General features: G+C 38.3%; 1 protein-coding gene across 10 annotated transcripts; it reads left to right on the forward strand.

Annotated features, from left to right (window-relative positions):
- Window positions 1-4,301: 4,301 nt before the first annotated feature.
- IL13RA2 (interleukin 13 receptor subunit alpha 2) lies at window positions 4,302-51,460 on the forward strand. 10 transcript variants are annotated; one of them, XM_027608537.2, is made up of 12 exons: window positions 14,964-14,981; window positions 20,600-20,749; window positions 23,774-23,911; window positions 27,363-27,486; window positions 29,192-29,343; window positions 30,935-31,088; window positions 31,613-31,733; window positions 34,575-34,759; window positions 36,116-36,261; window positions 37,614-37,758; window positions 50,312-50,427; window positions 51,178-51,321. In XM_027608537.2, the coding sequence occupies exons 4-12, from the start codon at window positions 27,396-27,398 to the stop codon at window positions 51,226-51,228; spliced, it is 1,161 nt and encodes a 386-aa protein (XP_027464338.1). In that variant the 5' UTR covers window positions 14,964-14,981; window positions 20,600-20,749; window positions 23,774-23,911; window positions 27,363-27,395; the 3' UTR covers window positions 51,229-51,321. The 10 variants fall into 10 exon arrangements, with proteins under 10 accessions (XP_027464339.1, XP_027464343.1, XP_027464341.1 ...); XM_027608539.2 differs by lacking the exon at window positions 14,964-14,981 and adding an exon at window positions 21,902-21,982 and having other exon boundaries at window positions 20,616-20,749; XM_027608538.2 differs by lacking the exons at window positions 14,964-14,981; window positions 20,600-20,749 and adding an exon at window positions 4,302-4,379.
- Window positions 51,461-72,089: the final 20,629 nt, after the last annotated feature.

Here is a 72,089-nt window from a genome sequence, read left to right on the forward strand (position 1 = left end):
TTTAGGAGCTCTGTGCCAGAAACTGGAGACAAGGACCAAATATATTTTTTTATTATACCACAATTTGCCATCAGGAGCAAGAGTGACCCCCAAAACCATTTCTGCCTGAAGATACCCTTCTCATCCCAAAGCAGATAGAATGAGTGTTCTCTTATCTGAGCTCCTTAGCTGCCAATGATTCTGTAGATTCTGTCATAGTATGCTGTTCTTGTCACACTGTACTATAATTATTCAGTAGCTTCTAGTTTCTATAGCTCTAACTAGAATTGAGCTACATGAGATAGTATTAAACTCACCTTTGTACCCCCAGCATCTAGCACAGTGCTTGGCACATCATTGCTCTGTAAACGGTTGAATGAATGTGAGTGAATAGAAAACAGGGTCTAGCACTGCTAACCCCTGTGGTCTGTCCGTCTGTGTTTAAGCCTCTTTGGTGTTAATCTGGGGACTGGATCATGATGTTGCTAATTGCATTTTTCAGCTCATGTGGGTTTCCTGAGAATCTCAGCTCTGGTATTCTACTGTTGAATCCATGGTAGTCTGGAGGGGAATTCAGGATTCATAAATTACTTGGTTTCAGAATAAAAAGACTGGAATTCAGGGAAAGCAAGCAGTCAAGATGCCTTTTGTCTCACAGAGTGTGTTCTTTATAAGACACTGCTTTTCTGTACAATATGCCAAGCCTACCAAATTTTTAGGCCAGTTTTCCAGGGGTATCATGCGAAAAGAAAAGCTCTCAGGACATTATAAGTTTGACATTTGCCTGAATGCTTAAAAACTGTTCTCAAATCCAATAATTTTGTTAAGAGCCGTGTGTGTGTGTGTGTGTGTGTGTGTGTGTGTGTTTGTGCATATAAACTAAATAGTCAGCGGTTATTTTATTTTTATTTTTTTAATATTTACTTTTCTTGTTTTTGCTTATTTAGTGTCCTTTAAACTTACAAAGGAAATAACACTTTGGGGCACTAAATACTGACTTTGCTGATTGCTTCATTTGCGCAGCAGTTTAGGAATACCCATTTCCTGTTTTGATGGCCTACAAAATAGGAGTTAATATAGCTTTACACAGAGATATCATGATCCCTGCTTGTCAACTGGTTCAGCTACTGAGGTATCCGAGAGAATTCTAGCAGTAGTGTGACTCTGCAGGAAAAGCACTGGGCTAGGTGTCAGGCCCACCTAGATTTTATTTCTCTTGAATTTTTGACTTCTGAAAGTAACAACCTATTGAAACTGAGGGATATCCATTTGTAAAACTAAATTGTATCTACTTAGCAATCTCAGGGGGATAATGGATAAAATACAGTACTGTTCCTGCTGGAAAAGCCAGGGATAGTACTTGTGTACTTGGGGTCTGTCCTAGTTTCACTTCATGGTGTCAGGCTAGGAAGTCTCAGTTCTTACACAACTGTACCCCAGTGAGACCCATTCTCTTTTAGCAGGTAGAAGTCTGGAAATAGCCTAGTGTGTGCTATGCCTCTGGAATTGATTTGGGCCCCTGGGAAACTTTGTAACCATCAGGTTTTAGCCTTTGTTTCTTACCGCACCATCTGCTGTTGGCTGTTTAATTGGACTTTGGCTCCCATATGGAAGCTCAATTCTCTGAATCTCTGTTGAAATTAGGGCCCAGGCATAAATCTTTTTGCCTAGTTTCTGCTCGCCCCCTTCCAGAACTGAGTGTTGATTGCTTGCAGAATTGTTTGTATTATCTTGCCCAGTTCTCCCATAAGAGTGACTTGATCCCCACTATCCTGAAGAACTTCCCCACCCTGAGGCTTTGATGTAACTCTTCATTTCATGCCCCCTGGGTGACACTGACCCTGGCCTGCATCAAATGTTGGTTTATATTGTCTTGATTTTGGACTTCCAGCTAGTGAGGGACTGATCCAATTAGTCTTATCTAGCCTCCTTTCTCTCCACCAATCAGGTTTACTCCAAAATTCTCTTGATTAGGAGTTGCAACATGCCTTGTATCTGGAACAGAGTAATGGATGCTAAGGTACAAGTACACAATTATCATTGGCAACTTCTATTGATATCAGTAGAAAGCCATCAAATAGGACTTTTAGTATATTAAAATAAATTTTTTTAAAAAAATTATTTGAGAGAGAGAGAATATGGCAAGCAGGGGGAGGGGCAGAGGGGGAGGGAGAGGGACAAGTAGATTCCTCACTGAGTGCAGAGCCTAACTCCGGGCTCAATCTCATGACCCTGAAATTATGACCTGAACTGACACCAAGAGTCAGACACTTAACCATCTGAGCCACCCAGGTGCCCCGGGTTGTCTTTTTAATGTCTTTATCTTCACACCATGAAACAAAGCTTAGCCTATGTTTTCACTGATTAAGCTATAAAATCAGGGTAGAAGTTCATATTTAATGAAATTTAACATCTGAGATATGGTGCATTATTGCTTCCAACTGTATTTTATTTTATTTAAAAAAATTTTTCCCAAATGTATTTTATTAACAATATTTAGCTTATAGTTTGCAAGCCATGAATAAATGGACTGTATCATTCCAAAATATGATTACACTTGTATTTCTTTGAATTGTACCTCTCCATTAAAACTATATAATGTAATGAAATGTTTGCAAGGGCCAGGAGATTTCGGGAAAAGAGGAAGCTTGAAGAAAACTTGATGGAGAGTTTTTTTAATGGAAGAAGATAAATAAGTTGAAATTGCAATCACAGGAAAAGGAAAGAAGATTTTGAATCTTGGTCTTTTTCTTACCATCATGTCAGCAAATTCTGATTATGATATTCCTCATGTAGGTCTGATAAATGCTTTTTGAAAAAATGATTGTGAAATAGACAAACTAGCTGACATCTGAAAAACAGATACCAAACTCCCTAAACAATGCTTAATTTCTTCCCACCTTCCAATTTCAATTTAGGGTGAGGCATCAACTATGCAGTGAATAAAAAAGAAAAAAATGTCTTAGAGTAGAAGATAAAGTTAGTAATGGAGAGAAGGCTATATCCACAGTCTTCTCTTCATTCAGACTCCTTGCCTCTTATTTGTTTGTTCACATATTTATTGTAAAATGTATCTTTGGTATCTGAGAGAATTTATCAAGTCTGAACCTGTGTTCCAAACCAAGGAAGACACTTTTTAACCAGTGGACTATTAGGTGATATATGGACTGGATTCAATCTCAATTAACTTGTATTTTGGAATAAGTACCTGACATCATGTCATATACTTTAGAAAAGCATCCAAAGTGTCCCAGCTTCTTTTTTTTTTTTTTTAAGATTTTATTTATTTATTTCACAGAGAGAGAGACAGCGAGAACAGGAACACAAGCAGGGGGAGCAGGAGAGGGAGAAGCAGTCTTCCACTGAACAGGGAGCCCGATGTGGGACTCGATCCCAGGACCCCGGGATCATGACCTGAGCCGAAGGCAGACGCTTAACGACTGAGCCACCCAGGTGCCCCAAAGTGTCCCAGCTTCTTGTGGCTTTGCATGGTTCTTGGACCTGGAGATTACTCTGTGAAGACTTGAAGGTTGAGGGGCAATTTGGTGGCAATCTAAGTTTCTTTACTTACTTTTACCTGGGCTGAAATAAAATCTTGTTTGGTTATATAAAGATATATTTGATAAACTTTCAATGGGAAAAAATATGACAATGACTGAATTTTAGTTACAGCACCAAGGATTTTAGAAATCAGCAACTTAAGACATCATTTAGTTCCAGCTGCTAATTTTACATACGAGAAACTGACCACCTCTTTGGTGAAATGCAGAGGCAATTTTTGCTTGGAATTGAAGGTTAAACTAGATGACTTCTGAGGTTCCATTTAATAAATTTTTTTGAAACTGAGCCCTAAAGAATTTAAGGAAATTGCCCAAGGTCACCTACACCTAGCTGAATGTGGGAGGGAGAGCCTAAAGCAGAACCTAGGTTACCGGATTCCTTGTCCATTTAAGACTCTTTTTCATACCTAAGGTATTTGAAACTCAAAACAGTGAAGTACTTTGGATAGTACACTCTGAGGAAACAGCATAGACCTGGCAATCACATAACTACATTCGGATTATCTTTTAATTCCCAATGTGGTGAGTCACATAGTAAAATAACATTGGCATACTGAAATGCCATATCAGGAACTAATTAAAAGGGAAAGAAAATCACTCAGATGAACTTTGTGATTTCCTTTGAATATTTTGACAAGTGTAACCTTGAATGATGACCTGCTTTGAATGCAAATTTTCTCATGACAATACATTCAGTGGATAAACCAGAGCTCCTCCTACATAAAGACTTCATTTCTTAGGTCATTTAAAATCCATTAAGCTAAGAAACTGTTCATTGAGACAGATTTCAGTGGTATTTCAGAAGAATTTGATTATAACTGGATACATTATTCACTCACAGTAAGTCTGAAACTGAACTTTGGGAGAGGGAGTGTGGGGATGAGAGGTAACTTATTTTAAAATTTAATTATTTCCTTTAAAAAGAAATTATTTAAAACAATTTAATAAAAATGGGCTCATAAATCTTTTAATGGCAAAAATTGTTTGCCTTGGTATATATTAATTTGAGGAAATACTGCATTTTTTTGCATGCAGCTAATTAATAGGTGTTGGATAATCAGTATGAATAACATTGCTTAATTTCTAGTTGTTTTCTTATTGGCCTTTATTTCCTATAAAAATCATACCTCTTATAAGCAAACCTGGTCCTTTGGAAATGGTAAGGATAATTGCATTTTAGAGTTAAGAAATTTTCTGAAATTATTTTCTGTGATTTTTTCCCCCCCTATAAATGAGAATTCTCTACTTTGCAGCAATTTTCTCTCTTAAGCTCAGAAATAACCATAGAGCTCCTCTAAAATGGATTACTTAATATATTTTATATGATGTTTTGATTTAATTTATGGAACATGCGTATCTTCTATATGTGATGATTTCATTTATTTGTGTAGTATGGTTAAACACATATATAGTAGAGTTATTAAAATAAAAATTCCAATTTTCACTGCTTTTGCTCTGAAATGGACTAGCATCTTATACATTTAATGCTTGTTTTCTTCTGAAAAAAATACATAGTTAACACTTAAATCTGACCATCACTTTTACACACTGCACTCACTTTGGATATTTCCAGATTCATTTTCTTTGTTTAATATGTAAGAGGATATATGAAACCACGACATGAATACAGGGGATTCACCGGCTGTTTTTGATACAAATTTTATTAAAGTATGAAACGTTTTAGAGAGTTTAAGACTTAAGTAAATTGCATAAAATTATTATTATTATTATTATTATTATTTGGAGCAGAGAATAATAAAGTAAGGACTAAGCAATCCTCACCTTAGTTTATCTGTAAAATGAGCCAAGTGTCCTGATGACGACTAATGTTGTGAAAGGCAATAGAAATGTTAAAAACAGGGGCACCTGGGTGGCTCAGTCAGTTAAGTGGCCGACTCTTGATTTCGGCTCAGGTTATGATCATGGGTCGTGAGATCGAGCCCAGCATAGGTCTCCGTGCTCAGCAGGGCATCTGCTTGAGCTTCTCTCTCCCTCTCCCTCTGCCCCTCCTCCTACTCACATGCTCTCTGTCTCTCAAATAAATAAATCTTTTTTTTAAAGAAATGTTAAAAACTATTATTTAAATGGTAGGATTAAACAAAAGGAGTGGGGGTGGAGTGGGTTGCTTGTTCATTTTGATGTATTTTTCTGGGTGTCTTTGAGGAATTGATAGGAGGTGACTCTTGGATGTGGAAGAAGTAGAAGGCAACTAATAGCAATTGAGTTATGCCCACTATGCTGCAGACACTTATATGCACTATATCTTTTTTTTTTTAAGATTTTATTTATTTATTTGACAGAGAGAGACACAGTGAGAGAGGGAACACAAGCAGGGGGAGTCGGAGAGGGAGAAGCAGTCTTCCACTGAACAGGGAGCCCGATGTGGGGCTCGATCCCAGGACCCTGGGATCATGACCAGAGCTGAAGGCAGATCCTTAACGACTGAGCCACCCAGGCACCCCTGCACTGTCTCATTTAATCATTTCCTAAACCCTATGGTGGCAAGTATTGTTGCCTTTGTTTTATAGATAAGAAAATTGAGGCATAGAGAGCTGAAGTGTCTTGGCCAGATCTGTGAAGCTGCAATATCCATGCTGTTTCCATCATTCCATGCTGCTTCTAGTCTGGGGTCACTGAGGCAATGCTGAGAAGATAAGCTCTTTGGAATTTATTTCTTCCATTCATCAAGACTTATGCTGAGGAGATGGATAATGTACAGGGTCATAGAGTATGACCAGTCATACTACAAGTGCCTACATGTTATGATTTAGGAGACTGCTGACAGGTGCCTACCCACAAATATTCTCTTCATTGACCTGTCTCAGTCACTTTGCCTAAGATTTTACCACTAAAGTCATTACTTTGGATGTGGAAGTGTTTTGTTTGTTTTTTCTTTGCCAGTGGGGATATTGGGAGGACCTTCAAATGCACATATCCCTAGAAAGGTTCATAGATTAAGTCTTTTATCACTTAATACCTTAGCAGTCAGCATGGAATAGAAGAAAGAACTCAGATTTTGGAGCCAGGAAGACTTGCAGTTGAATTCTGATTCCACCATATCCTAGCCGTTTAACTTGCATAAGATACTGCATCTTTTCAGAGCTTCATTTTCTTCTTGAGTAAAACAGAGATAGGGGCGCCTGGGTGGTGCAGTCTGTTAAGCGTCCAACTCTTAGTTGCAGCTCAGTTTGTGATTTCATGGGTTGTGAGACTGAGCCCTGTGTTGGGCTCCATGCTGGGCGTGGAGCCTACTTAAGACTCTCTCCCTCTCCCTCTGCTCCAACCCCACCACCTGCTATCTCTCTTACATCTTTAAAAAAAAAAAAAACAATAATGCATATGCATAGGCCCTTATTACCGTAATCAATATATTGAACATCTCGTATGGGTTGCTGTGGTAGAGTGGGAAGAGCACTGGAATGGAATTCAGGAGACTTTTGGTGTTTTGCCATATCTGTTTCATTTATTCAGGTAAGTATTTATTGAGTATCTACTATGTGTCTTGCACTGTGCTAGGCACTGAGGATACAACATAAACCATTTGAAGTCCCTGCTTCCTTATATCTTAAATTCTAATTTGTTGCTAAACTAACTATATCCATATTCTGGTCATGCAGAACAGTATTAATATTCTTCCCACTTTAGGGATGGGAAACTAAGGGTTAAATTGTGAGCAAATACATATAGTGGTGAGCAAAATGAATATGATCCCTGACCTCACTGAGTTTATAGTCTACTGGAGTAGAAATTAATTTGATAATCCCACAAATTAGTATAAGATTAAAACCATTACAAGTCTTTAAAGGAAATATAGTGCTCATAAAGCACGTAACAGGAGCTTCATTTCAACTTCTTTCAGCAAGTGACATCTGAGCTGAAATCTGAAGAATGAATAGGTACTAACCAGGTCATCCTTCTACATGTCTTTACTCAGAGTCTTTTGGATTTTCCTCCATTCTTTTACACCCTCTTTGGTGGGTATTGCAAACTTTCTCCTCTTTTTGAGCCCTCTACTCAGCTACTACATATTTTTTCTCAGGAGGTAGGCTTGTCTCCTATTTCACACAGCAAATAAATGCCATCAGGTGTGACTGAACCTCTTATCCACCAACCTCACTGTCTTTTATAAACACATCAATTTTTTGTCTTCATCCATGCTTTTGTCTTGTCTCAGAGCCCTCTGTCAGTCCAAATTCAATCTTTCCACTTTTGTTTTAGATTACATGCTGGCCTCTTGCTTTTTCAGGGATCTTTTTACATAATTATTCCCTTTCTCTTCTGTCTTTTAGTCTCTTCCTCTGTATGAGTTCTTTTCTCAGCAAAGAAAAAGATACCTTTTCTTAACCCTTCTCTGTACAACAAAGACCAGCACAACCCATACAACTAAACTTCAAAAAAAAAAAAAAAACTGGTCCATATATATAACTGCCTTTACCAAAGTCACTAATTACTTCTTATTTCCTTTTTTTCTTTTTAAAGATTTTATTCATTTATTTGAGAGAGAGCGAGAGAGAGAGCACAAGCAAGGAGGAGGGAGAGGGAGAAGCAGACTCCCTGCTGAGCAGGGAGCCTGATGTGGGGTTCCATCCCAGGATCCTAGTATTATGACCTGAGCTGAAGGCAGACGTGTAACCAAACAAGCCACCCAGCGCCCCTTACTTATTTCTAAATACAACAGACACATTGCAGTTCCTGCCTTTTTTTTTTTTTAAGATTTTGTTTATTTATTTGAGAGAGAGAGAGCACAAGAAGGGGGGAGGGTCAGAGGGAGAAGCAGACTCCCTGCTGAGCAGGGAGCCCGATGCGGGACTCGATCCCGGGATTCCAGGATCATGACTTGAGCCGAAGGCAGTCGCTTAACCAACTGAGCCACCCAGGCACCTTTTGCAGTTCTTGTCTTACTTTCCCCTATGCCATCCCCATTGGCATCTGAGGCACTTGGCTTTTTAATACCTTTTCCTTGAACTCTTCTACTTCAGTAGTTTCCCTTGATACCGTTTCCTCTCAATACCACTTATTACCATCAGTATTACGTCCAGAGTCTTTTAACATGGCTCAGAAAGCATGTCTGTGTACATCTTATACTGCAACCAAATCAAATCCCTTGTAGATGCCTGAATTCATTAAGCTTTCTCACTTCCCTGCTTTTGCCTAATCAATTTCCATTAAGGAGGAATCCTTCCCTCATCCCTTGCTCCTGCAAACACTTACTCCTTTTATATGAGATAGTTTAGGTACTACTTCCTCTAAGGACTCTTACTTGACCACTTTCATCTCTCCAGACCAGATTAGGTACCTGTCCTCTGTGTTTCTAAGTGCTTGCCTCTCTCTTAGAATTTACCACACCTTATTATAACCGAAGTTAGTATGAAGTTAGTCTGCAACTTTGGTATCCAAGAAATTTCACATTTTATCCTTTTCTTTTTTTAAGGTTTTATTTATTAATTTGACAGAGACACAGTGATAGAGGGAACACAAGCAGGGGGAGTGGCAGAGGGAGAAGCAGGCTCCCTGCCGAGCCGGGAGCCCGATGTGGGCCTCGATCCCAGGACCCTGGGATCATGACCTGAGCCGAAGGCAGACGCTTAACGACTGAGCCACCAGGTGCCCCGAAATTTCATATTTTAATATGTTCTTTAATCTACCCTGTATTCAGCATTCTGCCAGGAAAGTAAGATATGCAATTTCATTTAATACTTGAGCCTCCTGCCAGGTTATGCAAATATTCTGAGGCCTTAGGCAACACCAAAATACCAGAGAGGCCCTTTTGGTCACTGATCTTTACTTTTCTGTCATCTCTCTGATATAGTCTTTGAGATACCATTTTGTCTCAATCAGGGATGGCCCTTTCAGGTTTGCCCCTTCCTAGGCTGCTACCATCAAATGTTGAGCTGTTCTCCCTGCTACCTCTAACCCCTGCCAGACCCCTGACTTCCTTTTGTCTAAAGTATTTATTCCTTTCCCTCCTGAATACCCTAAAAGGAATTTCATCTGGCATTGGCACTCCTAAGCATAATCTCTCCTATGAGCTTGATTTTTGGCAATACAAAAGCTAGGAATGTAAGTCTGTATGCACAATTTCTGCTTTTAGTTTTGGCAACAGGGGAGGAGGAAACCCCTTGGGCAAGGTAAGGAAAATAAAAAAGCCTGGTTATCTTCTTGAAATGGGAGGGAGAAGAAAAAAAGCTTTGAGCAAAACACAAATAATTATCTCAAAATATGTTGCCCTATACTTGTCTGTTTATGAGTCTTTTCCCTTCATTAAATTGTGAGTGCCTCTTAATGTATTGTGGAATTTCATTTCCTAATATTTCAATAGAGAGTGGAGATATAACTCACAGTTTAGTCTGGGAGAAGGTGTACTCAGAAAGCATATAGAGGAAAGTGCTGCTACCTGAGCTAAATCTCAGTGACTAGGAGTAATCCATGACTAGGCTAGGTAAAAAATATTAGTATCAGGGGACCTGCATAGATAAAAGTTTAGAGATAAAACAAGACCCTACTTTTTAAGATCTACATGTAGAAAATGAGACTGAAAGTGTTGGTAAGGTCCAGATAATGAAAAGTATTGATTGCCATGCTAAAGAGTTTGTACTTTATTTTATGAGAGGCAATACAGCATAGAGATTAGGACACAAAATCTGGAATGACATTTGCCTGGCATTGAATCTGGCTCCATCACTTACCAGCTATGAGACCCTGTGATAATCATTTAGCTTTTCTGTGCCTCAGTTTCCTTACTGGTAAAATGGGGTGACATCAGTATCTATCTCATAATGCTGTGATGAGGATTAAGTGAATTAATACAGTAAAATGCTTTCAGAAGCACTGGCACACTATGAGCACATTGAATTATGAGCTATTATAAATTATTCTGTAGGGCAATGGGAAGTTAGTGAAAGAGTTTGAACGGATATATTTGTGTTTTGAAAAGGTCACACTGACTACAGCATGGAAAATGACAAGAATCTGTCTTGTTAGAAGATGGAAATGCATCAGGAGGTTATTGCTGTTATCAGTCAAGAGATGTTAAGGGCTAGGATTAGGGTCGTGGCAGTGAAGATGGAGTGATTATGGATGGACCCCTGAGGTATTTAGAGAATGGAATCTCTATGATATTGTGTGAATGAAATGGTGATTGAAGATAAATGAGAAAAAGGAATCTAGGATGACTCCTTTGTTTCTATCTTAGGACACTGCTTGAGAAGTCATGCTACCGTTTGGTACTGGAAATAGAGGAAAGGAAAGTGGTGATAAGTTACATGAATATTTTGAATATTCATAGTTCCCATGTGTATTCATGTTCTTTGAAACAGAGAAAACTATTTCAAAACTGTTACATTGTCTATCAGTGTTTTGAAATCATGTATGGAAGGATTATCTGGATATTTTAAGATCATCTGCATAAGTGGAATTTATCACCATTCTAGGGAAGATATCCTTCTTCTTCATGCTAGATTCTTTGACAAATACTGGTTTGTTATTTGCATAGCTCAAAAATATTATTGAGAAGAATCCTTTGGTGACGAATATTATAGAAGTATCAAGGTACCATGATAGAGCACTGGTAAATTTATTTTGGATCAGGAGTCTGTCAGCTTTCCAAAGTAAGAGGACTTTTGGAAATAACTAGTTTAAAGGCTTAAAACCATATCAGTTCAACCAAAAACTTATGGCCTACCGCGTAATAGGCATTATGCTAATGTAAAAGCAGAAGCAGTTCCTACTCTCATGGGCCTTACGATTAACCATAAGTGATAGAGAGAGAGAGATGAATATTTCAGGCAGATGAAGCAGCATGTGCACAAGCCCTGTGGTGAGAGCGCAGAGCACAAAATAGGAGAGTGTATAAAAATTGTCTATAGAAGTAGTCAGATGCCACAATATTTAGGACCTTGAGGACCAAATAAACAATTTTTATCTTTATCCCAAGATAAAGAGGAAGCCATGAAGAATTTATAGCAGGGCAGTTGTATAATCAGATTTGCACTTGGAAAACAGAAGAAAGGCACTCTGCCTGTAATGTAGAAATAGAGCAGGGCCAGTAAATTAAAGGAGATGTATTAAGAAACTATTGTAGGGGCCCCTGGCTGGCTTGGTCTGTACAGCATGTGACTCTTGATCTCGGGGTCATGAGTTTAAGCCCCACATTAGGCATAGAGATTACTTAAAAAAAATGATTGTTATTGCCCACTAGTGATGGTTAAAAGTCGAATACAGATTTTTTTTTTTTTTTTTAAAGAAGCTATTGTAATAGTCCAGGCAAATTATGATGGTGATTTTGTTTGGACTAGCATGGTAGGGGTATACATGGATATAAATAGTTTCAAGGGATGTTTGAAAACTGAATTGAATTTGATTATGCATTGGACATGGGAGATGTAATGTCAGGTGTCTAGGGTGCCAGGTTTCTGGCTTGTACTGTTGAATGGACACCACTGATAACTAGTAACTTGGAACTACTACACCTTGAAACTACATCTCTGACAAGAGGACCCATTTTCAGATGGAAGATCATGATTTTGGTGTTTGGCATTTTGCATTTGAGGTGTGTTTGAGACTTCCAAGTGAAGATCTTAAGAAAGCAATTAGATACACAAGTCTGGAGCTTAGAGCACTAGTTTGGATGAGAGATACATGTTTGAAAGTCATTGTCATGTTGATGGTAATGGAAGGTGTAGGAGTGGATAAAAACATAAAGAACAAAAAGAACATAAAGTCAGAAGAAATGAGGGCCAAAGAACTCTGATGTATAATATTAGGATAAGTAAAGGATAAGCCTATAAATGACATAAAAAGAGTAGCCAGAGAGACAGAAGGAAAACTGGGAAGCTGTTGTCAGAAAAGCCAAAGGATTAGTGTTTCAAGGATGGTGGGAAACAGGTGAATGCCGCTAAGAGAGAAACAAGATTGGAATGAAAAATAATGATTCAGTAACATGAAGTCATTAGTTATTCTAGTGGCACCTGTTTTGAGAAGAGTCATGGATTGGTGGTGGGATGAAGAAAAAAGACTAGAAGAAAATGGAGTGATAAAGAGTGAGTGGGGGCATGTAGGGAAAATAGCAATTATAGACAACTCTTTCTAGAAGTTTGGCTGTAAAGAAGTGTTGGAGCAGTAGCTGGAGGCAAATATGTGGGCAAGCTAATTTATGTTTCTTAAGCTTAGGGAGAGATGAGCATGTTTGAATGCTAATGGGATGTATCTGGCTGAGACATTTATCCGTACATACATCTTATGTAGGTTAAAGATATTAAAGAGAAGAAAAAAATTAAATTGTAAGATTTCTGATAATCTGAGCAGGGTGGGAATTCAAAACACACAAGAGATATTTTATCTTAGATAGTAGGAAATATACTTCCTTTACTATAGCAGGAGGGAAGGAAGAGAGGATGTGGGGAAAATATGGAATCAGGAAGATGAGGAAATTTCCAACTGATGGCTTAATTTTGTTTTTAAAGAGGTAAAGTCATGTGCTGAGGTTGGAGAAGAAGGGATGAAAGGATTGAAGATATTAGAAAAAAGCTTTAATTGTTGTCAATAATGGAATAAAGTTGAACGGAGACATGTAATAGTGTTTTTGAGTAGTACAGTGGATTTATATAAAATGAATGTTAGGAATTTATCATGGAACCAATCTATTGTGGGACTTGTTCCATCAGCACTCACCTGCTCAGTGACAGACACAGGGGAGACCTGAGAGTTGAATTCATTTAGGGTTGGAGTTTTGTTAGGAAGTTATGATAAAAAAGCAGAGAGGAAAGTTTAGTTTGGGGTATGGAAGCCAATCTAGATGGCATAAAGAAAGGAAACAAGGCCAAATCTGATGGATGAATTTGGGAAAAAACAGTCAAGTCTTTGCAAAGCAGAAAAAATGATCAGAGTGGCAGTACTTAAAGACCTAAGCTAGAAGGAAATGAAATTATGGGAAAATCATTTAATTTCTCTGGCCTCTGTTTTCTCATTTATTTTTAAGTCATGGTGATAGATGGTGGAAGCTAAGTATGTGTTTGTGTGTGTAAATTTGTACACATATCTCATTGTCTTTTTGTAGTAAGTATCAATAGAATCAGATGGGCCTAGGAGCTCTTGAAGAGCATCCCACCCACTTCTAAGGAATGAAGTGGAGTTAGGGGGTAGGAGGTATTAGTCATTTTAACTTTCCCACGGATGCTAGGGCAAAGGAAGACAAAGCCATGTTCTAAAGGCGTGATTCTATTACAAGTAGTGTTCTTTCCCCTAGGCATGTTTGACTTTGCTCATCCAGCAGTGATTAATCACTAATTATGGAATCAGCCATTTGCTTTATCTACCACTTTTGCAGGAAGAACAGAGTACATTGTTGACAGAATTAGTACTGATTTATTGAGCAGAAACTTGAACTCCAGGGTATCCTGATAATAGCCAAAACATGTGGGGTGAACTGTCACTATCTGGAAAAGGAGAAGTTATGTATGATTAAAGATATGTGAGTGCATCATCACAACATCAGTCAGAACACTGTGGCAGCAGCTTGTGGTAGGAAGAAGTGCTGTGGTACACGAGAGTAGTTATTATGAGTCGAACCTCCAGAGTGCCATAGAAAGTCCTCCAGCACTTGTATCCTCTTGTTTACCACTACAAGGACTTCAAAGGCCTCAGAGGGGTAAATTGAAATGTTTTTTGTTCACTGTAAAAAGTTTCTACTTCAGCATTCTGTGATTATAATATTTGCAAGTGAGCTGGTTCAAGTTTGTTCCCTCCTCCTCAGCCCCAGGTATCTGGTTGCAGATTTTAGCCAAAGGAAGTACTGCATAGTTTAAATGTGGCCCTTTACAGGAATGAGCTTCTGACTCAGGCTATGTAGAAAATGAGGGATTGTACTGTGCAAGGGCAAACTTCTTTTATTTCTTGGAAATTTGTGCTTGAAAGGTTATGAACTTTTAAAGTATTTTAATACACAATGCTAAATACTCATCTAATTAGGTTACAGGTTCTGCTTAAATGAGAAAGTGGTTTATTTTGCTCTTACTTGAGTGTCTTGAGGTAGCAAGCTGCAGGAAGAATATGCAGCTTTACTGCATGAGGTCAAGAGCCCTGGGCTACTCCAAACTTATTGTTTGACCACACCTAGGGTGTTTCCCTCATCTACTTGATCAAAAGTGGCTCACTACCAAGACCACATTCTTTTTTTTTTTTTTTTAAGATTTTATGTATTTATTTGAGAGACAGAGAAAGCGTGAACAGGGGGAGGGGCAGAGGTCGAAGCAGACTCCCCTCTGAGTGCAGAGCCTGATACTGACACTGGGGCTCCATCCTAGGACCCTGAGATCATGACCTGAGCCAAAGGCAGACATTTAACTGATTGAACCACCCAGGTGCCCCTACCAAAACCATATTCTAAGCAGCAGGATAGAGAAAGGAGGAAAGGAGAAGGGGAGAAAACATCCATTCTTTTTAAAGGTAAGACCCAGAGAGGTGAGTGGGAGGATGGCATAACTGGGTGATGGGCACTAAGGAGGGCACTTGATGGAATGAGTACTGGGTGTTATATGCAACTGATGAATCACTAAATTCTACCCCTGAAACTAATAATACAGTATATGTTAACTAAATTGAATTTATTTATTTGTTTATTTGTTTATTTATTTTTTAAAGATTTTATTTATTTGAGAGAGAGGGAGAGATAGCAACAGAGATAGCAAGAGAGAGCACGAACGGGGAGGAGAGGGAGAAGCGGGCTCCCCACTGAGCAGGGAGCCCGATGTGGGGCTTGATCCCAGGACCCTGGGATCATGACCTGAGCCAAAGGCAGACACTTAATTAACTGACCGAGCCATCCTGGTGCCCCACTAAATTGAATTTAAATTAAAAAAAAAAAAAATGTATGACCCAGAGATTGGAGATGACACTTTCATTTACATCTCTTGGGCCAGACCTTAAGCACATGTCACATGTAGCTGAGATGTTCAGAAATGTAGTCTTCATTTTGTGTGGCCGTGTGTCCTGCTAAACCTTGGGGGCTCCAGTACTACTGAAGGAGATGAATATTATGAGACAGCTAGTAATCTTAGCAGCACCACCTCCAAAAAAAGATTGTACCAATATATATTTCTACCAGTAGCCTGAGAGAAGGCTCACAGTTTATTAATTTTGCTTGTATTATAATTTATTTAGCTCTAAGTTTATATAATTTATTTTTTAAAAGACTAATTTTGGAGCAATTTTAGGTTCATGGGAAAATAAAGAGGAAGGTACAGAGATTTCCCATATGCCCCCTGCTCCCACACATGCATAGCCTTCCCATTTTCAATATCCCACACGAGAGTGGTTCATTTGTAGCAGTTGATGAACCTACGATGACCCGTCCTTATCACGCAAAGTTCATAGTTTACATTAGGGTTTACTCTTGATGGTTGTACATTCTATGTGTTTGAACAAATGTATAATGGCATGTATTCACTATTATAGTATCATATAGAGTATTTTCTCTGCCCTAAATATCCTCTGTGCTCTGCTTATTTATCCTTCTCCCTCACTCCAGTCCCTGGCAACCATTGATCTTTTTATTGTCTTCATACTTTTGGCTTTTCCAGAATGTCATATAATTGGAATCAGATAGTCTGTAGCCTTTTCAGATTGGTTTCTTTCACTCATTAAGTAATAGACATTTAAAGTTCCTCCATGTCTTTTCATGGCTTGATAACTCATTTCTTAGCACTGAATAATATTCCATTGTCTGGATATACCATAGTTTATTTATCCTTTAACCTACTTGAAAGACATCTCGGGTTGCTTCTAAGTTTTAGCATTATGAATAAAACTGCTGGAAACATCCATGCTCAGATTTTTGTGTAGACCTAAGTTTTCAACTTCTTTGGGTAAATACCAATGAGTATGATTGCTGGGTGGTATAGTAAGAATATGTTTAGCTTTTAAGAAATCACCCAGCTGTCATCCAAAGTGGCTGTACTACTTTGCATTCCCACTAGCAATGAATGATCGTTCCTGTTGCTCCACATCCTCTTTATCACTTGTTGTTGTCAGTGTTCCAGATTTTGGCCATTCTAATAGGTATGTAGTGAGGTTTTTGTTTTTTGTTTTTTTTTTTACTGCTCCTTCAGTAGACTTTAGGGAACACTATGTCTTGCTTGTTTTCGTATCTGTAGCCTTGAATGCAAAATGGATGCTCAGGAAATGTCTGTGAAATGAAGATCTGGATGGATGCCTATGACTGTGTCAGCATCAATACAGCAATCAAAGGACAGGCTGGAAAAATAGAGACTCTGAGGTTGCATTTTGATGAGAGTGCTCTAAAGTCACTTAGGAAATATTGTCTCACCCAGGCTCAAAAGCAGCTATCAAAAACAGTGAGAAACTGGGTAGGTAGGCAGACCTATCACTTAGGATTATGAAGTGGATTTTGAACTTTTAAGCAGATATGATTATAAAAACCAGTTCTCTTAAAGCAGGAAATTCATTTTTATGAAGGGCAGTAAGTCCACTGAAGAACAATAAGTCTCTGCCCACATACAAGTAAAAACAAATAACTCTTTTTTTGGTCACTTTAGAAAAGCACTTTTCTAAAAAAGATTTATTTATTTATTTTGGTGGGGGAGGGGCAAAGGGAGAGGGAGAGAGAATCTCAAGCAGACTCCCTGCTGAGCACAGAGCCTGACACTGGGCTCAATCTCAACCCTGAGATCGTGACCTGAGCTGAAACCAAGAGTTGGTACTCAACTGAATGAGCCACCCAGGTACTCCTGTCATAAGCACTTTTTTAAAAAAAGTAAGCTTACAAAGTTACAAAACTGATTTAATCTTTAAGTGATCAAGTGAGTATTTTGAAGCCAAAGAACTAATGAAAATGTCTTGAGAAGAGAGAATACTCCAGTGTTTTAAAAATTAGGACAGCCAGTGATCCAAAAATATATTAATTTCTACTTAATGGAAAAGAGAAACATCAGTAAGAAAGAGGAAGACAGAGAAAACAGAAACAGAAGAGAAAAGAAAAGAAAGTGGGGGCAGGAAGGAGAAAGGCATGAGGGAGAAGAAACAAACAGCCTGAAATGATGGATTAGCTACCCTCCATGGTCTGAGTCTCAGATACTCTGTTAGCCAGAATACAAATCCTCTTGCCTAGAGAGATGCACTTACTGGAACTCTGGGAGTATGTCCAGTTGTATTGTTTGATCCCTCAGTTTCAAAGTTTTCAACATATAATAAAGGCGATATGTTCCTATTTTGCATTTTGAAATCAGGACAAGAACCAGAATCTCTGATATTCCTCAATTCAGATCTTCAATTATGTTTCTAGACTAACAGCTGAATTTTTTGTATGCCTTATAAAAATAAAATTGTTTCTGATGACTTTTGCTGCAAAAGACAAATTTAGAAGGAAAAAAATGAAATCTCAGATTGCACATAGAAAGTAAAGATGTTCAATAGTCTGGAGAAATGGTGAGTTTTTAAAAATATTATTTCATTAGAAATGCAAGAATTTGGAGATAGCATTGCAAAACAATTTGAGCAGATGGAAAGTATTTGTTAAAGTGATCACTGGTGAAACTAAACTTTGATAGTTTCTAGTTGCCCTAGAAAAAATGTTCTGTCTTGGTATGGAACCCTTTCATAGTACAATTCTAAAATACTCTGGCCTGCGTCCCTCAAATAAGAACACCTGCCGTTACTAAACAGGTATGGCAAAAATCCAAGGAGGCACGCCTGGGTGGTGCAGCGGGTTGTGCGTCTGACTCTTGTTTTTGGCTCGGGGTGTGATCTTGGGGTTGTGAGATTGAGCCCCAAGTTGGGCTCCACACTTAGCATGGAGTCTGCTTAAGGATTCTCTCTCCCTCAGGGCGCCTGGGTGGCTCAGTTGGTTGAGTGTCCTACTCTTGGTTTCCTCACAGGTTGTGATCTCAGGGTCCAGAGATTGAGCCCCACCTCAGGCTCCCCACTCAGCGGGAAGCCCGCTTCCCTTTTCCATCTGCCCATCCCTGTGGCTCGTGCACACACTCTCTCTCTCTCTGAAATAAATAAATCTTTTTTTTTTTAAAGGATTCTTTCTCCCTCTGCCCCACCCTCTGCACACTCTCTGTTTCTCTCTCTCTCTCTCATATAAATAAGTAAATCTTTAAAAAAAATAAATCCAGGGGTGCTTGGGTTGTTAGATGCTCAGTCATTAAGCGTCTGCCTTCAGCTCAGGTCATGATCCCAGGTCCTGGGATCGCCCTGCTTTGGGCTCCCTGCTCCGCAGGGAGCCTGCTTCTCCCTCTCCCACTCCCCCTGCCTGTGTTCCCTCTCTCGCTGTGTCTCTGTCTGTCAAATGAATAAGTAAAATCTTAAAAAAAAGAATAAATCCAAGGAAGAGTAGGATCAAACCTTCATGTGAGATGTTCTCCATTTATGTTTTCAAGAGGAAAGAAATGTGTGATTGCCTCCCAGCAGGAGCACCTCTGACCCTTTATAGCAAACTTCTCAGCAGAGTTAACTGTACTCATTGTCTCCACTGGCCTATCCATTCTTTCCTGAACCCACTTTAATCTGAGTTTTGCTTCAGATATTCCACCTGTTCCCTTATCAACGTCACCAACTATTTATTATCACTCCTTGAAACATTTTCTTTACTTGGTTTCTGGGGCACCACAAACTCTAGATTTTTCTCTCACCTCCCTGGCTTCTCCTTAGTCTCCCTTGTTGGTACATCCTCATTTCTTTGACCTCTATATATTGGAGGGTCCCAGATCTCAGTTCTTGGTCCTCTTTTCTTTATTTCATCTATTTTATACCCTAGGGGACTTCAGTTGTTTCTGTGGCTCTGGTCTTTCCTCTAATCTCCAGAGTCAAATATCCAACTACCTATTCATCTTTCTCCTTTGGATGTTTAGTTAGGCAGCTTAAACTGAACCATACAAAGCTGATCCCTTGTGCATCATCCCCAGGCCGCATAAATAATTACCCAGTTGCCCATGACAAAAATTGAGGCATCATCCTCTGATACTCTGCACTCAATCCATCAGTAGATCCTATCAGCATCTCCACTGCTATCAACTTGATCCCCATCACCATCAGCTCTAGCCTGCATTATTGCTTCTACCCTTTCCTTCCATACATCATGTCGCTATACTCACAACTGTCCAGTTGCCTCCCTGCCTTATTTTATTTACTAAAATAAATGAGAAATTCATTACCATAGTCCACAGTCTGCCTATCTTTATGAGATCAGATAAACTTTTCTCTTTCCTATCCTACTGGTCTTGTTAGTTCTAGAACTACTAAGCTGATTCCCACCTCAGGGCTTTTGAATGTGCTGTTCCTTCTACCTGGAAGATTCTTCTCCTGTGTCTTTACCTGATTCATTTCTTCACTTCACTGAGGTCCTTAATGCCACTTTTTCAGAGAGGCATTTCCTGACCACCCTATCTAAAAGGAGCCCTCATTACTCTTTTTCATATTATCTTGCTTTATTTTTCTTTATAAAAATCAAAATTAGAAATTATAATTATCTGATATGTTTATTGTCTGTCTCCCACACCAGAAAGTTCCAGGAGAGCAGGTTTTTTGTCTTGTTCACTGTTGTATCCCTCATGCCTGGAAGAGGGCCTGGCATGTAGTAGGCTTTCAAAACTAATTGTTAAATAACGAATACGTGATAGAAATATTTATATGTTTTTGTTAGCATTCCTTTCTATAATTGATGGTACTATATATGATATAATATCAAATATCAATATATTTTCATGTATTTACAGTTTATACCTCATGGACATGAAGGAATATACTGGTAGAATAACACTGAAGTCATATAATCCCTGCTATGGTGGGGCACCTGGGTGGCTCAGTCGGTTAAGCGTTTGCCTTTCAGCTCAGGTCATGATCCTAGAGGGAGCCTGCTTCTCCCTCTCCCTGCTGTTCCCCCTGCTTGTGCTCTCTCTGTCAAATAAATAGATAAAATCTTAAAAAAATAAAAACCTGCTATGATACATTTTGTATTCTGTTTTTACTTAATTTGAGGGGGTGGGGCACACTCTTTTATTTACTTTTGAAGTTGTTAACACGAAGTGAATGTTTTGAGTACACAGTGTTTGCTTGCTGACAAGTATTTGGGAGCATCTGGTAGTGGAGAGAAGGGTGTTGAACAAAAGAGATTGTTTTGCTAGTTCCAGAGAAGTGGTGCCTTTCAAGATACTGCATTGCTCTACAGCTGTGACTTCACTTGAAAAGAATATAAGGTATATTTCATAATAACAATTTGACCTGTTCTAAGAAGTGGATGAAGTGGGGGCTTTTTTTAAAGGGTTGTAGAAGTCTGTTGGTGTTTTTTTGGGTGGGATTATAACCTAATAAAGCTCTGATCGGCTCAGATTAGGGACTGATTCTGAAATGTGTGAACTGCTTCATGAATTAACACTGTAAACCTGGCAGTTGCTATTGTAGCTCAAAACTGAATTCACTGGCTTTGTGCATGCTTTAGGAAACTTGTTAGCTGGATGAACTCAGGATGTCATAAAGGAAAGCATCTACAGAATGGTTTTTTTTTGTATACAATGTTAGAATGTAATGTTGTCAAGGACACAGATATAATCATATTATAGATAACCTGTTGTTAAAGTAGTATTTGTTGAAAAGAGATCCTACCTGTATTTCATTGGTCTACAGTGATTTTTGTCATTCAGCTTGTGCCTAACGTTTTTGTGTATTTTTGTGGGAGGTGTCTTAACACTTGACTAGTGGCAAGTATGATGAATCTGTCTGATTCAAAGTTTTTTGTGTGTGTTTGAAAGTACACAGTCATCTTCAACATTCTTTATGAATTACTCCACTGCAGAACAAATTATTTGCTAGTTATTATCTAAATTAAATTTCACTCACCACTAGTTCATATGCTGATTGAGCCACGTATTGATCTCAGCATGTTGTCAGGCCTCAGGATCTGGCAGGTTCCAGAGGTGCTGATTATGATGCTGAGTCATGGCCATAGGCCAGAAGCTATGAATAGACATTTGTGCATGTTGGATGGTCTCCTTGAAACGAGATTAGTTATTCAGGAAGTTAGTGCTTTTGAGTCACATCCTGAAACCATTCATGGATACACAGCAGATTAACTGATGAAATAGAGTGATATCCCAGGGATAACTTGTATGAGAGGAAATTTAGCTTCACTAAAGTGAGATTAGTTGAAAGACAGTATTATATGTTAAAAGGAACATAGTCTTTAAGAATCAGATATACACATCTTCTCTTGCTTAAGTTATATGACCTTGAGTAATTGACTTAACTTTTCTGAGGCTCAAATGACTCATTTGTAATATTGGGATAGTAATATAGTAACTATCAATGTTTGTGAGACTTAAGTGAGCTAATCCATATTGATGTGGTTTTAGAATATAGGTGAGGTTCAGTGGGGTGAAGTCCGGAGCCAACGACCAAGAATGAATTCTTGAGATGTCTTTGGTGCAAAAAAGGTGATTAACATAACATAATAAAATTTAAAAAAAGTGGTTTATTAAAGCACGGGTACAGGATCAGTGGGCAGAAAGAACTGCTGCACCGGGGTCTTGAGGAGTGGCTGATGATATCTTCCGGAATTGGGGGAAGTAAGGAAAAGGGAGGTTTCAAAAGGATTTTCATATGTTAAAGAAAACCCTCAGGATACTGGAGGCCTGGCTGTTATCAAGCTAAGATTGTTTTTCCCCCTGGCAAGGCATTAACATTAAGATAGTTGGGAGATTCCTGGAAGAATGTCACACTTGTCCCACTCAGGAGTGGGGGTGGGGAGAGGCTGCAGGGTGTCAGCTTATGCTTTTCTCTTCGGCTAGCCTTCTGCTCCCTCATCGCGTATCAAGCATCTGGCACAGAGCTTGACACCTGGTAAGAGCTTAAAAAACTGTAGTCCCTGTTATTATTACTTTCTAAATCCCCTGGCAAAGTTGTTGCTAGAGCCCAGATCTCCTAGTCAGTGTGCCTTCTCACTTAAGACCACATAAATTGTTTCACCCACAGATGACATTTAAGCCTTTGCAATCACCCCACTTTTCCATTTTTCTCTCCTCAAGCTCTACTTCTCTATTTTCCCATTTTCTTTTTCTCTAAGCCCTATTCTTACTGCTTTGGCTGATTTTTTAGATACCTTAAGTAATGTGAATAGAAAGGATCAAATTTTGTAACACTGGTTTTTTTTTTTTCCAGTCTAATGGCAACATAAATGATATGGCCATACTTTATGTGTTTTTTTTAGAAGTCACCTTAGTGGCATTGCAAAACTCTATTCATTATTTTTAAAAAAAATACTTATTTGTCTCTGCAACTTGCTCACTGCCTTTATAAATGAAATGAGAACCTGTGATCATTTCAGATACTTTGGAATAGACTTTTTGTATTTCTTTGTCAGGGTAGAAAAGGAACTTTTTCCACAAAGCTATATTATGTAAGTGACTGCATTCTTAGGCTTGTAGCATTTTTCTGCCCCTTACTTCTTTCACCTTGCCTTTCCATACAGATTGTATCAGTTGTGAGATCTTGTGCAAGTCACATCACTTCTCCAAGCTGCAATATTACTGATTGTAAATATGTAATACCAACCTTATACACCTGCAGATTTGTTAAAATAATTCAGTAAGTTCTTTGTAAACTGTAAAAAAAAGTAAAATTCTGAAGTTATTGTTAAGACAAATATCAGTAAAGGCAACTGATGGATCAGTAAGGGTGGTGAAAGTTTGAAGTTAATAATAATTGTCTACTTATCAACTCTGAACAGGTCAATTTTGCTGAATTAGTAGGAGCAAAGGTGTAGGGTTGCAGCAAGTTTTTTTCAAATTTTTGATTAGTAGCAAGGTGCTCAGAATCAAACTCCTAAGCATACAGAGCAACTTAACTCTTACAGTACTTGCATGTACATTGTCTCATTTAATCTTCAGCACAACTCTGTCAGCCTGGTGTCATTATCTCCATTTTATAGATGGAAATTGAATTATAATTTGCTTCCGGGAACATTAGTGGTTGAGGCAGGCCTGAAATCCAAGTTGATATTTATACCACTGTGCCTTTTGTTATAACAAGTTCCTCAGCTGTATATGTATTTGTTTATTCCAAAGATTAATTAGTCCTGTCAGCTTTTACATACCTTGCTGTAATTCTAAATTAGCTTTATATGCTTTTAGCCCAACCCATAACCTCCCCTGTCTTGTGATTTGTATAATCTGTATCCTGGCCTGCTGGCTATTTCGGAAACACCTATCTTTTTTTTTTTTTTCCAGTGTGCTTGATCATCAGACAGGAAGGGAAGTATTAGAGATTCTAATTAATATCTCCAAAGTGAAGAAGAGAAAAAAAAAAAAAAGAGGACCTGTGATAATTGCCTATGATAATTAATTTCTTGGGAAACCATATTATTGGTAAGTACCTGGAGTTTCTCCAGTAATGCAAAGTTTATCCCGGTCCAGCTCCTAGAACAAGGGGATTGTGTAGCATGGCTTTGAAGAGGTGGGGAAGTGAGGCTGAAAACAGGAAATAGTTTAGGCTTGCCATTCCAAAGGAGATTCTCAGTGGAAAACTGTTTAAGCAATAGTGTTGTGTGAAACTGAGTGGGTAGAAACAGGAAGCTGCCCTCGACATTGATCTTAGCAGTGGAAAATGCCCAGCCTAGTGGTTGTCATCAAGGACTCTGGTACTAGACTGTCTGGATTCAAATCCAAGCTTCACCATTTATAGTCTGCATGACTTACAGGAAGTTGTTTAATTTCTCTGTGTTTCAGCTTCTGGTCTTTAAAATGGGAATGAAAATAGTATATCCATCCAAGGTTGACTATGAATATTATATGATATAATGTATGTAGAGTGCTTAGCATGGGGCAGTGCCTGGAATGCTGTGAATGCTGCATAAATAGTAGGAGGATTGCTACTATTACGGATACTATGACTTGTCACTTGCACCTTGTATCTTGGACAAGATTTACCTGGAATAGTATCTGGCAAACAAAACAAAACACACAAACAAAAAACAACAACAAAAAACAAACGTGCTCAGTGAAAGCTTATTGAATTATCACTCTGCCAAAAATGTCATGTTGGTAAAACTGTGTGGTGGGTTGATGGTTTGGGCGGTGAGAGTAGGTTGACCAAGGTTCAGGGGAGGCTTCTGGTAAAATAGGCTCAGGACAGACTCCTTATAACAAGAAAATTTATTGTTTAGTCAATGGAAAGGGTTCATGAGAGTTTGGACAATTCATCTGTAAAGGCATCTTGGTATTTCCTCATTTTTAAAAATACGGAGTTAAGGCCAGATGAGGTTTGTTGTTAACTGTGGTTGTTAACTGTGGAATGGGGGTGGAGAGTATGAGTGGTTGTTAACTGTGGGGTGGGGGTGGAGAGTATATCAGAAACTGTTTTAAATTTTGTATGTCTGTTTTCATCCCCCATCTTCCCTTTGTCTTCAGGTCCTTTCTCCTCTTGTGAAAAATTCTGTCTTTCCTGGTAACCATATAGTACGTAAAGCACCTCATTGCTCAAGTGGCAGTCTTGTAACCCAGAAGCCAAGGAAAGAGTTGTCTTCACATTCATTTGTATGAGAAGGTCTAGGTGGGACCCTAAGTGTATTGTAATTCAGGGAACTCCTTTCATAGGTTTATAGAAAAGTGACTGAGGAAGTGACTATTCCATTTCCTATCTTTGCTTAAATGTTTTGGGCTGATCTAGGAAATATGCCGTTTGATAGCCTGAATCAAATTTCAGTAGCCTATAAAAGGAGTAGAAGCATGGGATTTTTAACTCTCACCATTTGTACTGCACATGCGACACAGGGCTATGAAAATATATAAGGACAGATTGATAGGGGAGAGAGAGCTTTAAGCTCTCTCTGGGAGCAGTTTAAGGGAGTTCTGATTGGCTTCGTCATTATTAGTAATAAGAAAGGATTTCTCTTTGTCAGATCTATTTGCTGCCTTAGATCCCAAAGTAACCAATGTGTTCATCTCAATCTAAGAGAGCAGCTCTGTGGAAAATCTGTTGACAGACCTACCTACTACTTACAGATGCTTTAGAGGACAGCAGTGGGTTTGCATGTGGGCAGAGAGGAATTGAGGAGAAAAATTTATTGGACCTCAGTAAGAGAAGCGCTATTCTCTTACGATTTTATGAGACATAGAAAAAAATAGCATGGTGTGGATTCAGCCTGGCTAGCTAATTGAAGGAAGACTAAAATGCTGGAGTCCCAGAGGAAGAGCTATTTCATAATCCTCAAATGTGTGGGATCCAGCATAATAGGGTGGAAGTACACTGGGTTAAGAATCATATTTCTGTCCTACTTCCAGCTCTGTTACTAACTTGCTGTGTAATCTTGGGCAAGTCTGAGTTTTACTTCCCAGTATATAAATGAGGCTGGGCTAACATGGTCTCCAAAATACATGCTGGCTTTAATAGTTTGATCTCAAGATTCTATGATGTAATAATTGAAACCTACCACTGTTAGAACATTACAGATGGACCAGGTAGGTTGAAGAGGGTGGTGCAGGGAGAGAGGGTCTCCCCTGCTTAATGAATTTATGTAGGAGAAAAGAAAGGTAATCACTGAATATTGGAATAATGACCTTTACTCCTTAACTTCCTGTGAAATTGTTGGTTCCAGGAATATAGACTCAAAGAAAAGTATAGAACTGGGAGTAGTGATTTTTCTTTGAAAGAAGAGTGGTTGTTGATTAAGTAGGTATGTGGAAACATGAATCCTTTAAATTTTGATCATACAATCAATATTCTTCAAGAATGTAAAGACTATTAAGTTGTATTCTATGACAGTGAAGTGTTGTTGTTTTAAGAAACAGGTGAAAAGTAAGATTTGCCCTTTAGAGAGGTCATTCTTGCTGTATGTGGTATGGAGAATGGCTTGGAGGCAGTAAAGACTGGATAATGAAATCCTGATGATAAATTCCTCATCTTGGAAGGGGTCGTGATAATGGAGAGGTTGTATGGGAGAGGGAGAATTTGAAGAAAACTCCCAGGTTTCTGGTTTGGGCAACTGGGAAGATGAGAATGCTATTTACTGATACAGCAAACAGGAAAGAGTGGAACAGATAAAGAGTAGAGAACAGGGGTTTAATATTTATGGAGCAAAAAAATTTCTGAGGTATCTGAGGCTTTGGTGTAGGTTCTGTGCTCAGTAATCAGATAACTTTCAAATACTTTTTTTTTTTTTAAAGATTTTGTTTATTTGACAGAGAGACACAGTGAGAGCAGGAACAGAAGCAGGGGGAGTGGGAGAGGGAGAAGCAGGCCTCCCACGGAGCAGGGAGCCCGATGCGGGGCTCAATCCCAGGACCCTGGGATCATGACCCGAGCCGAAGGCAGACGCCCAACGACTGAGCCACCCAGGCGCCCCTCAAATACTTTTTAATCTCAGAAAAGAGTATATGTATCAATGTTTTTACTTTGCTGCTAGGGGATAGGCTTGCTATAGAGATTAATGATATCATAACTCCCACTGTGAACCAATAAGGACACTGCTGGGTCTGACTCAGTCTTCAGGCTGAAGCCTATTTGAAGTTATCCTATCCTGGCTGGAGCATGTGATGTATGAAAAAGTCTCTTTGGGGGTGGGGTATGAAGGGATACAGGCAGTTGTATGTTTGTTTTGCCTTTTTTTTTTTTTAACTCTTATAGAAAAATGAGCCTAGAATCCTCCCTTTCCAGGTTATTGGTTCCAAACCTGGTTTTTTCTGTTTCCATGGTTCAAAGGGGCACAGTTTTCCCAATTCCTGGTAGAAAGCACACAGTTTCCAAATGTGTTTTTAATCACATTTAGTCTTGGTTATTTGAAGTAAGATAAAGTTAAAATGTTGTATTTTTCTTTCTTAGAGTGGAAATTTCAAAGTATTAAATCTTGGAGAAATGGCTTTCATTCATTTGGATGTCAGATGCCTCTATACCCTGATTATTTGCACAACATTTGGCTCTATGCCTTCAAATGCTGAGATAAAAGGTAAACCAACAATGGAGTAGTTTTAAAATTGGGGATATTAACTGTCTTTTCAACCTATCCTGTGAAAGTGCATAACAAGTAGATAGATTGTTACTGGAAATATTTCAGGAAGTCCATACACAAATGATGTGTTCTTACTAGTCAGCTTCACATATAAGGTAACTAATGATAACATTTTGCAGGATAAAAGCCAAACTAAAAGACGCTTTCCATACCTTTTTGTATAGTCTTCTAAGAAATAGGTTAATTATCTGAAACCTCATTGCCTGGTACTCAACTAACTGGAAATTTTCCTTATTTGCGGTCCTTAAGCTTTGAGACAATTAGATAAATATGGAAAAATATACAGAGATTTAAAGTAAAATTTAAAAATAATTACAGAATTATTAAATCATGTCTAATGAATTTTTATTGCAGAAGGTAATCAGAACTATGCATTTCACAAAGATTTGTAACCTTAAGAGTTGAAACAATAGGACTGTCATTTCATTCTTAAAAGAGACCTTTATTGGTACTTGGTGGGGGTCCCACGTCAGATCATAATTTGTACCACAATTTCTTTCGGTAGATTCTTTTCTTCACCTCCGTTAGTATTATGAAGTTAGGCATTAAAATGAGCAAATGGGCAGAAATGAAAGGAAAATTATTAGCAGAAAGGCAGCATGAGGGCAGTACTATAGTAATATTAGATTTGCTAGTAGGAAAATTTATAGAATTATTTGTTTGTTTGCTTTTTAAACCACCAGTTGGGGGAGCCACTGCCATCCACTGCTCCCTCCCCACAAATAAAATGGGCTTTTTCCTGATGTCACTTTGCTCAGCTGCCTGACATTTTTTTTTATGTCCTTCCAAAGAGTGGCCCTGGTTGGCCCTGGGATAGCTCTGAACTTTAGTTGGCAGATTCAGTTAACCAGAATGGAATGAGAAGATGTGCTTGTTCTAATCCTTAAGGTGTTTAGCCATAGTAGTCATATTTTACACTTTCTATCCCTTTTGTAAGTTATATGCATATAGTAAACACTGAATTAATACTGATTGGTTCTTGCTATTAGAGTGATTTATGTAATAAAGTGTTCCCATCCTAGGCCAAATCTGGTCTTTATAACCACAGAGATAATTCCATGTTGAATTGCCTGTTTCTATGAAAACTTAGTACCTAGGTAGGCAAAGTCATATTTGCATATAGCAGTATTCTAGACTTTTTAACAGCTTTATTGATATGATTTCCATAACATAAAACACAGCCTTTTAAAGTGAAATGTTCAGTGGTCTGTAGTATCTTCACAATATACTTGTGTAACAGCCCCAACTACTCAATTCCAGAATATTTATATCCCCTCCCCCAAAGAAATCGAATATTTATACAGCAGTCGTGTTATTCTTCCTTTCCTCCAGCCTCTGGCAACCACTAATTGACTTTTGTCTCTGTGGATTTGCCTATTCTGAATATTTCATATAAATTGGTCTTATGTGATCTTTTGTGATTGGCTTCTTACAAATTAGCTTAATGTTTTCAGGGCTCTTGCATGTTGTAGCATGGATCAGTACTTCATTCTTTCTTATGGCTGAATAGTGTTCCATTGTGTAGATGTACTACAGTTTATCCATTCACCACCTGATGGACATATGGAAGCAATCTAGATTTAGCAAGTTTTGTCATAAGATATAGGAAAAAAGTAAAAATATTTTATTGATTTTATTTCAGTTAATCCTCCTCAGGATTTTGAGATAGTGGACCCTGGATATTTAGGTTATCTCTCTTTGCAATGGCAACCTCCACTGTTTCTGGATAATTTTAAGGAATGCACAATAGAATATGAATTAAAATACCGAAACATTGATAGCAAACACTGGAAGGTAAGTAAAGCATGCACTTGCAATATTGGTGTGATTATTAGGACCTTTCTTGTAATTTTCTATGTCAGTGTCCACTCTGATTCCTGTATCTCAATAGCTATTTTTTTTTAAAGATTTATCTGATAGAGAGAACACAAGTAGGCAGAGCGGAGGGAGAGGGAGAAGCAGACTTCCCGCTGAGCAGAGAGCCCATACAGGGCTCGATTCCAGGACCCTGAGATCATGACCTGAGCCAAAGGCAGACCCTTAACCGACTGAGCCACCCAGGTGCCCCCTCAATAGCTATTAAGAAATAACAAGCTGCCATGCCTGCTGCTATCTCCTGTGTATCCTGCCACGTCTATTTTTACCCCACCCAGTATTAAGACTACCATTAGAAGTACAGGAAAAAAAAATTGATCCATGGAATACGGACTTGAAGAATACTTACACATTTTACTATATTTTACAGTTACTTACATACCTGTATAAGGGTCTTATATATGCTGTTGGACCATAGGCTTTTTCTCTGTGGGAATTAAGCCTTATTTTTCTTTGTACTTATCCCACAGAACACAGCATAGTTCTCTGCATATATTATAGTAAGTGTTCAATGAAAGTTTACTGACTTATTAACGACATAGTCAAGCGTGTTCATTCAAAGATTTCTGTTGTATGAAGCATACTGTTAACCTTCCTCGTTCAGTGTAGGTAGTTTCAAGAGACAATTCAAATACAACATTTATTGAGCAACATTTTGTGCTAGGCACTTGGCTAGATATTGGGAATACAAGGATAAATGACATGATTGTAGTCCTCTGGGAGCTCACAATTTGTCTGGCTTTCTCCAGTTACCTCCAAGATTTTACTGTATATGATTCCTGAAGAGTTCAAGTGATATTTGAAAGTGATTAGATCATTTGTAATGTAATATGCATATGGTATCTGAAAATTATCTCTTGATTTCAAGTTCATTATAGCTCAAGTTCTTGCCATAGAGACTCTTCTCTTTTCCAGAGTTTTTTGGGGTTATTTTTGGTTTTCTTTTGTTTTGTTTGTTGTTGTTGTCATCGTTGTTTGTTTTTTTTTAAGATTTTATTTATTTATTTGAGACGGAGAGAATGAGAGAGAGAGAGAGAGCACATGAGAGGGGGGAGGGTTAGAGGGAGAAGCAGACTCTCTGCCGAGCAGGGAGCCCGATGCGGGACTCGATCCAGGGACTCCAGGATCATGACCTGAGCCAAAGGCAGTCGCTTAACCAACTGAGCCACCCAGGCGCCCTGTTTGTTTGTTTTTAACTAGGCTGTACACCCAACATGGGGCTCGAACTCACAACCCCAAGATCAAGAGTCGCATGCTCTACGGACTAGGCCAGCCAGGCACCCCTGGGGTTATTTTGAATAAGAAGTTCAGATTCAGATGATCTCATCAGATGATATAATATGCAGAAATGAGCCTGCCAGGAATATATCTAGGACGCTGTATCAGATAATCATTAGGAATTTCTTAGATATTGGGAACACTCCAGGGTGACTTCTTAGCCCTAATAATGTGGCTCATGATGCTCTCACTGTTTATAAGTTTGACTTTGTCTCATCTTCTTATCAAACAGACCATCATTACCAAGAATCTACATTACAAAGACGGGTTTGATCTTAACAAAGGTATTGAAGCAAAGATACACACACTTCTGCCAGCGCAATGCACCAATGGATCAGAGGTTCGAAGTTCATGGTCAGAAACTACTTATTGGACATCACCACGAGGTTAAAATAAAGTTCTCTTTTCATATTTAATGCTGTCAGAACAATCCATATAGGGCATAAAGCCCTAAACCCGTATTTACCAGATTGTATGTATAAATGAAAGTGTGGCAACAAATAGAATTCTTCTTAGGAGTGGGTGACTGGCCTTTTTGAATCCTTTAAATCAGCAAACAAATTTGGCAAAACCTGCATCTTATTAGGTTAATATAGTCCCCGGTTTTGAGGCCATATTAGTAAATATGTATGTGAGTATTTGCTCAACTGCTCAGAGTGTCCTAGAATTATTTAGTACCTTTGCATATGCTTACACTAGTACCATTAAATGAGCCCTCAAAGTTTTTTGATTTTTACATGCCTCATTACAGTAAAGTGATTTCTAACAATTTCCTTTTGGAATATTCCTGATTATATTGATTGCTAAATGAAATGGAGAGATCAAAAGAAATGAATTAAAATTGCATAGTGATTCCCCAAATGATTCATCACCATGCTTTTCAAGCATTCACCGTTCATTCATTCCTTAGGAAATCTGGAAACTAAAATTCAGGATATGGACTGTGTATATTACAACTGGCAATATTTACTCTGCTCTTGGAAATCTGGCATGGGTGTCCATTTTGATACCAATTACCAATTGTTTTACTGGTAAGTATTTTTATAATAAGAATTCCACATTAAGAAAGTATCTATAAAAATTATAGTGTGAGTAACTATATTTTTACTAAATTAAATTTATTATTTTTCAGAGATGTATTTATGATGAAGGTTGCTTACAATTATTTGGGGTTTTTCAATGGAAGTAAGTAGGTTTAGGCTGTAGCTACTGGAAGTCACCCTATGGGTGATATAAGGAATGCAACACTGTTCCTGTACTGGATTAAATTTTGTATCCTTTAGATATATAGGATTATACCCTAAAAAGTTTTGGCATATTTTATAATCTCTCCTTTTAAAAAAACAGGTACCTATTAACACTGGATCCTTTTTCTGACTTCCCTATCTTTTTTAACTATCACTGAGGCTTTTAAACTTAGAGCCATCTGAATCTTCTATCTCCTTCATTCCTTCATTGTTTCATGATAACACTGATCACTGCATTCTGACACTCCTTTCCAAGGTTGCACATCTGTTCTTTACTTCTCATCTCTACTATAAGAACTCCACTGGAGGCTCACCTCATTCCACACCTGGATGACTGCCATAGTTTCCCAAATGATGGTCTCTGCTTCTAGTCTCTTCCCTTCCAATTCATTCTGCACACTGTAGCCAGATTTATCTTCCTATATTGCTATTTTCATATATCAAAAACTTCCAGTGTCTATTCATTGCCCCCAGGATAAAAATCAAGTCTGGCATTCAAATTTCTGCCTCACTGTATCACTGCTTTTCCAATATTACCTTCTACTATCACCAGTGTGAGTGTTCCATTCCATTTAGACCCATCTCTACATTTTTTTTCTCACCCATGTTATGATCTTTTATGTCTTTGTGTGAATTACTATCTGGAATGCCTCTGGCCTTCTCACTAAGTCTTACCCATCTTTCAAGGCCCATCTGGTATTCAGTTTCATTGCTCTTTACTGATCACATCGGCTTCTGTTCAGTTTTTCTCTGAACTATTGCTTATTTTGGCTCTTAATTCCTAGTCTGGATGGCATTTAAATTTTTGTCATATATGTGTGCTTTGTCTGCTCCCTTAAATTTTTAAGAGATTGGTGGGCATGAACTGTTTCTTACATTTCTCTTCACTATCTCTGCTGTGCGATGCCTATAGTAGATCATCACAAAATATTCATTAAATGAATGAAACAAATGAGAGTATTGGGACATTGATAAATATGTATCAGAATTTATTCATTTATTAAATAACATAAAACAGCAAGAGAGGACAAAGTGTTACTCTTTGTGTTTCAGGCCCAAATTATCATGGCTTTTTTCTTTAGACAAATCATAAGATATAAGTGATAAGGCATAAGCTATTGAGAATACTGAGAACTGGGTTCTAATGCCTGCTCTGGCATCATTGAGTTTGGTGGTCTTGGGCAAGCAGATTTCCTTTCTGGGGTTTCAGTTTCTTCATCTGGAATTGGCTGGGTCAATTTCTACAGTCTAATTTATTTGTTCATTAATTCAACAAATATTAAGCAATTATTTAAACGCCAGGCACTATTCTAGATAAAAAGGCCAAAAGTATGAATAAGACAAAGTCTCTGCCCTTTTATACATTATCGTTCATATTTAACATATCTTTATCCTCATCTTTGTAGTGAGGGATAAATACTGACATCTTAGAAACTGGAAAATAAGGGTGCCATGAGGCTTCACATTGGCACATAGTAAATCTGGGTAAAGTCAAGCCTAGAACTCAAGTCTCCCAAACATAATCAGGTGAACTTACCAAGAGACTATCACTTTGCAAACTCTGCCCAAAATAAATACTTCGCTACTTGAAAAGGGAAATTAAACTTATTATAGAATGCTTGTATTTTCTTCCCTGTCTCTAGCTGCTGGCAGCTATTGTGTTAAAAAATAAAGTATATTTTCACTATCATAAAGTTCTTTTATTACCCCCCTCATGCAAATAAATAACAACCTGGGGTAAAAAACAAACCAACAACAACAGAAACAAACTAAATACTTGGCACAAAGTGAATTCAGTAAAGTCTGGCTATTTGTATCAGCACCTGATCAGCTGCTAGATTGGCCTAATTTCAAAAGGGATTTTGGCTGCTTTTACAGATGTCACATTTTGCATTGCAAAGTATAATTTAGGAAAACAAACCAGGCATTTGTGCTTTGAAAATCAGTAGGGAAATCCACCCTAATTCCCACTGGCTTTATTACTGGAAAGAGGTTAACTTTCAATGATATGGCAACATTCCTTGTCTAGGAGAATGGGAAATTAGATATTTACTTGCCAGACAGCTCTTTTTCTTTTTGACCCCTCTGTTGGCTTTTCTGAGGCTTAGCTCTTGATGTGTATTACATCTTCAGAGGACTTTCATTCATTTTATTAGACATAACAATATTTTGTAAGTCTGCTTTTTAGATGTGCTTTCTTCTAAGTTCTCCAGTACAATATAAAAAAGGCAGTATCACCCAGCATTATCTATATAAACCCCAGGTTTTCTTAATAGAAATCTTACTCTTTGATTCACAAATCCTGTGGGCAAGTCAATGTAACCTAAGTACATGAGTAAGAACCCTTGCCTTATCTCTGATATTTTGTAAAGACTCCCACCAGATTGTAATCTCCATGAAATTATGGACTATGTCTGCTTTCTTTACTATTGTATCCCTAACACATAGCATAGGATGTTGAGCAACATCAGTAAATATTGGTGCTCAATAAATATTGCTCAATAAATATTGCATGTTATTAAGTGATTTTTTAATTCACTTGGCATCTTAAGATAATTGAAAACTGAATACCATGATACTTTAAGACATTGGTAAGCACAATTCTTACAATACCTCTTTTTACAGGTATGAGGGCTTGAACCATGCAATACAGTGCACTGATTACATCAATGTTAATGGAAAAAATATGGGATGCAGGTTTCCCTATTTGGAGTCATCAGACTATAAAGATTTCTATATCTGTGTTAATGGATCATCAGAATCCCATCCTATCAGACCCAGCTATTTTATTTTTCAGCTTCAAAATATAGGTGAGTTAAACAACTTCGAAATGTTTCTAGTTTAGGCCATTTACAACCACATGGAAGAGAAGAGATGGAGACAAAGATATAGAGAAACTTATGGACATGCAAAGCCAAAAAATGAGGGCCAAGAGAGCATATGAAGAAGCTCTTATTAAATATAAAAGTACAGGGATAAGGAATTGAATGAAGAATAATTTTTTTTTTAGATTTTTATTTAGAATTTATAATTTATTCCCCAGCTTCAAAGAGTTGGTCTGCTGTAAAGTATTTTTGTCTAGTGTTAATGATGGAGTAATTATAGAATCCCTTATTCCCACATCTCAATGGGCAAATGGTTGGGTATTCTGAGTCTGAGTTCTTAGTTTTAAGAGTTACAGTAATAACAGATTTTAGAGTCAGCCATACCTGGATCTGAATCTTAGATTGACCACTTTCTAGCTGTATGACTTTGGGCCAGATACTTTTAATGTCTGTGTCAATTTCCTTATCAGTAAAATGAGGATAATAGAGGACACTTCATAGGTTCATTATGACATGAGTGAGTTTTTTTTTTAAGATTTTATTTATTTGAGAGAGCGAGCAAGAGAGCATGAGCAGGGTGGTGGGGGGAGGGAGGAAGGAGAAACAGACTCCGTTGCTGAACAAGGAGCCCAATGAGGGGCTCGATCCCAAGACCCTGGGATCATGACCTGAGCTGAAGGCAGACACTTAACCGAATGAGCCACCTAGACACCCCCATGAGTGAGTTTATGATGTGACATCCCTGGTTCAGTGCCTGACATATCATAAGGTATAAATGAGAGTTAGCTATTGATAAAAATAGTAGTAGTAATGGTTGTAGTGGTTGTTCCTAATGCTACCAAATGGAAAAATGACTGTAATGATTTGGCTCTTCTAACCTTTCTTTTGGGCTTAAATATTTGTCAGTATGGGACTTATCAATATTTAGTTTCCAAAATAACCAAGTTTCTCAATAAACTAATCTTGGTTGGCAAGCAACTTTGATTTTAATTCACATTATAGAGATTAGTCTTAACCCATCCGATTGATTTATCCTAGAGGCTTCTCTTACTAGGTGTCCCTAGCTTTTGATAAGAGCTACTGCTAAGGGCGCCTGGGTGGCTCAGTCGTTAAGCATCTGCCTTTGGCTCAGGTCATGATCCCAGGGTCCTGGAATCCGCCCGCATCGGGCTCCCTGCTCAGCGGGAAGCCTGCTTCTCCCTTTCCCACTCGCCCTGCTTGTGTTCCCTTTCTCGCTGTCTCTCTGTCAAATAAATAAAATCTTTAAAAAAAAAAAAAAGAAAAGAGCTACTGCTAAACTTAATGACCTCCATGTTGAAATGGCTTCCTTTTGCTTTTCAGTTAAACCTTTGCCACCAGACTACCTTAGTCTTACTGTAAAGAATTCAGAGGAAATTAACCTGAAATGGAGCATGCCTAAAGGACCCATTCCAGCAAAGTGTTTCATTTATGAAATTGAATTCATAGAAGATGATACTACCTGGGTGGTATGAACATTGCATTTATTTGGGAAAATCATAAACATAGCCTTTTGAATAAAATAAGCAAACATGAGAACCAGAATCAGTTGCTATCCATATGAGGAATAGAATATGACATGTATCTTTGTATAATTTCCAGAAAACAATATAATGTAGGGGACAAAAGAAAGATGGTTGCTTGTGGTTTGAAAGCATAACCAGTCATACCAATTTTAAAACTACATTAGGAATTTAGAGATAATGTAGTCATTTGTTTCTAATATTGTGCCAATAAATTAAAGTTGCCAAGTACAAGTATGTGATGGGTTATGATGAGACGTTAGGTGAAAAGAAAAGAAAGGAAAACACCACAAACGTAAAAACCACTTCTTGAGGAACAAGCATCAGGTCAGAATTAGACTGACAGGGCTACTTGAATTGCTTGTAGTGCAGAAGAGGGGCTGACAGAGGAAGTAGACAATGATTGCAAGACTCATTACCCCCCCAGCAACAACAATGTGATGATGCCTTTAGCCCTACATTGTTATATGTTAATTTTATTTATTGGTTTCCAACTTAGAAAGACGTAGGTGAGTCATTAGTTCTAATCTATTAATTTCACATACCGTTGAGAAAACTGGGAGTTGAATTGATTTACATGTCGCAAGGAAGTGAAATGATTTACAAATTACTCAGCTATTCCCAGTCCATTACATTATGCTGGTTCCCAAGAAGTTACAACAAAAGAGAAGCTGTTATTTTGGATGAGAGATACTGTTCAGTTCTTTGAAATGCAAAACTGAAGCAATTTCTTCAGTGATTTTTTTTTTTTTCCCTTTGAGATCATCCAGCCTTGTGTATTCTCATATCTGAAGAAGTTTCATGCTAAGCCCTGAGCACTGTTACACAGCTTTTATGGAAGTTAACCAAAATACGGAGAAAAAAAAGACTATGTGTATGAACTCCGTAGTTTCCATAGAAATAACATTCACATGATGGCTCCTTTTGCTAACTCAGTATATGTAGCGTTTTCCAGTTTATGTAATCTGAGAAATTTGACACTAATCCAGATACTGGGTATCAAAAACACTAAAGCTGTGTAGGCATTTTGCTCTGTCACACGTGCCTTTACCACAGGTGATCCATTATCAATATAGAAAAATTTTATAATATAGGTAAGGAAGGGAAGAAAAAAATGAAAAAAAAAAACCCACCATACAGAGAGATAATCATTGTTAAGATTTGGTATATAGCTTTCTAGTCACTTGATATTTATATTTTATGTAACAAAATCCACTACAAAAGTGACAAATCAGATGGGATCTATCTAGCTGCAATTAGATCAAATAATAGTGTCTTATTTTTTACTTGGCTTTCAGACTACCACAGTTGAAAATGAGATACAAATCACAAGAACATCAAATGAAAGCCAAAAATTATGCTTTTTGGTAAGAAGTAAAGTAAATATGTATTGCTCAGATGATGGAATCTGGAGTGAGTGGAGTGATGAACAGTGCTGGAAAGGTATGAGATAAGAGCAGTAACTAAATAGCTATTTGCTAGCAGATTTATTTTCTTTCAGTGTATTTTGTAGTTATGGAAATCAAAACGCTCTTGCATATGGTCTATAAACAAGATAAATTAGCAAGCACCTCAAACATAGACTTATGGAAAATCTAATATTCAGTTTTAACTAGGAGTAAACTAGTTTAAGTAAGAATCTTGTTATAGTTCTGTCATCAACATTCTTGTTTTTCTGGCTGTTGGTAAAGAGAATATGCTAGTTCTTTTCTTAGGAAGCCCTATTTTAATCAATATTTTTCTAGGCTCTCAATTTTCAAGAGAACAGAAATCTTAAAGCAAGGATAGGTCAGGTTACACTTGTTTTTGAGTGTCTAGTACTGTGCCTAATGAGTATTTTTTCTAGTTAATAGATCATCATTAGTAAAAGCAATTCCATTTACTTCCAATTCTGATTTAAAGTGACTTATGATAAAAAAGACATTTAAATTAAATAACAATATAAACTAAAAAGCCTTGAGAGTAAGGCAAAATATTATTGTGCTTTACAGTACACTAGTTTTATCAACAGAAATTACTAATAATTGTTCAAAAGTGAAGGAAATTAACTCAGCATTACTTTTTCAGGTATATAGATATGTAAATACATATATAGATGTAGATACAGACAGATACTGGCATCTATCAATCATTCATCTCCTTTCCTATTGTTCCATTATAATAGAATCCCTGTTTGACTTATCTCACTATTTTTTAAGATATTATTTATTTATTTGATAGAGACACAGCAAGAGAGGGAACACAAGCAGGGGGGTGGGAGAGGGAGAAGCAGGCTTCCCGCCGAGCAGGGAGCCCGACGCGGGGCTCCATCCCAGGACCCCGGGATCATGACCTGAGCCGAAGGCAGACGCTTAACAACTGAGCCACCTAGGTGCCCCTATTATCTCACTATTATATTGATATTGTTCTCTTTCATTCATCAAATATTTAAAAAGTACCTAATATGTGTCAGACTTTTTCAGGCATCAGAGATACAACAGTAAAAAAAAAATCCCTGTCCTCACAGAATTTATATTTTATTCTCATACTGAATAGAGATAAGCAATAAACAAAGAAGCCAACTGTATCATATAATCACTAAGGGCTATGAAGAAAACACAGGTAGAAAGGGAGAACTCAATTAACCAAGAGATGTATGGAATCAGAAAAGAACACTTACTGGTTCTGTTATTCATTTTTGTCACTGCTATAAGAAATCTGGAGATTCTATGGAACTGACATTGAGAAAATCGTATCCTGAATTATATCTTATCATTAGTCAATGCATAGTTTAAAGTGGGTATGGTGAGTTTTTAGGCACATTCTCAAAATAATACGTACTTTATGTATATTACATACAATCTTGACTGCGATATTGATGTTTGAGATTTCTTTTGCCCTGATGGGCATCTTTTGGTAGAATCTTAATAACTTTGAGATTAGGAGCAAAGAATTTCCTGAGATACATGTGGTCTTAACTCTTTAGATTTCTGTTTTAATTTAATTTAATTTTATTATGTTATTTTAATCACCATACATTACATCATTAGTTTTTGATGTAGTGTTCCATGATTCATTGTTTGCGTATAACACCCAGTGCTCCATTCAATATGTGCCCTCTTTAATACCCATCACCAGGCTAACCCATCCCCCCACCCTCCTCCCCTCTAGAACCCTCCGTTTGTTTCTCAGTCTCTCATGGTTCATCTCCCCCTCCGATTTCCCCCCTTTCATTTTTCCCTTCCTACTATTGTCTTCTTCTTTTTTGGGGGGGGCAGATTTCTTATTGAATGTTTCAAGTAATAGAAATATAGGACAATACTTTCTTTCGGAAATGAAAATACATCTTCTTTAGGATTGACTCTGTATGTAGGGAAAGCAACTGGAACCCCAAAGAAGCCTGCTTTCCCACTGTTAATTTTGTATGCCAAAAAGCTTAGATTATTAGTCATTTCTCTGGATTATATCTTGCAGATCTTAACTGAGCTGAACATATGAATTTGGTAATTTTTTAGTAGAAAATAAGACCGTAAGGGAACAGGACAAAGAAAATGGTGGGGTTGAGGGTAGGTTTGAGTGTAGGTATGGGCCTAGGATTCAAGATGCTCCGTAGTACTTCAAAATAAGTAGAAGATACTGGTTTTGGAGGGACAAGTTTTGTCTACTTTTTAAGTTTGTCTCGTGATTGCTCATTTCTTGCTATGCAGAGGAACCATTAAAACTTTATCTTAAAAAGAAAAAAAAAAACAACCTCCTCTAATTTAGTCTCTAAAATGTGAGACAACTTTAAAAACATGACCTTTAAAGACTAGCTCCATTATTCACACAGGGACTTTTATGAAGACCAGTGTAGGGGAGGAAAAATTTTACTTCTACCCTCCTATGTTCTTTGGCTGGTCTGATAGTTAACTTGACATAAGACAGACTAACAGGAGAAAAACAAATTTAATTTTGTTTGTATAGGATCCCATAAAAATATGAGACTCAAGGGTAAGTAGAGCAGTCAGGGCTTATTATATACCATCATGAGCTAAGGAATGGGATAGGGGCCTGGAGCTTCAAAGGGGAATAAGACTCACAGGACAATAAGAAGAGCAGATGGTTGGTAATTAGATGTTTGCCCTACCATGCAGATAGGTAATTCAGATAAAAGTTATCTTTTTATTTTTTTAAAGATTTTATTTATTTATTTGACAGAGAGAGACACAGCGAGAGAGGGAACACAAGCAGGGGGAGTGGGAGAGGGAGAAGCAGGCTTCCTGCGGAGCAGGGAGCCCGATGCGGGGCTCGATCCCAGGACCCTGGGATCATGACCTGAGCCGAAGGCAGACGCTTAACGACTGAGCCACCCAGGTGCCCCTAAAAGTTATCTTTGATAATAGTTCTCTCTCTGAGGCAGGCCCACTATCTAAATTCTTTAGATAGTTAAGAGAGAGGTAAGTGTTTTTGTAAAGACTGCTGGGTCTTGATTGTCTTCAGCTCAAAATAATCCACATGCCAAAGTGGCACATTTTCATGTATTCTGCTCCTCTACAGTCTTGCTTTTGAAACTTCAAGTTTTGCAGCCCAGAAACAGTTTAGGTTAAACAGTTTTGTCTCATTTCAAGAGTTGGTGATGCAGGTGGGCTCCAAAAGTTAGGTCTACAATGCAAGCAATCAGGTTATTTAAGAAGAGACACTTCTTTGGAAACAAAAAATGGTTAGTAATTGGGGCAGATTATGATTTCAGCTTCTGACTTCTGAAGGCAACCAGTCAAGAAGATTTCTAGATGTACTGCTTAAAGCATCTTTAGATGGACCAAGGGCAGGAAGTGGCAATCTGATAGATTTTCCTGGTTTGCAGTTTGAATGTCTCTAATGATCTTTCTCAGTAGCTCACGCTGCAATAGGCATAAAGATTGTCTATACATGAGCTGTTGTGGTGGTTTCTTTGAAGTTTATATCGAGTTGTTTAGCTTTAGCTTGCATGGCTTCAGGAAAAGGGATTTTTTTCTTCTCATTGATTCCAAATCAGAAGGATGAGAGAATGTTGGAAATGTCAATTTGGAGGGTTGTAGCCATATATGGAGGGAAAGTAGAAGAGTTCAGGATATAGTCCATTTTATAGGTAGAAAACAAAACCTCAAAGATAATTAACAGTACTAGAATTTGATATCCACAAAGGTGTATTACTAAAACATAGGTTTTGGGGTGTCTGGGTGGCTCAGTTGTTAAGTGTCTTCAGCTCGGGTCGTGATCCCGGAGTCCTGGGATCGAGCCCCGCATTGGGCTCCCTGCTAGGCGAGCCTGCTTCTCCCTCTCCCTCTGCCTGCTGCTCCCCATGCTGTGCTCTCTCTCTCTCCAATAAATAAATCTTTAAAAAAATAAAAAAATAAATGATATTAAAAAAATAAAATAAAACATAAGTTTCCTCTCTATAGTCAACTCCATTTTTATCGAGAACCACAGTAAGACAAATGTGTTTGCAAAGTCTAATTTCAATAAACTTGGCCTGATTATCTACATAAGTGCAACAGGAATAATGATTGATCATATAGGCTCCTCTAAATCTGCTTTGCTGGAACTTTTCATAAGGAATCTCAGATTGGATTTTTAAAAGCCTCTGGAGGCTATGAAGCCAAGCTGAATTTTCATCATTAGACTTTGCTTGCACTAACTATAGATTTGGATGAATTCCTCTCTTCTTGAGGTTCCTCACATTTTCTGAGGTTCCCAAACCTGCCAGGAAGTGACTTTCCTTACATACCTGGTAATGCTGCCAGGAACCCTGTAAATAAGGCACCAGGCTGATTTTTTTTCCAAAGGGCTTTGATTGCCAGAAAGACCACCTTAGTTCCTTAAAACTGTCTGGTGATATCTGAGTCTATGTAGATCTCTCTCAGATATGACTTGTAGTCAAAGCTTTAGTAATATAACCAATGTTTTCAATTGTGTCCTGTTAACAAGGCAACAGCTTCTCATTGAACTTACACAGATATTGCCATGAAATAAGAATACTCACTCCAAGTTCTGGAGGGATCAGGTAGGGAGAAAAGTTGTTCCATCTTTGTTCACAAAAATACACTTTACCAAGTTGCTCTAAGATGTAGGTAGCTCAAGAGAAAAAAGTTTCTTTAAATCTGGAAAAAGAAGCCATTAAAAAAAACAGCAAAGTTTCAAACAAAAGGTTTTAAAAATTGTAATTATCCTCATCAATTCATTGAGTCCCATGTAATTCTTGTTCGGTTTTAATCCAGTTTTATCATTAGTTCTGGAAATTCTTACCTAGTTCAGTTTTATGATCTTAAAGTTATCAGAAACCTGTGCTTGTCAAAAGTGCTTTACTTGAATCTCCTTGAAGATGAAGTACTTTTGAAGGAATACTTTTGCAAAAGTATATGAGTAAAACAGTAACTCTGTAAATGAAAAAGTTTTTTTTTTTTTTTTTAAAGATTTTATTTATTTATTTATTTGAGAGAGAGAGAATGAGAGACAGAAAGCACGAGAGGGAAGAGGGTCAGAGGGAGAAGCAGACTTCCTGCTGAGCAGGGAGCCCGATGTGGGACTCGATCCCGGGACTCCAGGATCATGACCTGAGCCGAAGGCAGTCGTTCAACCAACTGAGCCACCCAGGAGCCCTGTAAATGAAAAAGTTTTAAAAAATGCTTATGGGGGGGGCGCCTGGGTGGCTCAGTCGTTAAGCGTCTGCCTTCGGCTCAGATCATGAACCCAGGATCCTGGGATCGAGCCCCACATCAGGCTCCCTGTGCCGCAGGAAGCCTGCTTCTCCCTCTCCCGCTCCCCCTGCTTGAGTTCCCTCTCTCCCTGTGTCTCTCTCTGTCAAATGACTAAATAAAATCTTAAAAAAAAAAAATGCTTATTGGGTTAGAGATCTGATGAAAGTTCTTTACAATGGAATTGACAAGGAAATTTGGTTATTTATGTAACATACAACATTTTAAGATAATAACTGGAATTATGACTGACAATCATTATACCAAACATTCCACATTTCTAGGAATTTCACATAATTCTGGAACACTTATAATACTAACATATATCCACACAAATAAAATCTAGGAAGTTTAAGCCTAACTTATTTGACAATGCTTCCCATGTAATGTAACATAGCAAATAAGCCTAATTAGTTTAACATCTCACTTTTTATAAGAAGAGAGAACATACCTTTTGGGATGTTCCAGGGACTCTCTAGAAAATCCCCAAGTTCTGAGTCAGAAGGACTTCATTTAGAATTTGATTTTAAGAAGTTTGTCAAAAATATCAAAAGGTTTGGACACTTGATGAAATATGATCACATAGCATTATGAAACAATATTTAATTATTTATTTGACCAAAGTGACAATAAAAGATTTCAAAGGCAAGTATAGAAGGTTACATAGTTATTATCAAAACTTTGCTCTTTCAATATTGAGGAGATTCAGTTTTCTTAACTGTCAAAGACCAGACATGAAGCACAGGAAATTACTTTGATAAAATACAAAAATCTTTACTTTCTAGGCAGACTACTTAAAAGTTAAAAAACCTTTTACAGTCTCTTATCAAGAGCAGGCCAAGAGTCCAAGAAAATTTGTCCTTTTAACAGATAAAAGAAAATTAAGTTCCAGTTTTATGTAAGTGCATTACTGATTTTAAAGCTTAATTTTATAACCCCTGTAATAAATTAATTCTATTTTAGCTAACTTGAGCACACAAGGTATGATTCTCTTTCTCTCTCTTCCCAGTTTTCTATATAATTTGCCCTTTATTTTCTTCTTTCTCCTTCTGAAACAACCACTTTCGCTTTAGGATAAAATTACTTTCTTTTCCCTCAACAAAAAATGCATCTCCATTCCTCATAACTTCTCTTACCAAAAATACATATCCTAGTTTCCTTGTATACAGAGATGTTTTTTATTACTAGCAGCTTTAATTACATATATTAATTAAAATTCTTAATCCTTACAAATCTTAATTTATAGTGAAACTAAGAAGCAATTGTGAACTGTATGTTATGCAAACATTCTTTAGATTGGAAAATTTATGAATACATTTCATAATTTCTAGAAATGTATGTTTCTTCACAATATAGTCTTTCAGTATAACACAAAACATGCTTACCAACAGACCCAAATATCTTAGTTTCTTTGTAATAGTGTTTAAAAAACAAAATTCACCTGTGTAAATTTGAAGATCTAATTGGCTTTATGTAAGATTTATAAATTGAGCAGCATTCCATTTAGCAAATAGGAAGGAGCTCTGAGGAGCTGTATGAAATGGAAGGCTTTTATGAGCAGAAGGGGGAAAATCATGGATTTTAGGAAAGGCCACCTTCCTTTATGGGATGAAAGGGGTCAGGAGTTTACCAGGAAGATTACCTCACTAGTACTGATCACGTAATGCCAGACACTCGATAAAGGTCATGTCCCTGGCAGAATGCTGAAACTGTAATTAAGTTAGATATTAAGTCTTAGTTTGCTGGTGTGGAGCTTAGCACAAGTGACTCCATTTTGAACATATTGTCTTTTTGTTCTAGCAATAGGAAGAAAAAAGTAGATAAACCTATGTTCAGTAATTAATGTTTTAGTATTTTATCTTATTTAAAAATGATTTTTTCGGGGCCCCTGGGTGGCTCAGTCGGTTAAGTGTCCGTCTGCCTTCGGCTCGGGTCATGATCCCAGAGTGCTGGGATCGAGGCCCACATTGGGCTCTGTGCTCAGCAGGGAGTCTGCTTCTCCCTCTCCCTCTGCCCCTGCTCCTGCTCTCTCTCACACACACTCTCTCTCTAACAAATAAATAAAATATTAAAAAAAATTTTTTTTAATGATTTTTTTTTAAAGATTTTATTTATTTGAGACAGAGTGAGAGAAGGAGAGAGCATGAGCAGGGGGAGGGGCAGAGGGAGAAACAGACTCCCAACTGAGTGGGGAGCCAGATGTGGGGCTAGATGCAGGGCTAGATGCAGGGCTCAATCCTGGGACTCTGGATCATGACCCGAGCTGAAGGCAGACACTTAACAACTGAGCCACCCAGGCACCCCCAAAATGATCTTTATTTATGACTATATATTATGGATATTTAGAGTTATCCCTCATTTAACTTAACTTAGCAAAACTTTAAGGTTTTAGGTTACCAAAAAGATTTGGGGAAACTAAAAATTTCACCTAAAAACTCTTATTTCATAAACATCTATCTAATTCACTTGTTTTCAACAATTATGTTTAGATTACTCACAAAAACTTGATGAGACATTAAACAAAGTCAGTCATCATCTCAATATATTTTTTCATGCTGATAAATTTTGTAAGAGATAAAACATGATCTCTTTTGACCTTTAATAAGCCTTGGTAGAATAAAATAATTATGTTTAATCCTGGTAACTCTAAAGACATGCCTGTTTTAATGAAACCAACAAACTTAAAGTAGTTTTAATACCCAATATTTTCCCAGATCATGTAAACCTGAAATTCATTTGGGTTAGTTTCTATTATATTTCTGAGAATTCAGTTTATATAAATGCTTAATTTTCTTTAAGTCAGTTAAATAGAATTCTTTTACAAATTAATTTTGGCAGTACTATCCATAGGAAGAAAAATACCTTACAGGACCTATATATAAACACACACAAACAGGGGCGCCTGGGCGGCTCAGTTGGTTAAGCATCTGACTTCTGCTCAGGTCATGATCTCAGGCCCCTGGGATAGAGCTTCAGCAGGGAGTCTGCTTGTCCTTTTCCCTCTGCCCTTCCCCCTGCATGTGTGCCTGTGCCCCAAATAAATAAATACAATCTTAAAAAAATAAACTCCTATAAATATACAGACAGAGAACTTATAGCTTCCATTTTAAAAATCACTGCCATCGAATCAAGTACAATAATACAAATTAATACTTCTGAGAAGCATTCCTCTAAGTTTCAAATGATCTTTTCCTTTTTGTGTTCTTTTGATAAGAATTACCTCCCTGAAGTTTGTACTTTAAAGAGATGACCTAGATAAAAGTTAGCATTTGCATCTCAAAGACACAGGGAAAGAATTCATGTTCCTCCAACAAGGACTTTGGTGTCCTAAGGCCAGAAATTTTACAATACTTATAAGCCTTTAGAAATAAAGAGGGGAGGTTTGGGGAGTGATAAAAAGTAATAAGTGAACTTTAAACTACCTCTACAGCTACATTTCTAAAGATTTGTAAGATAAAGACAGTCACTCTCAATTTCTTCAAGAATTGGATTGTAGCCTAAATGATATCATAGGTTGATCCACTCATTCAAGTACCTTACCTTCAATTTGCTTTTTTATACCAGGGATCTTTAGAATGTTTTAGCAAATCCTTTTACAAAGGCTTCGGAAGGTTTTTCTTTCTGGGTGCATAATTTCATTTTAGTTTAGGTAAGGAGGCCTAAAATAATTTCTTTCAGACTCCATATATGAGCTTTCATTTTCTGACCAACTTCTGACCATAGAGCTACTAAAAAATCCTTTAGACTATCTTGTCAGTTTTCAGCTAGGACAAACAGTTATTTCTGGCAGTATTTAACAACCCCACTTGGGTGTACGAAAGGCCCCATAGAGGATGCAAAGGATATTATCTTCCTAAGATCCAGAGTCACTCCCAAAGATAGCCAAAGGAAAGAATCAACCACCTGCATGTCCCAGGCAGGCAGGAATCCAAGCCTGGTTTGTAGGACACAAAATGAGAAAAGCGAGAAGGCATATAGCTATCTCTGGGAGAGAAAGGATCAATAACTAATGGGTCTGGATTTGGAAAGGAAGGGACAATATGAAATTTTATTTTCCGCTCTTGATTGAGCACTATGGACAGAGATTTGTGAGAGCTGACTCTGGTAAGAATTCTCACCCTTTGTTGTCTTCTACCAGCTTTCCCAAGATGTCCTTCGCAGGCTCCACAATTTGGCAAGATTTTTAATTAATTTTGGTTTTAGTTTCCCTTGGCTGTTTAAGGGCATAATGTAGCAGTTTACCAGAAAATCCCTCAGGGTCTCATCAACTCTGGGAGAGGCCTATAAGGGAATCTTCCTTCAAGGATAGATATGAAGGCATTTGAGTTGATGTTGAAGAATTTGCATAGGGCCTTTGTAAAGTCTGTGTAAAACTTTAAGCAAAGGCCTTCTTTCTGAGTGTACAGTTTAAACTTGGGCCAATTCACCTCTGTTGCAGGGTTGGAGGGAAGCATCTCCTGTTGCTTCTATCAGCCCCTGAACATTGGCCGTCAGCTGATCGTTTGTAGGAGGGCCTAGGAGAAATTCTGGTCATCTGTTTCCTCTGGGGGGGGGGGGTGGGCAGTTTTCTCAGGGAGCCATATGATTTGTCTCTTAACTGCAATATACCTATGGGTGGGAAGAACACCCCTTAGCATCTAATAAGGGGGTTGAATGGCCACTAATCTTTCCAACTCCTCTCTAAATTGGTACGATCTTCTGAAAGTGAAGATAAAGGGGCTTTATAATTTAAAAGATTGGCTGCTGTCCATGGGACATGAATTCTTTGCAGAGGGGGTCCAGGGTATACCTGAAAAGGACATTGTATGGGAAGACCTGAAGCTGGTAGAGCCTGATTAAAGAACCCTGGAAAGTAGGAATTATAAGGGATAGCAAAGTGAGCCACACCACCCTTCTTGGGTGCTTCTACTAAAATCACTTCCTAGCTTTCAGCACTTACACAAGTAACCCGTATACCCTGGACCTGGAGATCAGGCAAGAGTGTTCTCTATAAATGTTAGAGGAAAAGGGAAGCTGAACTAGGCAAATGGAGCCAGATTTTGAAAAGGAGAATTTACATTGGATGTAGACTTTAAATTTTTTTCTAATTTTTGTTCCTTCATTTTGTTAAGGAAGTCCCTAAGGCTAGCCATTATATTCCTTTGTGTCCCAGTTTTAATTTAGTTTTTCCACAGGTGTCAATAGGATGAGTGCTCTCTAAAAATTTCAGTGTAGAAGTCCAATTCAAAAGATCCATTGTCTGGCCGCTGATAAGTAGGATCTATTAATCTCAGTAGTGACTCAAACCAATAAGTCTCTCTATGGACACAAAAGGTATCCCAAAGGAGAGTGCAAAAGATGCAGCCCCCACAAGATCCAGCCTAAGAAAACAAAGACATTTATTATCACAGTGAGACAACAAAGGTTGAGATGACAAAGGCCCCTTATGGACTGGGACCCCTTAAGACAAAATCCCCATGACAGCTGGCAGACTCAGACGAAGAAACCTCACTCTAGACCTAGTTTAGCCCAAGTTCTGGTTTTTAAGTTGGACCCAGGCCTAACTCCAGTCAGCTGAGATCCACAGCCTGTTCAGCTGTCTGCCAAACGCACACTGGTACATGTACCCTTTGGTTGGCAGAATATTCTCACTGGTCATAAAGCCAAGCTCTCAAGTTGTAGAGAGTGACAAAGGGAAACAGAGGAAAATGATCAATAGAAAACAAAAGTACTAATACCAAATCTTTATCAGACATACTATACCCAAGGAACTTGTTCCATAAATATTTTCTCCTGCTAATCTAAATTTAGAAAAGAAAAGGACTCTCACCACTCTTGCTTTCATGAGACTCTGTAGGCAGAGATCCAGGAGACTGACATAGTAAGAATTCTTGCCAGCCAGTTAAAATTTATCTTGTTGAATATGCTAACTGTTGTGGAGGAAAAATGTTCCTTCTAGTCTTCTGGGTTCTCTGGCTGCTCTAATAATTAAAATGACATAAGACAGATTAACAATAAAAAAATTAATTTCATAGGTACAGGGGCCCCATGGAAATATGAGACCCAAGGGCAAGTAGGGCAGTTGAGGCTTATATGCCATCATGAGCTAAGGAATGGGATTGGAGGGGGAGAAGGGTAATTCACAGGACAATAAGGAGAGATGTTTGATACAATAGACCCCCCCTCTTATCCACAGGGGATATAGTCCAAGACCCATAGTGGATGCCTAAAACCATGGAGAGTACTGAACCCTATATAAACTGTTTTTTCCTATATAATCTATGGTAAAGTTTAATTTATAAGTAGGCACAGTAAAAGATTAACAGCAGTAACTAATAAAATAACTATTAAAATAGAACAGTTATATTGTTATATGTTATACTGTGATAAAAGCTATGTGAACGTGGTCTTTCAAAATACCTTATACTCACTCTTCTCCTTCTTGTGATGATGGGAGATGATAAAATGCCTAAATGATGAGATGAAGTGAGATGAATAATGTAGGCATTATGACATAGCATTAGGCTACTATTGATCTTCTGATGATACATCAGAAGGAGGATCATCTGCTTCTGGACTGCAGTTGATCGCGCATAATTGAAACCACAGAAAGCAAAACCATGGATAAGGATGTGGGGGAGGGGGAGACTACTGTAATTAGATGTTTGCCCTGCCATACAGATAGGTCATTCAAATAAAAGTTGTTTCTGGTAATAACTCTCTCAGACCAGGCCTCCTAATCTATAAATTCTTTTATGTAGTTAAAGGAGAGGTAAATGTTTTTCTTGAGTCTGCTGAGTCTTGATTGCCTTCAGCTCAAAATAATCCCCATGCCAACGTGGCATATTTTCCAGTCATGTATTCTGTACCCTGTCACCAGCTCTTGCTCACTATAGCATTAGGTGATATAATATAAACCTTTGACTTAGTAAGAGTTAAGAGATACACAAGACCTGTTTCTCTAATCACTTAGCTATATTTTATCATTTTGTTATGAAATTTCATAAGGTAAAATTTTAAATAAAATCATATCAAAAAAATCATATCAGAAAATAAGAATTGAGCTTTAGGAGAGTTGTTTTTCTAAGTGAAATGAAGAGATGTTACATTTAGTAAAGTAATTGTTCTATATACAAAGTGCACAAGAGAAAGGAATGCTATCCTCAAACATAGCTGTGGTATCTATGCACTAGCAAATATGGCAGAAGTTGCCAAGTTTAACTTAGTTCTTCATCAGTTACTGGTTTATTTATAAACTAATTTAGTTTCAAAAATAATTGTAAACATCTAATCCTTCCCCCTTTTTTTGTGATTTTTAATCCTAGGTGACATATGGAAGGAAACCTTAGTATTTTTCTTGATACCATTTGCTTTTGTCTCATTATTTGTTTTGGTAATAACTTGTCTGCTTTTGTATAAGCAAAGGGCTTTGCTGAAAATGGTAAGTTGTATAACATAATGTTTAATCTGAGATAGTAGCTAACAAATAAATGTTCTGCTTTTAGAACTGATGGACCTATGTTTTATAATTTTTCCTGTAAACTGTGGTGTACAATTGATGTTGTATGGATTATGATGATGTCTTCAGAAAATGCAATAATTTAAAAAATTAACCCTATAAAGCTAAATTTAGAGGTGGATTTACCTTTGTTGAAATATAGGAATAATGCTTTAGAATATGAAACACTATTTACCTCTAGATTAGGGAACAATATAAGGAAAGAGTTACAGGAGAAAAGCAGGATTGGGAGGAAGGAAAGAATGACTTCAACTGGATGCAGACTGAAATATATTACTAGTGTGTCACAAGCAAAAATCACAAAAATTGAAAAAGATAGTGCCTGCCCTCCAAGAGCTTATACTCTAGTTGGGGGAGATAGAATCCATAAAAAATACAACCTGTACCGTGAGCTGTTTTTAGATGATTCCTATTTAGAGAATTTCAGAAGATGAAGGCCACTATGGATTGGCGAGCTTTAAGAAGAAATTGTGACTTGGAGAAAGATATCTTAATGCCAAGTCTTTTAAAGATAAAGGGAAATTTGAATGTGTATGGAATGTTTCACTTTATTTCTCTGCTGAATGCTTTTTTAAGATCTATTTCTCTGAGTTACTACTAATCTGAGTTGAAATAGTTTCTGTTATTATTGACTATTTGTTAATAATGGAGCTCTTTTTTTTTTAATTTCAGATCTTTCATACAAAAAAAGAAGTCTTTTCTCATCAAGAGACATTCTGTTGACTCATTAACTTTCAGTCTTATGGCCAAATATTAAATATGAGTCTTATTAAACTGAAGCTTTTCTCCAAATATTGAATAAATCTTATTTTAAAAGCATTGTTGTATTTAAATAGGCTTTAGAATACTCAAACCCTCAACTAGTAGTACATTTTCTGGATTCTGTTAATAGGTTTTTTCCTCATTAATACATGGTCAGAGTGCTACACATAGAGAAGTCAAGGGTTGGGTCAAATTCTATTCACTGATGTGTTAATAAAACAATGTGATTTTATAACTTGCACTAAGCCAGAAATATTGTTGAATTCTGGAAGTTGAGATTCTCATTTTTTTTTTTTTTAAATTGTCCTTGGGATGAATGTATTCACCATAAGTAAAGTTGTTTGGCTTTAAAAGTAACCTGTGGAGAGGATTAATAAGAAGCAAGTTTTCAATACCTTCATAGTCTAAATATGTGCTTTATATTTTGTGAAAAAGGTGGAAAAAATGCAATGCATAGAAGGCTGAAAATAATAAAATGAGTAGAGAGATCATATTTGAAAAATTCAGATGTCACAAACATGCAGGAAAAACTTGGGAGTTTCCTGTACTAGTTGGCAGGCAGCATCTCCTACTTTCTGATGGTGTGATTTTTTTTTTTTTTTTTTAAGTTCAGGAACCAAAATGCAGAAGCCTTTGAAATTACTGAGAAGCCTTTTAAAAGTACATCCAACTTTCAGACTAATTGACAACTTCTGGAAGAGAACATGACAACCTAAGTGTAGAGAGTTCCTTTAAAACTTAGGGAATAATGACCTATAGATAACAATCAAGAGTCAAGTTTTAGTTTGGACCAATTTCTGTTTAATATTATTCCGAGTGTTTCTTCTCTGTGGTCCACAGACCAATAGAGTAGGGATTTCCTGGTAGCTTATTAGAAATGCAGAATCTCAGACCTTAACCCAAATCTACTTAATTAGCAATCTGCATTTTAAGAACATCCCCAGGTGATTCATTTGCACATTTAATTTGAAAAGCACTGATATATAGGAGCATTTTAGAATGGAAAGGATTAAAATAATGGAGAGATAATAAGCCCATGAAGAGGATAACTGCAGCTTTGACTATTATTGGTAGTGACCCTTTATCTCTAAAAAGGGGAAAAGAGCTAAAACTGAGGTGTAAACCAGAATACCATCCTCTACTGTCACTTGTAATCAATGACAGGATGCACTACCACTTCCCTAAGTAGTCCTATCCTTGTTAAACATTAAAAGCCCCATGGTAATATATAGTATGATTAGCAAATCAGTCTCAAACCAGGTCTTGCTAAAGATGTTTTTGAGGTCTTGGGGAAGAAGGAGGAATGTGGAGGGAAAAGGTCAAGGCTAGACAGGGAAATGGCAGTCAACCACATGAGTGGGTCTAAGGGAACTAGTATTTCAATTCCTGTCTTCAGAGCTGCATAACAAGTTCTAGTAATCCAAAAGATTTCTGGTATTCCGTTCCATAAACCAACAAAATGACAACAAATCTTTATAAAAGGACAAAAAGTCCTTGCAAAAGGACCCCTGGAACTCCTGGCCTGCTAGCTGTATAGATTTTTTTTTTTAAGATTTTATGTATTTATTCATGAGAGACAGAGAGAGAGAGAGAGGCAGAGGGAGAAGCAGGCTCCCAAGGAGCAGGGAGCCCGATGCGGGGCTCAATCCCAGGACCCTGGGATCATGACCTGAGCCGAAGGCAGACACTTAACCATCTGAGCCACCCAGGTGCCCCTAGCTGTATAGATTTATTAGCTTTTCAATAATGTGACTCCAAATTTTCTGAAATTGAGTCCTTTTTTTTTTTGTATTCTGATAGAATTTTAAGATACCAAATATTTCCCAAATGCTTGGTATACAGACAGTACCCTAAGTCACATCCCCCCTCTCTCCCATCTGACTTCTGTCACCTAGGGTGCCCTATGCTCTCACTTAGAAGCCTCTCCCCTAGGACCTCCCAGAAACACCTTTAATAACCTTTAAGTACCACCTTTCATAGCAGGAGTTCTCCAGGATCCTACTCTAGGGCAAAAATGAGTAAGGATGACTTCATGAGTATATGCCCTGTGCAATTAACAGGTCCCTATGCTTGGGGGCTTGGGAGGGCCTCAAACACGATTTAATGATCTGCTGTCACCGTCTTGAAATTCCTAATGAGTTTTGAAGAAGGAGCCCCATATTTTATTCTTCACTGTGCCTGTTAATTATATATCTACTCCTGAGAGCCAGCATTAGTTCTGATTAGACTGCTCAGGCTGTACCATAAAAACATCCATATCCCAGTTTATGACTATGATTTCTCCCCGGGAGGGGTTGGCCACCAGCATTACTTATCCTTCCCAGTTCTGTGTTGCAGAAGCTCTGTTCTTGGCAAGGGATGTTTGAGGCTCCCTCCCTCCACCTAGCTCCTATTCCCAGGCACAGCAAGCTGAGAATACTCAGTTCCAGTAATCTTCACCCCAGCTTCCATGTAGGGCTGAGGTCCTATGCTGGAAGGGACAAACAAGAAGACTGAGATTCCCCTTCCCCTCCTGCCCCCCAGTCCAGAGTCTTGCTTGTAATGGATGGTACTGCAAGAGTAAAGATTCCTGCCCCATCTCTGGAGCAGTGGCACAGAGCTTCAAATATGGGAAGAGTCAGGCCATAAGAACAGAGCTGAGTAGCTCTCCCTAAAGGGGTTGACTTTATTTGGAATAGAGACTGGAAAGTTTCGTTTATGAATGCTGTCCAAAAATGCAGATTTGGGGCGCCTGGGTGGCTTAGTCGGTTAAGCATCTGCCTTTGACGGGTCATGATTCCAGTGTCCTAGGATTGAGTCCTGCATCAGGCTCCCTTCTCTGCGGGGCGTCTGCTTCTCCCTCTGTCCCTCCCCCCCTTCACACGTGCACTCTCTCTCACAAAAATAAATCAATAAAATCTTTAAAAAAATGCAGATTTTGCTGGTGAGCAAACATCATACAAAAAGGCAGAGGAGAATAGAGCTACATAGGTAGGAGTAACATTTCCCTATCTCACTGTCCTTAAGTTGGTATAAATTTGAAGTAGATCTGAGAAGTTAAGATGTATACTGAAAGCCCTAGTGCAACCAAGAAAATAAATTTTAAAAATAGTGAACAATTGTTAAAATAATTGAAATACTACACTAAAAATGTTCACTTACACATGAAGGCAATAAAGAGGAAAAGAATGAGAAAATAACATGAATCATAGGAAAAGCATAAAGTAAAATGACAATTGTGAAACCAGTCATATTAACAATAAAACTGTGAATTAGTTAATCTATGCAAAAAGCAGACATTTTGAGACTGGATTTTAAAAAAAGATCCAACTATATACTATAAACAGGAGACAGATTTTTAGACATAAAGATACAGGGTTTTAAGTGAAATGACTGAAAAAATATACCACATAAGCATCACCCAAAGACAGCAGAATTGGCTACACTAATATCAAACAAAAAGGATTTTAATTTAAAAAAGTCACTAGGGATAGAGACATTTTATAATGATGAAAGAGTGACTCCATCTGGAAGACAACAATTATATATGCATGTAACAAGACTGTCCAAAAATACATGGAGAAAAAAACTGAAGGAACTGGAGAAATAGACAACTCAGTAATAATAGTTATACTTTAATAACTCACTTTCTTTTTTAAAAAATATTTTATTTATTTATTTGAGAGAGAGAAAGCACAAACGGGGAGAGGGAGAAGCAGACTCCCTGCTGAGCATAGAGCTCGATGTGGGGCTCAATCCCAGGACCTTAGGGCTTGATCCCAGGACCCTGAGATCATGACCTGAGCCAAAGGCAGACACTTAACCAACTGAGCCAGCCAGGCACCCCAATAACTCACTTCCAATGATAGAACAAGTAGGCAGAGGATCAACTGGGAAACAGAGAACTTGAACATAATATAAACCTGCTAGGCCTAACACATCTATAGAGCAATTTATCCAAGAGCATCAGCATACACATTCTTCTTAAGAGTACATGGAACATTATCCAGGATATATGCTAGGACATAAAACAGAACAAATTTTAAAGCATATAAATCATTTGAAGTATGTTCTCTGACTATAAAGTAATGAAATTAGAAAATAATAAAAAATAAATATTTAGAAATAGACAAATGTTGAAATTAAATAACACACTCCTAAATAACCAGTGGGTCAAAGAGGGAATCACAAGGGTAGGTAGAAAATACATCAATACTGGGAGCGCCTGGGTGGCTCAGTTGTTAAGCATCTGCCTTCAGCTCAGGTTGGGATCGAGCCCCCCATGGGGCTCCCTGCTCAGCCGGGAGTCTGCTTCTCCCTCTCCCACTCCCCCTGCTTGTGTTCCCTCTCTCACTGTGTCTCTCTGTCAAATAAATAAATAAAATCTTTTAAAAAAGAAGTAAAAGAAGGGCGCCTGGGTGACTCAGTTGGTTAAGCGACTGCCTTCGGCTCAGGTCATGATCCTGGAGTCCCGGGATCGAGTCCCACATCGGGCTCCCTGCTCAGCGGGGAGTCTGCTTCTCCCTCTGACCCTCCCCCTTCTCATGCTCTCTCTCTGTTTCTCTCTCTCAAATAAATAAATAAAATCTTTAAAAAAAAAGAAGTAAAAGAAAATACATTAACAATGAAAAAAAAAAAAGAACACAACATACCTAACTTAGGGGATCCAGCCAAAGCAGGATTTTAGCAGGAAATTTATAGCTACAAATTCATATATTAAAAAGGAAGAAAAAACATCAATAATGTAACCTTCCACTAAAGACACTGGAAAAGGAGAGAAAACTCAGCCCAAAGTAAGCAGAAGATAGTATGTAATACACATTAGAGCAAAATAAATGAAATAGAGAATAGAAAAACAGATAATCAATAAACCAAAACATGGTTACTTGAAAAGGTCAATAAATTGACAAACCTTTAGCTATATTGATAAAAGGGAGAGAGAAGATTCATATTATTAAAATTAAGAATGAAAAAGAAATTACTATTAACCCGAGAAATAAAAATGTTTATAAGGGAATATTATGCCACAAAGTAAAAAACTTAGATGAAATGGACAATTTCCTAGAAAGACACAAATAACTGAAATTTACTCAAGAGGAAATAAAAGATCTGAATAGTAAAGAAAAGAGATAGAATTAGTGACTTTTAAACTTCTCCATACAACCGCCTAGGTCCAGATGGCCTCACTGGTGAATTCTACCAAATATTTAAACAAGAATTCCTGTCAGTTCTCCACAAACTCATTCTAAATGTAGATGGGGAAGAAACATTGCCCAACTCATTCTCTGAGGCCAGTATTACCTGGATGCCAAAACCAGAAGGCACTTATTTTGTAGGAATCTCTTCAATTTTGGTTCACTGAGGTTTTCCTCATGATTAGATTCATGTCATACGTCTTTTTTTTTTTTTTAAGATTTTTTATTTATTTACTTGACAGAGAGAGACACAGCAAGAGTGGGAACACAAGCAGGGGGAGCAGGAGAGGGAGAAGCAGGCTTCCCGTGGAGCAGGGAGCCCGATGTGGGGCTTGATCCAAGGACCCTGGGATCATGACCTGAGTCGAAGGCAGACGCTTAACGACTGAGCCACCCAGGCGCCCCCATGTCATATATCTTTGACAGAAACATCACAGAAACAATGCTGTGTTCATCTCATCAGGTAGTGCATGATATCAATGTGTCCCATTATTGATGATATTCACTTTGGTAACTTCATTAAAGTGGTTGCTATCAAGCTTTTCCCTGTAAAGTTATTCTCTCCCCACCTTGTAATAAGTATTTTGTATTTTAAAGAATGTGAATATTCTGTTCCTCATCAAACTTTAGACTTGTTAATTAATTTATATCTGTTAAATTAGTGGTTTATTCTTTTATTCACTGAATTATAATCCATCACTATTATTTATTTTGGTGTTAACATTGTTCCGGATGTGTTGGACAATGGGAACTTTTTAAGCTGGCTTCTCTGTCCTTTTGACACGTCCCCAACATTCTTTGAGCAATTCCATGCTTTTGGTACAAATACTCTGGCCCAAGGGGCGGAGCAAGATGGCGGAGGAGTAGGAGACCTAGATTTCGTCTGGTCTCAGGAATTCAGCTGAATAGGGATCAAACCATTCTGAACACCTACGAACTCAACAGGAGATCGAAGAGGAGAGTAGCAACAACTCTCTGAACAGAAAAGCGACCACTTTCTGGAAGGTAGGACGTGCGGAGAAGTGAATCTGAGGCGATATTCGGGAGGATAGACGGCGGGGGAGGGGGCCTCCGTTGGCTGCTTCTGGCAAGTGATAGAGCCGCGGAGCACAAAATCAGAACTTTTAGAAGCCGGCTCCGCTGAGGGACGTCGCTGCAGTGGCTAAGCGGGGGGTGGAATCCTCGCGGGACAGTGTGGTCTCAGGACCCTTGGGGTCACAGAAAGACCGGGGGTGCCTGAGTGCGCCAGAGCTCCCAGGTATCGGAGCGGGGAAGCCGGCTGCAGAGACGGAGCCGAGGAGCAGGCTCTCAGCTCGGGGTTGCCATAAACTGTGATCCGCGGCCCAGTCGGGCCACTGCTCCTCCAGCAGGGACCCAACAAGCGGCAAAGCCGGGGAGACTCCCCTTTCTCCCCCGGGAGGAGCGGCACGGGAAAGCACCGCAGGGATCTGCTGGGTTTGGAGACTCCACACGGGGTCGGGTGCCAGAGATACAAACACTCGGTCACAGGCCGGGTGAGCACAGAGTGCGGCCGGAGACAGGGGAGACGGGAGTGACTGCTTTTCTCTGGGGGCGCACTGAGGAGCGGGACCCCGAGTTCTCAGCTCCTCCGGGTGGAGATTGGGAGGCCACCATTTTCGCCCTGGTCCTCCAAAGCTGTACCGAGAACTTGCAGGGAACAAAAGCTCCTGAGAGCAAACCCGAGCAGCTTGCTTAGACCAGACCGACAAGGGCGGGGCAGTTCAGCCTCTGGCAAAGACATTTGGAAACCACAGCAACAGGCCCCTCCCCCAGAAGATCAGCACAAACAGCCAGCAAGCCAAGACCAAGTTTACCGATCAAGGAGAACGGGAGAACTCCCGCGCTAGGGGAATACTGCACATAGAATTCATGGCTTTTTATTACCATGATTTATTAGTTCATCAAAGTTAATTTTTTTAACTTTTTTTTAAAAATTTTTTTTCCCTTTTTCAACCAACATCTTATCAATCCCTTTTTTAAAAAAAAAATTTTTGTTTTTCATTTTTAGAGTTATATTTTATCCCTTCATAGTAGTTACCCTTATTTTTGGCATATATTTATAAGTTGTTCTCTCTTTAAAATTTTGAGATACAGTTTCTTCTAACAGATCAAAATATACCCTAAATCACTAGTGTATGACTTTGTTCTAGTCTCCTGCCTGACCACATTCTCTCCCTTTTTTTTTAAATCTTCTTCTTTCTTTTTTTCAAACAACGTATCTTATCAATTCCTTTTATAAAATCTTTTATAATTTTCATCTTTACAGTCATCTTCCATCCCTTCATTGTATCGACCCTTATTTTGTACATCTATGTCTTTCTTCCTTTAAAATGTTAGGAGGCACTTTTTTCTAACAGACCAAAATACGCCCAAAATCTAGTGTGTGGCACTGATCTATGCACTAGCCTGATCATATTTGATCATATTCTGCTTTTTTTGTATTGTTCTGTTTTTGTTTTTGTCTTTTTTCTTTTTTTTTCTCTTTCTTTCCCTTTCTTTTCCCCTGGTTTCAGGTCTTTTCTGATTTGTATACAGTATATTTGTTGGGGACGTTGTTAACCTGTTAGCATTTTGTTCTCTCATTCACCTATTCTCCTCTGGACAAAGTGACAAGACGAAAAAAATCACCTCAGCAAAAAGAACAAGAGGTAGTACCGTCAGCCAGGGACCTACTCAATATGGACATTAGTACAATGTCGGACCTAGAGTGCAGAATCATGACTTTAAAGATACTAGCTGGGCTTGAAAAAAGCGTGGAAGTTATTAGAGAAACCCTTTCTGGAGAAATAAAAGAACTAAAATCTAACCAAGTCAAAATCAAAAAGGCTATTGATGAGGTGCAATCAAAAATGGGGGCACTAACTGCTAGGATAAATGAGGCAGAAGAGAGAATCAGCGATATAGAAGACCAAATGATGGAAAATAAAGAGGCTGAGAAAAAGAGAGATAAACAACTACAGGATCACGAGGGCAGAAATCGAGAGATAAGTGATACGATAAGATGAAACAACATTAGAATAACTGGGATCCCAGAAGAAGAAAGAGAGAGAGGGGCAGAACGTATACTGGAGCAAATAATAGCAGAGAACTTCCCTAACGTGAGGAAGGAAACAGGCATCAAAATCCAGGAGGCACAGAGAACACCTCTCAAAATCAATAATAATAGGTCAACACCCCGACATCTAATAGTAAAACTTACGAGTCTCAGAGACAAAGAGAAAATCCTGAAAGCAGCTTGGGAGAAGAGATATGTAACCTACAATGGTGGAAACATTAGATTGGCAACAGAGCTATCCACAGAGACCTGGCAGGCCAGAAAGGACTGGCATGAGATCTTCAGAGCACTAAACGAGAAAAATATGCAGCCAGGAATACTATATCCAGCTAGGCTGTCATTGAAAATAGAAGGAGAGATCAAAAGCTTCCAGGACAAACAAAAACTAAAGGAATTTGCAAACACGAAACCAGCCCTCCAAGAAATATTGAAAGGGGTCCTCTAAGCAAAGAGAGAGCCTAAAAGCAGCATAGATCAGAAAGGAACAGAGACAATATACAGTAACAGTCACCTTACAGGCAATACAATGGCACTAAATTCATACCTTTCAATAGTTACCCTGAATGCAAATGGGCTAAATGCCCCAATCAAAAGACACAGGCTATCAGATTGGATTAAAAAACAAGACCCATCCATATGCTGTCTGCAAGAGACTCATTTTAGACCCAAAGACACCCCCAGATTGAAAGTGAGGGGGTGGAAAACCATTTACCATGCTAATGGACACCAAAAGAAAGCTGCGGTGGCAATCCTTATATCAGACAAATTAGATTTTAAAACAAAGACTGTAATAAGAGATGAGGAAGGACACTATATCCTACTTAAAGGGTCTATCCAACAAGAAGATCTAACAATTGTAAATATCTATGTCCCTAACGTGGGAGCAGCTAATTATATAAGGCAATTAATAACAAAAGCGAAGAAACACATTGACAGCAATACAATAATAGTGGGGGACTTTAACACCCCCCTGACTGAAATGGACAGATCATCTAAGCAAAAGATCAACAAGGAAATAAAGACTTTAAATGACACACTGGACCAAATGGACTTCACAGACATATTCAGAACATTCCATCCCAAAGCAACGGAATACACATTCTTCTCTAGTGCCCATGGAACATTCTCCAGAACTGATCACATCCTAGGTCACAAATCAGGTCTCAACCGATACCAAAAGATTGGGATCATTCCCTGCATGTTTTCAGACCACAATGCTTTGAAACTAGAACTCAATCACAAGAGGAAAGTCGGAAAGAACTCAAATACATGGAGGCTAAAGAGCATCCTACTAAAGAATGAATGGGTCAACCAGGAAATTAAAGAAGAATTAAAAAAATTCATGGATACCAATGAAAATGAAAACACAATTGTTCAAAATCTTTGGGATACAGCAAAGGCAGTCCCGAGAGGAAAGTATATAGCAATACAAGCCTTTCTCAAGAAACAAGAAAGGTCTCAAATACACAACCTAACCCTACACCTAAAGGCGCTGGAGAAAGAACAGCAAATAAAGCCTAAACCCAGCAGGAGAAGAGAAATAATAAAGATCAGAGCAGAAATCAATGAACTAGAAACCAAAAGAACGGTAGAACAGATCAACAAAACTAGGAGCTGGTTCTTTGAAAGAATTAACAAGATTGATAAACCGCTGGCCAGTCTTTTTTTTTTTTTAAAGATTTTATTTATTTATTAGAGAGAATGAGATAGAGAGAGAGCATGAGAGGGGAGAGGGTCAGAGGGAGAAGCAGACTCCCCGCTGAGCAGGGAGCCCGATGCGGGACCCGATCCCGGGACTCCAGGATCATGACCTGAGCCGAAGGCAGTCACTTAACCAACTGAGCCACCCAGGCGCCCAAACCGCTGGCCAGTCTTATCAAAAAGAAAAGAGAAATGACCCAAATCAACAAAATCATGAATGAAAGAGGAGAGATCACAACCAACACCAAAGAAATACAAACAATTATAAGAACATATTATGAGCAACTCTATGCCAGCAAATTAGATAACCTGGAAGAAATGGGTGCATTCCTAGAGATGTATCAACTACCAAAATTGAACCAGGAAGAAATAGAAAACCTGAACAGACCTGTAACCACTAAGGAAATTGAAGCAGTCATCAAAAATCTCCCAAAAAACAAAAGCCCGGGGCCAGATGGCTTCCCAGGGGAATTCTATCAGACATTTAAAGAAGAATTAATACCTATCCTCCTGAAACTGTTCCAAAAAATAGAAATGGAAGGAAAACTTCCAAACTCATTTTATGAGGCCAGCATTACCTTGATCCCAAAACCAGACAAAGACCCCATCACAAAGGAGAATTACAGACCAATATCCTTGATGAACATAGATGCAAAAATTCTCACCAAAATACTAGCCAATAGGATCCAACAGTACATTAAAAGGATTATTCACCACGACCAAGTGGGATTTATCCCTGGGCTGCAAGGCTGGTTCAACATCCACAAATCAATCAACGTGATACAATACATTAACAAAAGAAAGAACAAGAATCATATGATCCTCTCAATAGATGCAGAAAAAGCATTTGACAAAGTACAGCATCCTTTCTTGATCAAAACTCTTCAGAGTATAGGGCTAGAGGGTACATACCTCAATATCATAAAAGCCATCTATTGAAAACCTACAGCAAATATCATTCTCAATGGGGAAAAGCTGAGAGCTTTTCCCCTAAGGTCAGGAACGCGGCAGGGATGTCCATATCACCACTGCTATTCAACATAGTTTAGAAATCCTAGCCACAGCAATCAGACAACAAAAAGAAATCAAAGGCATCCAAATCGGCAAAGAGGAAGTCAAACTCTCACTCTTTGCAGATGATATGATACTGTATGTGGAAAACCCAAAAGACTCCACCCCAAAACTGCTAGAACTCATACAGAAATTCAGTAAGGTAGCAGGATATAAAATCAATGCACAGAAATCAGTGGCATTCCTATACACCAACAAGAAGAGAGAAGAGAGACAAATCAAGGAGTCGATCCCATTTACAATTGCACCAAAACCATAAGATACCTAGGAATAAATTTAACCAAAGTGGCAAAGGATCTGTACTCAGAAAACTATAAAATACTCATGAAAGAAATTGAAGAAGACACAAAGAAATGGAAAAATATTCCATGCTCATGGATTGGGAGAACCAACTTTGTGAAGATGTCAATGCTACCTAGAGCAATCTACTCATTCAATGCAATCCCTATCAAAATACCATCTACTTTTTTCAAAGAAATGGAACAAATAATCCTAAAATTTGTATGGAACCAGAAGAGACCCCGAATAGCCAGAGGAACATTGAAAAAGAAAAGCAAAGCTGGCGGCATCACAATTCCGGACTTCCAGCTCTATTACAAAGCTGTCATCATCAAGACAGTATGGTACTGGCACAAAAACAGACACATCGATCAATGGAACAGAATCGAGAGCCCAGAAATGGACCCTCAACTCTATGGTCAACTCATCTTTGACAAAGCAGGAAAGAATGTCCAATGGCAAAAAGACAGTCTCTTCAACAAATGGTGTTGGGAAAATTGGACAGCCACATGCAGAAGAATGAAACTGGACCATTTTCTTACACCACACACAAAAATAGACTCCAAATGGTTGAAAGACCTAAACGTGAGACAGGAGTCCATCAAAATCCTAAAGGAGAACACAGGCAGCAACCTCTTCGACTTCAGCCGCAGCAACTTCTTCCTAGAAACATCGCCAAAGGCAAGGGAAGCATGGGCAAAAATGAACTATTGGGATTTCATCAAGATAAAAAGCTTTTGCACAGCAAAAGAAACAGTCCACAAAACCAAAAGACAACCGACAGAATGGGAGAAAATATTTGCAAATGACATATCAGATAATGGGCTAGTATCCAAAATCTATAAAGAACTTATCAAACTGAACACCCAAAGAACAAATGATCCAATCAAGACATGGGCAGAAGACATGAACAGACATTTTTCCAAAGAAGACATCCAAATGGCCAACAGACACATGAAAAAGTGCTCCACATTGCTCGGCAAAGGGGAAATCCAAATCAAAAACCTCAAGGAGATACCACCTCACACCAGTCAGAATGGCTAAAATTAACAAGTCAGGAAACGACAGATGTTGGCGGGGATGCGGAGAAAGGGGAACCCTCCTACACTGTTGGTGGGAATGCAAGCTGGTGCAACCCCTCTGGAAAACAGTATGGAGGTTCCTCAAACAGTTGAAAATAGAGCTACCATACGATCCAGCAATTGCACTACTGGGTATTTACCACAAAGATACAAATGTAGGGATCCGAAGGGGTACGTGCACCCCAATGTTTATAGCAGCAATGTCCACAATAGCCAAACTGTGGAAAGAGCCAAGATGTCCATCGACAGATGAATGGATAAAGAGGATGTGGTATATACACACAATGGAAAATTATGTAGCCATCAAAAGGAATGAGATCTTGCCATTTGCAACGACGTGGATGGAACTGGAGTGTGTTATGCTGAGTGAAATAAGTCAATCAGAGAAAGACATGTATCATATGACCTCACTGATATGAGGCATTCTTAATCTCAGGAAACAAACTGAGTGTTGCTGGAGTGGTAGGGGGTGGGAGGGCTGGGGTGCCTTGGTAATAGACATTGGGGAGGGTATGTGCTATGGTGAGCACTGTGAATTGTGCAAGACTGTTGAGTCGCAAATCTGTACTGTAACAAATAATGCAACATATGTTAAGAAAAAAGAAAAAAAAGAAAATAGCAGGAGGGGAAGAATGAGGGGGAGTAAGTCAGAGGGGGAGATGAACCATGAGAGACGATGGACTCTGAAAAACAAACTGAGGGTTCTAGAGGGGAGGAGGGTGGGGGGCTGGGTTAACCTGGTGATGGGTATTCAAGGGGGCACCGTCTGCATGGAGCACTGGGTGTTATGCACAAACAATGAATCATGGAACACTACATCAAAAACTAATTATGTAATATATGGTGATTAACATAACATTAAAAAATAAATGTAAGGAATGATTAAAAAAAAAAAAACAAATACTCTGGGCCCATTTGTACTATTCCTGCCCTAGACATGAAATTAACTATTTCTCCAAGAAGTCCCAATTCCTGTCAGAGGAAAATGGAATTTAGAAGCCAATATATAAGAGAAATATGTACTCATTATTTTCCAACTCTTCTCATTGGACTCTGTCATGTGCAGATACCTTCCTTACTCCAGTCAGTCTCTGAATGCCTGGATAGGGCAGCCCCACCCCATGCATGGATGTGCTTCTTGTCTTGCTTGAATTCTGACTTTCCATGCCAGCCTGCCACGTTGTGAATTTCTTCCTCTCCGCACTCAGGCTATGACTCTATACACCAGGCCAGCCTCCTGTTTGGATACTGAGCTGCTTCCCTGTACAGATGCCTTCCTAATTCCATTTAGGCACTGACTGCCAATATCGGGAGAGGTCCTAGCATGGACATTCTATTTACACTAATCAGACTCTGACCTCTCTTACTACTCCCCCCTCCACCTTTGTGGGTCTCATCTTCTCACTCTATTTGAGTTCTGACACCCCACACTAGGTTACTCTTACCGCATGGATATCCACTTCACCCCCTTCACCTCTGCCAGCTCACTCTTGAACACCACGGTTCTACTCTTCTACATCATTGATGCCTACCTAGATCTATCCCAGCTGCTCAGCAAGAGGAAGAGTTGAAGTTTGTAGGGAAAGTGGGCATTGTCAATCAAAGATAAAGGGAATTTCAGTAGGGAACTTATATGTGAATTATGGGGTATAGAAAAATAATTTTTCAAGTTTATAGTTTTTTCCAGAAAGTTACCCAATAATTACATCACAATTCGGTGAACAAACTATTTTCTCCCAATGTAAAATGACACTTTCCACATTTACCATATATTTAATTTGTGTGTGTGTATGTCTTAGTCTGTTCAGGCTGCTATAACAAAAGACCACACAGTGGGTGGCTTGTAAATAACAGAAATTTATTTCTCATAGTTCTGAAGGCTACAAGTCCAAGACCAGTGTACGAGCATGGTCAAGTGAGGGCTCTCTTCCAGATTGCAGACTTCCCTAATATCCTCACATGGTAAAAGGGGCTAGGGACCTCTGTGGGTCTCTTTCATAAGGGCACTAATCCCAATCATGTGGGATTTTTTCTGGCCTAAGCATCTCCCAAAGGCCCCACCTCATAATATCTTCACATTGAGCATTAGGATTTCAACATTAATTTTGGGGGGACAAAAACATTCAGACAAAATTAGTGTGTATGTGTAGTTGAGTTTATTTCTGGACTCTCTTTTCTTTCCATTGAGCTAAGTCTAATCATGTCCCACTACTAGTCATGCACTAGTACCTCTGTTTAATTATGTAGCCTAATAATATGCTTTCAGATCCAGTAAGGACAGCACTACCCACCCACCCCCCATCAGTCTTCTTTTTCAGAAAATTCCTGGCTCTTCTTACATCTTTGTTTTTCCCTATACATTTTGGAATTAGCTTGCTTTATTCTCCACTTCAGTCATATTGGTGTGTTTTTTTTTTTAAACCAAGTACTTTTTATTTATTTTTTATTTTTAAAGATTTTATTCATTTATTTGACAGAGAGACACAGCAAGAGAGAGAACACAAGCAGGGGGAGTGGAGAGGGAGAAGCAGGCTTCCCGCTGAGCAGGGAGCCTGATGCTGGGCTCAATCCCAGGACCCTGGGATCATGACCTGAGCCGAAGGCAGATGCTTAATAACTCAGCCACCCAGGCACCCTGGTGTTTTGTTTTGTTTTTTTAATTGAGATCACATCATAATTATAAAATAATTAAGGGAGAATTGTTAACTATACAAGATTGGGTTTTCCTATTAAAGAAAATGGATGCCTTCCCACGTTGTCAAGTAATATATTGTGTTTTTCAATAGCATTACAAAATTATCTTCAAATAGATGTTGAATGTTTCCTGTTAAATATCTTTTTTTATATTTACTTTTATTGGCTTTTTATTTTCATTCCAGTTGGTTAACATACAGTGTTATATTAGTTTCAGTTGTACAATATAGTGTTCTGACAATTCCATGCATCAATCTATACTCATCATGACAAGTGCACTCCTTAATCCCCATCACCTATTTCACCCATCCCCCGCTACGACCTTCCGTCTGGTAACCATCAGTTTGTCGTCTAGAGTTAAGAGTCTGTTTTTTCATTTGTCTCTCTCTCTTCTTTCTCTTTCTCACTACAGGTTTGTAATATAACTTGAAGTTCGGAATTGTGATGCCTCCAGCTTTTCTTTTCTTTTTCAAGGCTGCTTTGGCTATTCGGGGAATTTTGTGGTTCCATACAAATTTTAAGATTGTTCTCCCTCTGTGTAAAATGCTGGTGGTAAATGCATAGGGATTGCATTATTGCTTTGGGTAATATAGACAATATAGTAAAACAATATTTGTTCTTCCAATCCACGAGCATGGAATGTCTTTTTCATTTCTTTGTGTTCTCTTCAATTTCTTTCATCAGTGTTTTATAGTTTTCAGAGCACAGATCTTTTACCTCTTTGGTTAGATTTATTCTTAGGTATCTTATGCTTTTTGGTGCAGTGGTAAATGGGATTAATTCCTTCCTTTCTTCTTCTGCTGCTTCATTATTGGTGTATAGAAATGCAACAGATTTCTCTACGTTGATTTTATATCCTGCAACTTTACTGAATTCGTGTATCAGTTGTAGCAATTTTTTGGTGGAGTCCTTCAGGTTTTCTATATATAGTATCATGTTGTCTGCAAATAGTGAAGGTTTGACTTCTTCCTTGCTGATTTGGATGCCTTTTATTTCTTTTTGTTGACTGACTGCTAAGGCTAGGACTTCCAGTACTATGTTGAATAAAAGTGGGGAGAGTAAATATCCTTGTTTTGTTCCTGACCTTCTGGAGGTTTTTTACCCATTATGGATGATGTTAGCTGTGGGTTTTTCATATATGGCCTTTATTATGTTGAGGTATGTTCCCTCTGAACCTACCTTATTGAGGGTTTTTATCATGAATGGATGTTGTACTTTGTTAAATGCTTTTTATACATCTATTGAAATGATCATATGGTTTCTCTTATTGATGTGATGTATCTCATTGATTGATTTGTGAATATTGAATCACCCTGGCAACCCAGGAATAAATTCCACTTCATTGTGGTGAATGATTTTTTTTTTAATGGATTTTTGGATTCAGTTTGCTAGTATATATTTTTTAAAGATTTTATTTATTTATTCGACAGAGAGAAAGATAGCGAGAGCAGGAGCACAAGCAGGGGGAGTGGGAGAGGGAGAAGCAGGCTTCCCACCAAGCAGGGAGCCCGATGTGGAGCTCGATCCCAGGACCCTGGGATCATGACCTGAGCTGAAGGCAGACGCTTAACAACTGAGCCACCCAGGCACTCCCAGTTTGCTAGTATTTTGTTAAGGATATTTGCCTCTATGTTCATCAGGGATATAGGCCTGTAATTCTCTTTTTCAGTAGAGTCTATCTGGTTTTGGTATAAGTGTCATCTCATAGAATGAATTTGGAAATTTTCCTTCCTCTTCTATTTTTTGTAATAATTTGAGAAGAATAGGTATTAACTCTTCTTTAAATGTGGGTAGAATTCATCTGTGAAGCCATCTGGCCCTGGACTTTTGTTTGTTGGGAGTTTTTTGATGACTGATTTAATTTCTCTGCTGGTTATCAGTCTGTTCCAGTTTTTTATTTCTTACTGTTTCAGTTTTTTAGTTTATATGTTTCTAGGAATTTATCCATTTCTTCCAGGTTGTCCAATTAGTTGGCATATAGTTTTTCCATAATATTGTCTTATAGTTGTTTGTGTTTCTGTATTATGGGTTGTTATTTCTCCTCTCTCATTTGTGACTTATTTGGATCCTTTTCTTTTTGATAAGTCTGGCTAGAGGTTTGCCAATTTTGTCATTTTTTTTCAAAGAATGAGCTCCTAGTTTCAGTGTTCAGTTCTTTTTTTTTTTAAGATTTTATCTATTTGTTTGTCAGAAAGAGAGAGAGAGAGCACAGGAAGGGGAGCAGCAGAGGGAGAAGACGGCTCCCCGCTGAGCAGGGACCCCGATGCGGGGCTCCATCCCAGGACCCTGGGATCATGACTTGAACCAAAGTCAGATGCTTCACTGACTGAACCACCCAGGTGTCCCTCAGTGATCAGTTCTATTGTTTTTTTGTTTTTAGTTTCTATACCATTTATTTCTGCTCTAATCTTTATTTTTTCCTTCCTTTTGCTGGGTTTGGGTTTTGTTTGTTGTTCTTTTTCTAGCTCCTTTATGTGTAAGGTTAGGTTGTTTATTTGAGATTCTTTTTCTTTCTTGAGGTAGGCCTATATTGCTATAAACTTCCCTCTTAGAACTGCTTTTGCTGCATCCCAAAGATTTTGGACTGTTGTGTATTCATTTTCATTTGTTTCCATGTACTTTTTAATTTCTTCTTTGATTTCCTGGTTGACACAGTTATTGTGTAGTAACATGTTATTTAACCTCCATGTCTTTGTGGTCTTTCCAGATGTTTTTCTTTTGGTTGACTTCTAGTTTCATAGTGTTGTTGTCAGAAGAGATACATGGCATCCTTCTTGAATTTGTTGATGTTTGTTTTGTGGGCTAATATGTGATCTATTCTGGAGAATGTTCTGTGTGCACTTGAAAAGAATGTGTACTCTGTTGTTTTAGGATGGAATGTTCTGAATATATCTATTAAATCCATCTGTTCCAGTGTGTCATTCAAAGCCATTGTTCCCTTGTTGATTTTCTGTTTAGATGATCTGTCCATTGATGGAAGTGAGGGTGTCAAAGTCCCCATACTATTATTGTCTTATTATCAGTTAGTTCATTTATGTTTGTTATTAACTGTTTTATGTATTTGGGTGCCCCTATGTTAGGTGCAAAAATATTTACAATTGTTATATCTTCGTGTTGTGTTGTGTCCATTGTTATTATAGTGTCCTTCTTTGTCTCTTACAGTTTTTGTTTTAAAGTTCTAATTTTTCTGATATAAGTACTGCTATTCTGGCTTTCTCTTGCCATCTATCTACATGGTAGATATTACTCCATCCCCTCATTTTAAATCTGCAGGTGTCTTTAGGTCTAAAATGAGTCTCTTGTAGGCCGCATATAGATGGGTCTTGTTTTTTAATCCATTCTGACACCCTTTGCCTTTTTATTAAAGAGTTCAGTCCATTTACATTCAAAATAATTATTGATATATATTTATTGTCATTTTTTAATTTATTTTGTGGTTGTTTCTGAAGATTTTATCTGATCCTTTCTAGTCCTTCTCCCATGGTTTGCTCATTTTCTTTAGTAATGTAGTTGGATTTCTTTCTCTTTATTCTTTGCATATTTATTAGTGGTTTTTGATATATGGTTACCATTAAGTTTCTATATAACCTGTTCTGCATATAGCAATGTATATTAAGTTGACGGTTATTTAAGTTTGAATGCATTCTTTACTCCTCTCCTCCCAACATTTTAAGTATGTGTTTTTATATTTCTGATCTTTTATTTTGTGAGTTCCTTGACTTTTTACAGAAATATTCATTTTAACTGCTTTTGTATTTCCTACCTTTATACTGTCACTTTTGGTCATTCCTTTCTACTCAGAGTCCCCTTTAGGATTTCTTGCAGGGCTGGTTTAGTGTTCATGAACTCCTTTAGTTTTTGTTTGTCTGGGAAACTCTTTATCTCTCCTATTCTGAATGATAGCCTTGCTTGATAGAGTATTCTTGCCTACAGATTTTTCTCATTTATCCCTTGGAATATATATAATGCCACTCCCTTCTGGCTTAGAAAACTTTTGCTGAAAACCCCCCTGCTAGCCTTATGGGTTTTCCCTTGTAAGTTACTGTCTTCTTTTGTCTTACTGCTTTTAAAATGTTTTATCACTATATTTTGCCAATTTAATTACAATATGTCTTTGTGTGGATCTGCTTTTGTTGATTTTGATGGGAGTTTTCTGTGCCTCCTGGATCTGGATATTTGTTTCCTGCCCCAGATTAGGGAAGTTTTCAGCTATTATTTCTTCAAATAAATTTTTTTGCCCCCTTTTCTCTCTCTTCTGGAACTCCTATAATACAAATGTTATTACGTTTGATGGTCACTGAGTTTTCTAAGTCTATTCTTGTTTTGCATAATTCTTTTTTCTCTCTTGTTCAGCTTGATAACTTTGTTACTCTGTCTTCTAGGTCATTAATTCCTTCCTCTGCTTCTTCCATCCTGCTGCTCATTCCATCACGTGTGTTTCTTATTTTGTTTATTGAGCCCTTTATCTCTGCTATGTTATTCTTTATCTCTGTGTTAAGAGTCTCACTCATGTGTTCCACTCTTTTCTCAAGTCCAGTGAGTATTTTTAGGATCATTACCTTAAATTCTATATCAGCCATGTTACTTATATCTGTTTTACTTAAGTCTCTGGCTGTGGCCTTGTCCTGTACTTTCATTTGGGATAAATTTCTCTGTCTTCTCATTTTGTCCAAGTCAATGTGCCTGTGTCTGTATGTTAGGAAAGTCAGCTATGTCTCCTGTTTTTGAGGGTAATGGCCTTATGAAGAAGAGGTCCTGTAGTGCTCTGCCATGTAGTGTCCCCTGTTTCCCAGGGCCTGGTGCTTCAGGAAGTGTCTCCCGTGTGTGTTGTGTGTGCTCTGCTGTTGTGTTCTGTCCACTTTATCCTTCAGGCAAGTCATCTGCAAAGGTTCTCTTTGCCTGTTTTGGGCAGTGTTTGGTCCCTGGCCTGAATGTCGCACATTTTAACTAGGTGTGCTCTGGTCTGCTTGTGAAATAAGACCTGTCACCACTGCCTCTGCAACTGAGATGCCACAAAGCTCCCACATGGTATGACATTGTGTGAGCAGGGGTATGGGCTGGTCTTCTGGGGGCAGGGGCCCACTGCACTGGGACTGAGGGAAGCATGGCTGAGTGGGGTGTTTCCACTGGAGCATGGCGGGGGGGCGGGCATGGTGTAAGCAAGTTAGGTAGCAAGTTTTTGTGCTGTGCTGGTTCCCACAGGTGGTCTTGTGCTTATGCTGAGGGGCTGGGAAGGAAATGTTGCTGGACAATTCTTTTATCCCTGGAGTGGTTTCTCTATGAATGCTGTCTCTCTGGAATGTACTGTGACATGAGCAAATAACCTCCCCACTGTGTGCCTCATGCACTCTACAGATTTCTGTTTCCACACTGTATGACCCCAGAGCATTTGCCTGCCTTCTCTCCAAGAGCAGCACAGTGCTCCCCATGCTGTATTGCATCCAAGCCTGCTGACCTTTAAAATTCCAGGCTCTAAGCCCCACTGGTTGCAAGAACTCACAGAATTCGGCCTAACTCACTTTCCATGCCAGTGGGTTTGAGGATTCATTTTCCCCGTGTGCTCCCCTCTATGCTCGTCTCTCTCTCCCCCTTCTCCACAACTGTGGCTCCCTCCCAACTTCAGTAGCCACAGTTGTTTCTCTCCCAAACTGTATCTCTGCACTCCCTACTTCCTACAATGTGGCCTCTTCTCTCCCTTTAGTTGTGGAGTTTGTTCTGCCAGTCTTCAGGTCAACTTCTGGGGTA

Source organism: Zalophus californianus, chromosome X, assembly GCF_009762305.2.
Source record: "Zalophus californianus isolate mZalCal1 chromosome X, mZalCal1.pri.v2, whole genome shotgun sequence".
Lineage (NCBI taxonomy): Eukaryota > Metazoa > Chordata > Mammalia > Carnivora > Otariidae > Zalophus > Zalophus californianus.

What these genes read in the sequence shown, in the direction of transcription:
- IL13RA2 (XM_027608536.1), top strand. An exon ending in TTGATAGCAAACACTGGAAG is followed by an intron (nt 29,344 to 30,934) that starts GTAAGTAAAGCA and finishes CTTATCAAACAG; the next exon opens with ACCATCATTACCAAGAATCT. An exon ending in TTTTCAGCTTCAAAATATAG is followed by an intron (nt 34,760 to 36,115) that starts GTGAGTTAAACA and finishes TTTGCTTTTCAG; the next exon opens with TTAAACCTTTGCCACCAGAC.